General features: G+C 47.6%; 4 protein-coding genes across 6 annotated transcripts in view; 3 read left to right on the top strand and 1 right to left on the bottom strand.

Annotated features, from left to right (window-relative positions):
* LOC310701424 (zinc finger protein RFP-like) overlaps window positions 1–3,243 on the top strand; it is a 15,360-nt gene extending 12,117 nt beyond the window's left edge. For both annotated transcript variants that reach the window (XM_083492239.1, XM_083492238.1), the window contains one exon: window positions 1,165–3,243. In XM_083492239.1, the coding sequence (XP_083348365.1) occupies window positions 1,165–1,721 (557 nt within the window). In that variant the 3' untranslated portion in view covers window positions 1,722–3,243. The remainder of the gene's footprint in view (window positions 1–1,164) is intronic.
* A 6,744-nt stretch (window positions 3,244–9,987) lies between these two features.
* Window positions 9,988–24,265, bottom strand: LOC310701495 (uncharacterized protein). Its single transcript, XM_083492465.1, has 4 exons — window positions 24,180–24,265; window positions 15,991–16,148; window positions 13,626–13,792; window positions 9,988–11,396 (listed from the first exon to the last, which is right to left on the bottom strand). The coding sequence occupies exons 1-4, from the start codon at window positions 24,239–24,241 to the stop codon at window positions 10,086–10,088; spliced, it is 1,698 nt and encodes a 565-aa protein (XP_083348591.1). The 5' UTR covers window positions 24,242–24,265; the 3' UTR covers window positions 9,988–10,085.
* A 1,142-nt stretch (window positions 24,266–25,407) lies between these two features.
* On the top strand, window positions 25,408–37,959 carry LOC310701623 (E3 ubiquitin-protein ligase TRIM7-like). 2 transcript variants are annotated; one of them, XR_014523077.1, is made up of 9 exons: window positions 25,408–26,119; window positions 26,981–27,076; window positions 28,503–28,733; window positions 29,210–29,232; window positions 30,060–30,175; window positions 32,310–32,336; window positions 33,191–33,217; window positions 36,516–37,717; window positions 37,768–37,959. XR_014523077.1 is itself a non-coding variant. In XM_083492800.1 (8 exons), exons 1-8 carry the CDS (start codon window positions 25,727–25,729, stop codon window positions 37,049–37,051), a joined length of 1,449 nt encoding a protein of 482 aa, XP_083348926.1. In that variant the 5' UTR covers window positions 25,408–25,726; the 3' UTR covers window positions 37,052–37,959. The 2 variants fall into 2 exon arrangements, 1 of the variants encoding a protein (XP_083348926.1); XM_083492800.1 differs by having other exon boundaries at window positions 36,516–37,959.
* A 3,096-nt stretch (window positions 37,960–41,055) lies between these two features.
* On the top strand, window positions 41,056–69,120 carry LOC310700931 (uncharacterized protein). The gene is made up of 15 exons (XM_083490884.1): window positions 41,056–41,576; window positions 44,717–44,812; window positions 45,908–46,138; window positions 46,307–46,329; window positions 47,319–47,434; window positions 50,256–50,282; window positions 51,478–52,007; window positions 56,690–57,142; window positions 60,104–60,199; window positions 62,696–62,926; window positions 64,154–64,176; window positions 65,536–65,651; window positions 67,347–67,373; window positions 67,522–67,548; window positions 68,405–69,120. Exons 1-15 carry the CDS (start codon window positions 41,148–41,150, stop codon window positions 68,932–68,934), a joined length of 2,955 nt encoding a protein of 984 aa, XP_083347010.1. The 5' UTR covers window positions 41,056–41,147; the 3' UTR covers window positions 68,935–69,120.
* Window positions 69,121–69,410: the final 290 nt, after the last annotated feature.

Raw genomic sequence — 69,410 nt, 5'->3', positions numbered from 1 at the left:
TACATTTTAAAAGGGCATAGGATGTTGATCACGTCAACCAAAGGCCTAGTTAAAAAGGAACGTTTTTGCCTAGCACCTAAATGTGCATAATGAAGGCACCAGGTGGACTTCCCTGGGGAGAGCATTCCACAGATGGGGAGCCACTGCAGAGAAGGCCCTGTTCCGTGTTGCCACCCTCCGAACCTCTTGAAGAGGAGGCACACAGAGGAGGGCCTCAGAAGATGATCTCAGGGTCCAGGAAAGTTTATATGGAAAGAGGCGGTCCTTGAGGTATTGCAGTCCTGAGCCATTTAAGGCTTTATAGGCGAAAACCAGCACTTTGAAATGGGCCTGGAAACTAACTGGTAGCCAGTGCAGTTGGACCAGGATCAGTGTAATATGCTCAGACCGTCTTGCTCCGGTGAGCAACCTGGCTGCTGAATTCTGCACTAGCTGAATTTCCAAACCGTCTTCAGAGGCATCTCTACGTATAAGTATGTAAATCATAGCTGTCAACTGTCCCTTATTTGGCGGGGAACTCCCTTATCCCAGCGCTGCGTCCCGCTGCTGTCCCTTATTGATGATGTCCCTTAAATTTCCTGGGTTTCATGCTCGCCCGGCTCGGGAGGGAAGCAGCGGCTCGGGGTCCTCCGCCGCGCGCGAGAGAGTGTGCTGGCGCCGTCGTCCTGGGGCGAGGAGTTCTATCGGCCCTTCCCCGCCCTTGAGACTCTCGCCCATGCCGCCCGCAAGCCCAGAGGTGGCAGCGGTGGCGGCGGCTGAGGAGGCGGCCTGAGGGAGGAGGAAGAGGAGGGGATGGGGAGGGACGCAGAAGGGTGGCGCCGCAACCGCCTAATGCCGAATTGGCAGCATCCGTCAATCCTACCAATGTATGTAACTCTTTACAATAGCAAAATCCCTTATTTTGGCTGCTGATCCCTTATTTTCAAGGCTGCTGGTCCCTTATTTTCGAGGCTGCCGGTCCCTTCTTTTCAAATCTGTAAGTTGACAGCTATGATGTAAATATGTCCCTGATTGGAAAGGGGTAGAAACCATAGCTAAAGGCGGTGTTCCCGGGTGTAGCGGACGCGAAGGGATCGTTCCTTCTCACCTGCTTAGGGAGTGTACACTTGCTGGCCGGGAGATTTAAGCCCACATTTATTTTCCCTTTCTCTGTGTGCCCTTCAGTGAGCGTGACTCTGGATCCTCTCACGGCACACCCTCTGCTCGCGCTGTCTGCCGATCTGAAGAGCGTGAAGGTTGGGGACGTGCCTGACGACCAGGCTGAGGACACGGTCGAATTGCTCTCCATACCCTACGTGCTGGGCCGCGAGAAGTTCACGTCCGGGAGACATTGGTGGGAGGCCGAGCTAGATTTAAATGAAGAAGACAAGGAATACATGGATCAGGAGTGCTTGTGGATCATAGGGGCGGCAAGAGAGTCCTTCCAGGGAAATAAAGGTTTCAACCTGAGCCCTAAAGCTGGGGTCTGGGCTGTGGGGGTGAGCCCCTTTTCCAAAAAGCTCACTGCTTTCACTTCCCGCAAGCCAAGCCATTCGCACTTGGCACATCAGGTGAGGAAGATTCGAGTATCCCTGGATTACAAAGCACGCCAGGTGGAGTTTTTTGATGCCGATACAGATGCCTCCATTTTCACTTTTTCTGCAGCTTCGTTCGCTGGGGAGGCCATTCGTCCCTTTTTTTGTCTGGGGGGAGAAGGACTTGAATTGAAGTGTGGAAACTGAGCAGAATATTCACCAGCCCTGGTCTTACCCTGAAAACAGATAGCTAGTGGAAGCTTTCCTTCTAGTGCAAATAGCAGCTGGTGAGGGGTGTATTAAGGCTGTGCTAATGGAAGCTTTCCTTCTGGTGCAAATAGCAATTGTGGGGGGGGGGTGTATTAGGGCTGTGCTAATGGAAGCTTTCCTTCTAGTGCAAATAGCAGCTGTGGGAGTGTGTATTAGGGTTCTGCTGAGACCCCACTGATCTGCCTCGTGGTCCCTGGGTCTGCACATCACCCACGTGTGGACAGGGATGTCCCACCCCCTGCGTTGTTCTGGGCTTTGCATCCCAATCCAGGGCTTTCTGAACCTGACTTGGTTGATGCCCGGATTTCCCCCCCCCTTCCCCAAATCAGCCGGTTCAGTTTGGGACTCAGCCAAATGCACTCTGCAGCCCTAGTAGGTACAGGAGGAGAAATTACCGGTAGGTTTGATTTAATGCAAAAATACCAAATTTACACTCCCCATAACAATGTGTGAACCAAAGCCTAGCTATCCTTCAAAATCCACACTTCTCAGAATACTGCTATGCAGAATTTAGTAGTCTTCTAGCCAGATAATATGTACATTAGGGGGAATTGTGCTTAAAATTGCATATATTAGCGACTATAGAATACAAACATGCATTATGTCTAGCGAAACTACTTGCAAAAATGGGTATATTGGCCAAAATTGCATAAGGAGAAATGCACACTAAAATCTCTATGCTGAGCTTATCCACCTGGATTTTTAAAAATTCCAATCATATTCCTTAATCAAGAAACAAGCTTTTTTCTGATGAAAATATGAACAATTATTGCATATTCTATGCACTATTCTACATATGCATATGCACTCTAGAATTCCTAAAGTAACCAGTATAATCCAGCATGCTTGAGTAATTGGTGTGTGAAGAGGTTAAAACCATAGAGTAAACTGTCCTGCTAGGCTTTGTCTATTTTATTTTCCCCTCACCTTGGGAGGAAATGGGTAACCAAGCCTTTTGGATTTCTGTATGGAAGGATCTCTGAACTGGTCACTCCAGCCAGCAGCATAGCTTTAACCCGCCTCCATTGTTTCAGACCAGAATGGAGTTCTGAAACCAGCATTTTCCTATACCGATAGTTTAGATACTTTTGCATTCATGTAGTTGAGCAACGATTTTGACTGACTGCGTATCTTTTCTGTCTGCTGTATGGAAAAGCACATGAATAGTTTTGTAAGGAAACCATTTTATGTGGTGTATCTCTGTGCTGGGGAATCAATATAGCTTGGAAAGAGCTTTTTTAAAAGGGTTTACAGCCTATATTTCCATGCTTTTCTTTGCTGTATGTTTTGCGATGTTAAATCTCTGCTGGGGTTTTCTCACCCAAGGGTGCTTGCCCCAAACTTGGGCCTAGACTTCTAGTATGCCAACAACCAGCACATAAGCAATTTAACATTGCACATCGCTGTATATTTAACAGTATGTATCAATATACTTATAAAGTTACTCTGCAGAAATGTACCACAGTGTGTTGTTTTACTCTTTTATACTTATTATACATATACCATACTTTTGGGGGGAAAGTGTATCATTATACATGAGTGGAGCGCCATTATCTTCCCACTGAAAAAAACTCAAATTTATCTCTGCACATCTAGGGACAGGTGAAGAGAAGCCATGTAAGAAGAAGGATCAAGTATGATTTTCTGACAAGATTTCCATACCTCTAGTTTAGAAAGTAAGCCATAACACAAGGACATATGTTTTTGAATTCATCTGTTCATCTTTCCACATCCATTGGCCAAAAAAAATCACACAGAGGAACTTACGGTCTTCAAACAAAAACATCTTGGAGGTCCCAGGCCACAGAGAAGCTAGGCTGGCCTCAACCAGAGCCAGGGCTTTTTCGGCTGTGGCCCCGATCTGGTGGAATGCTCTGTCACAAGAGACCAGAGCTCTGCGGGACTTGACATCTTTCCGCAGGGCCTGCAAGACAGAGCTGTTCCACCAGGCCTTTATAAAATTTCATAATTTTATAATGAAATGATTTTAGAATGTTTTATCATTTTACTGTTGTTAGCCGCTCTGAGCCCGGCTTCGGCTGGGGAGGCCGGGATATAAATAAAATTTATTATTATTATTATTATTAAAAAATAAATTTAATTTTTCATGACCCAAAACACTTCCTTCTCTAGATTGAAAGAGCAAGGTATTCAAACTGAGGCTACAAAGGAACCAATGGCTTCTGTAAGCAGATAACACAGTGCTCATTCCCTATGTAGTTCCTGGGAGGAAAGGAGTTTTTGAGGGAGAAAGAAAAGTGCAGTCTCTAAACACTCACATGCTCTGTAGACCTGGTCAACATTATGTCTGAACAGGAAATCCCAACACAAATAGTGTATGCGTACACTGGGCCTGCTTCAATGTCCCCACATATGCTGTTCCTCACACCCCATCCTGCCCTGCTCATATTGAGCACAAGCCAATGTCTTCATCTTCCAAAGCAACTACTCTATTCCAAATTTAAAAATAGAAAGTGCAATGCTGGTGGTCAACAAAAGAGGTTTAAAGACTCCCTCAAGGCAATCTTTAAAAATGTAGTATAAACACTGACAACTGGGAAACACTGGCCTGTGAGCGCTCCAACTGGAGAACAGCCTTTACCAAAGGTGTCATGGGTTTTGAAGACACTCAAACTCAGGATAAAAGGGAGAAATGAGCTAAGAGGAAGGCACGCTTGGCAAATCCACACCGTGATCAACTCCTGCCTGGAAACCTATGTCCCCACTGTGGAAGGACATGTGGATCCAGAATTGGCCTCCACAGTCACTTACAGACTCATTGTTAAGACCGTGTTCATGGAAGACAATCTTACTCGCCTACAAGTGATTGCCAAAGAAGAAACCATCAGCATTCCTCACACAATCAGTGTATAAACCTTATTAAATAAATAAGTAAACAAGTTACGTAATTCTGCCACAGCAGACAGTGAGATGAGTAACTTAGCTCAAAAACTTTTCATGTTCTGAATTCACACGCCTTCTTCCATTCCCTACTTGGAAGTAAGTCCCATTGAACTCAATGGGGTTTGTTTCTGAGTAGACCTGTACAAGGGCTCTGTCACATTTGATTTTCTCCTGCACTTTCTAAGCACAGACCTGAGATTTATTGGTCCATGTCTGAGCGGTTGGGGGGGGGGGTGTCCCAGCACTTTCCCCAGGAAAACCTGCTCCACACCACTGAATCAGAACAAATGGCAATCTGCAGAATACCCTAGTGCTGCTCGTTCCAATTCAGCAGTAAACAGTTTTCCGAAGTGAAGCAGCGGTGCAGGGGGAGGGTGACACTTTCGGACACAGACCAACAAATTTCAGACCAATACAGGAGGTGCGGCACAAACTTAGCAAGAAAAGAAAAAGATGAGTGACAGAATAGCATCACATCAGAGCTGCCATGTGTCAGAAGGCTCCGGGGAGGGATGGAGGTTCCAGTCTCGGTTTAAGAATTCTCCACGCTGCAGCCTTGTTGCTAGGCAACAGCCTGTGGGCAATCTGGTCCTGACTTGAGCTCCAAACAGAGTCCCACTCCTAGTCCCCATCTACCAATCTCTCTGGCTTCTCCTCCGCTTCAGAGGGCTTGCTGGGGAAGATAGCTTCTCCAAACACACCTAGAACTTAAGGGAAGCCCTCAACACCCTCTAAGTCTTCAGTGGCTGCTTATTGGACCACTTGTTTTGAACTTGGTCACCACTACTTGTATGTTTGGAGCTTTGACTCTGGTCCAAGGCAGCCAGGATATTTTTTAAAAAAATATAGGTTTAAGTCCAGCTTGATTCAAGAAAACAACTCATAAAACTGGTTTTCAGGTTTCTGGCCAGATTCTGCTGGTCGTTACACAGCCCCAAAGGAGCTGAGAAGAGAGAGAAAATTATTAGGATGATGTGTGCATAACAATGGGTGAAGACTGGTTTAAATAAGCATTAACAACAAAGCAACAAACCAAGATGTAAAACAATAACCACGTAAACATTGTGGAAAATCTTAAAACATCCTTTTTCAAAACGATCACTAGACAAACAGTTTTAAACTGAGATGCTCATGACAGTACTCAGTTCTTACCTACTTCTTTTTATATATATAATGATCTTTATTAGTTTTTTTAGTTACATACTATACATACACATAATATATTACACTTTACATTTACATTTGCTCTTGAGAGCTGACTTCCCTCCTTCCTTCTTCCAGCTTCTTTAAGTCCCTTAAACTTTTCGCATTGTCTTTATCCGTTTTGTATGTAGTTGTTCTTCCATTCTTGTCTGTAAAATTTCTGTAAACAAATAATCTTCCTATATATACAGTTCTCATTGTCTATCTATATTCATTTACAAATACTGTCCATTATATTAGTCATAATATATTTTTATTTCTTGTTGTTTTTATTATTCAGTAAATTTCTTTGTATTTTCCTGTCATGAGGTTTGTTTCAATTCTACTGGTTCTTACCTACTTCTTAAGGCCTGGCAAACAAGTGCATTTTTGTTGACCAATGAAAAGTCAGCAGTATTGGTGCAAGACACACCTCTGAGGGGCAGTCCTTCCAGAGGTGGGGTGCAACTGCAGAGAAGGCCCTTTCTGACACCCAGCTCCCTTAACGTCAACTAGCAGACACCCAATTTCTTCAATATAACGTTGTTTAATATACATAGCAAAAAGATTAGAGACGTGAAGGCCCAGGGGGGAGGAAAAAAAGAAAATGAGGGGGAACCCAGTTTCCCCCCTATATTTCTCAGGGGCAGAGGGGTTGACTTTAGTTTCCAAAAATGGTGGGAAGACCTGGGTTGGATTTCCCCAATCTTTCTGCTATCTACCCCTGGGCTTTACATCTGGACACGAGCTCTGCTTCCCACACCACTCTCAGCCACAAGCCTCTGAGGGCAGAGAGGACGTTTTCCTACCTCAACCACTCAGAGGGTTTCCTTCCAAAACCTAACAAACACCTTTAGGGCATAGCTGTCAACTTGCAGATTTGAAAATAAGGGATTAGCAGCCAAAATAAGGGATTTTCCAGGCACAGGTATGTTCAACTTCTGAGCCCCTCCGAGCCAAAGGCAGAAAGCCCAGCCAGCAGCCAAACGAAGCCTCAAGCGGTGGTTCCCACAGCGCAGCAACCCGGCAAAGGGGATGCAGCTCGGATTTTCATTGCGTGGTGCAATTATGCATTGAATTGCATCCCTGCAGCTATCAAATTGTGGCTACCAGGAAGCTTTTAGTCATAGAAACCCTGATAGAAAGAGGAACTCTTACACACAAGATTCATCCTTTCCTTTTTTATATATTTTTGTTGAAGAGGCTATTTCAAAGCACTGAACTGAAATAAAAACCTTTAAAACCAAGCCTGTTGGCATGTTACAACCGTTGCGTTTATTTCCACCGTACTTCACATGGGTATAATCATTAGAGCTGCAGTCAGGAAGTGGTAGCTGTGTGCCTTAATCCCTTTTCAAATACAGTGGTACCTCGGGTTACATACGCTTCAGGTTACATACGCTTCAGGTTACAGACTCCGCTAACCCAGAAATAGTGCTTCAGGTTAAGAACAGTTTCAGGTTAAGTACGGACCTCCAGAATGAATTAAGTACTTAACCTGAGGTACCACTGTAAGCAACTATCCTACTTTTAAAAGACATCTGAAGGCAGCCCTGTTTAGGGAAGTTTTTAACATTTAATGATGTACAGTGAGAGGGGAGGAGGCCTGGGCTTGGAGTCAGGGGTGTTGCTGTGGGGCTGCAGTGCAAAACCAGGATTCCTGTAGAGTGGAAAATGGGGTGCTTTTACAGCGGTACCTCGGGTTACAGACGCTTCAGGTTACAGACTCCGCTAACCTAGAAATAGTACCTCAGGTTAAGAACTTTGCTTCAGGATGAGAACAGAAATCGTGCTCCGGCTGTGCGGCAGCAGCAGGAGGCCCCATTAGCTAATGTGGTGCTTCAGGTTAAGAACAGTTTCAGGTTAAGAGCAGACCTTCAGAATGAATTAAGTACTTAACCTGAGGTAGCACTGTAGGTATTTCCTTGGAACGCCCCCTGTGGGGGAGGAAATTAGTTGAAGAAGAAAACACTTTGTCGAAAAGTAGCCAGGAAATGAAAGAATGTGACAAGAAGCTGGAAGCAGTTCAGGCCATCAAAAGGAATGGGGACGAATTCCCCAGGTGTGAAATCAGAACAGCTCCGGTTTCTTTTATCTCTGAAGAACTTGTTAAGGAAAGATGCAGATCCAGCATTTCCCAAAATTGGGTCTCCAGCTGTTTTTGGACTACAACTCCCATCATCCCTGGCTAGCAGGGACAGTGGTCAAGGATGATGGGAATTGTAGTTCAAAAACAGCAGGAGGCCCAAGATTGGGAAACACTGGATTAGACCTTCCACCCTGGAAAGATGTTCTCTCTGCATCTATAGAAGCATATAATGATCATTAAGCTTACTGTTAATGACCGAAAGCCATCCAATATAAAGTCTCTAGTCTGGAAACCTTTTCCCTCCAGTCTCTGTGTACGTGTAAAAATATATATATTCCATCAAGCAGCACAGAAAGTGAGGATCATCTGGCAGTGGGTTTCAGGCAGGGATTCCTTCCACGCCTTACCTGGTGATGGTGGGGACTGAATTAAGGAACTTCTCCATGCAAAGTATGCAAAATTATTCCTCTGAACTGCAGCCTCTCCCTGTATGGCTTCTCCTGGGGTTTATTTATCCACGCAATACATACCTTTTTCTTTACAATTAAATTTCTAGCCCACCTTTCTTCCCAAAGGAGTATGACACACGCACTCACACACCAATTTCTTTTGTTAAAAGTTTCCAGGCTTGCTTACTATTATGGGCTGTATACTTGAGAGCCCGTGTTGGCATTCAGCTGTTAACAGAATTTTATGGAATTCTGGGTGATGCGGAAAAACTGGACAGAGACACCAAATAGATTGTATAAATGCTGTAACTTCAATCGTCTAATGATGCCATATAGGGGGCAATTCAGAAGAGAGAAGTGGGGTTCTCATAGTTGTGGCAACGGGCAGTGGCTTAGATGGGTTTTTCTTCTTAGAAAGTCAATCAGTCAAATCCATGGAGCAATCTATCAATGATCCTAGGCATAATGGCTTTATGCCATCTGCAGAATGAAGAAGAAGAAGAGTTTGGATTTGATATCCCGCTTTATCACTACACTAGGGAGTCTCAAAGCGGCTAACATTCTCCTTTCCCTTCCTCCCCCACAACAAACACTATGTGAGGTGAGTGGGGCTGAGAGACTTCAGAGAAGTGTGACTGGCCCAAGGTCACCCAGCAGCTGCATGTGGAGGAGCAGAGACGCGAACCCGGTTCCCCAGATTACGCGACTACCGCTCTTAACCACTACACCACACTGGCTCTCATGAATGAGAGGTCTGATGCAGAATAACTGGGCATCAGCCACTGTGAAACAGGATACAGTGGTACCTTGGGTTCTCAAATGCCTTGGTTCCCAAACGCCGAAAACCTGGAAGTAAGTATTCCGGCTTTAAAACGTTTTTCAGAAGCCGAATGCCCAATGTGGCTGTCGTCTATTGTTCCTGGGGCGCCTGCACCAATCAGAAGCTGCACCTTGGTTTTCAAACATTTCGGAAGTCAAACAGACTTCTGGAACTGATTAAGCTTGGAGCTCCTTTTTTTGCTCTTTATTTTGAATTTTTGCTTTTGAGGCTTTTTCAGTTAATTTGTTTGTATGACTGCAGTAATGGATAAAACAAAACAATGACGATCATCAATGCAGGTCAGAAAAAATAATAATTCTAATTTTTATTATCTACAATACTGTCTTATTTATTTTATAGTTCAGTACATTATTATTGCTTTCATTTTATGGCTCAATGGTCTCATTAGATAGTAAAATTCATGTTAAATTGCTGTTTTAGGGGTAGTTTTTGAAAGTCTGGAACGGATTAATCCATGACTTTCTGTGGGAAAGTGTGCCTTGGTTTTGGAACGCTTTGGTTTTGGAACGGACTTCTGGAACGGATTAAGTTTGAGAACCAAGGTACCACTGCACTGGATTAGATGGACCTTTAAACTATTTTTTTTTATCTAAATGCAGGGTTCTTTCCATGCCCATGAGTTTCAGGGAGGAGCTGCTACTACAAGCCCAGCGTAAAACGCCCCTCTCTGCTCCCAACTCACACATAAAGACACTTGACCATCCCACTCTGGGTTTCAAGATCGCTGAGAGGCGGAAAAACTATTAGATAAAGCAAACTTTATTAAGAGAGAGCCTGTCTTGGCCCCAACACAAGAGGAGCAGCCGTCTTCGGCAGCAGCAGCAACAGCAGGCTTTTCACTCCCAGGAAATCTCCATGTCCAAACCCTCACTCCTGACTCTCCTGAGGAAGTCGTCATAGTCTGCCCTGAAGATGCGTGAGCAAGCCGGCACATCGAGGAAGCTCAGCTGGTTTTCTGAGGATAACAGCAGGTGGATGGTGCTTCCAGACACCCTGGTTTCCATCAAGGAGAGCTTCTGGAGATGAGTCAGGGCTGAGGCCGGCGGCTCCAGCACCTGCTCAAACACGCTGTCCAGGGAGAAAGGCAAGCAAGCCAGCAGCAAGCTTTTGAGTTGCGGCGAATGTCTGAGCAGGGACACAAGGCATGCTCTGAACACGGCTTTGTGCTGGGAAGGAAGGGGGCCTTCTGAGTCAGGGTACATCAGGAAAATGTGCCAGAGGTGGGGGAATTGATGAGGCGCAGGGCTGAAATTTTCCTCCAAGTCTTCAACCATTTCCTCGTCATCGTCGTCGTCGTCATCGTCAGGAGCACACACTGCTGGAGGAGGGAGGTTAGCCACCAATTTCCGGAGGTTCAGGCAGTGGCCCAGGAAGGTCCAGAAGGAAGAGGCATCTTCGCAGAGAAAGCCGCTCAATGAAAGAGAGTGGAGCTGTGCTCCCAGGGCGGCCGCCATTGGCAGAAGATCAGCAACGTCGCACTGGCTGTCGTTGTCAAGGGTCAGGCGGGAGATGTGGCGCCACGATGCAAAGTCCTGGCCAAAGCCAGGGCTGCCTTCGAGAATTAGAGTCACGTCTGCCAAGTGCGGGCACACGGCTAAAGCGGCAGGCAGGAAGCTCAGTGCCACATCGTCCAATTCTGTGAGGGTCAGCGTGAGCCCGTGGCCACTATGGCCGGACATCCTGCGTCTCGCCAGCTCCTCCAGGGAGGGGAACTCGGGGGCAACCGGGGTGTTGTCAAACTGCCGCCTGTAGATCGCGCACACGGCCTCCAGAACAAAAGGGTGGTCCAAGATCGTCAGGCTGCGCAAGGCCAGGAGCAGAAAGACCAAGTGCTGAACCATGCATTGGAGGAGAGGTCTGCCCATCAGATATCTGGCTCTGAGCACCTTCAAGGCCGGGGAGCGGAGCGAGCCTGTGGCAGGGTCGTAGGCCAGGTGGAGGAGGCACTCTGGAGACAGCCTGCTGCAATCGACGATGTCCAGTTCGAGAAGCTGCCGGCAGTGGGAGCCCACGGCAGCAAGCACCTGGGCGTTGCACTGGGTGTCCGACAGGTTGAGTTGGGTGAGGCTCGGCAAAGCTTTCACCAGGTCGACGAGGGAGTCTGCGGGGATCCGGCAGCAGCCTCTGATATCCAGGGAAGACAGGTTCTGCCGTGTCAGGGAAAGAGAAAGGGAAAGGTTTGTTTTTGCTCACGTACAACAGCGTTTGCAGACCTCCAGATTCACCAGACTACATGGTGGGAATGCAAAAAGGTGAAATGCTTCTGGGAGATGATATATAACGAGTTGAAAAAAATGTTGAAATATACATTTATAAAGAAACCAGAAGCATTTCTCTTGGGTATTGCTGGAAATGATATACCGTATTTTTCGCCCCATAGGGCGCACCAGCCCATAGGGCGCACCTAGTTTTTTGGGGGGGAATAAAGGGGGGGAATTATTTCCCCCCCCAGGCACGGGGCTGGGGCGGGGGAAGCCTGAGCTTCCCCCGACCCCAGTCCCCAGAACAGGCTGCTATCCGCAAGCCGTGGGAGAGCTGCGCGAAGTTGTGCAGCTCTCCCACGGCTTGCGGGTAGCTTCTTGAAGCCTGGAGAGCGAGAGGGGTCGGTGCGCACCGACCCCTCTCGCTCTCCAGGCTTCAGCGAAAGCCTGCATTCGCCCCATAGAACGCACACACATTTCCCCTTCATTTTTGGAGGGGAAAAAGTGTGTCCTATAGGGCGAAAAATACGGTAAATAGAAAGGAATGTAAGCTTTTTCTATATGCAGTAACAGAAGCAAGAATACTATTGGCCCAAAAATGGAAGCAAGAATTACCAACGATGGAAGGATGGAGGATGAAATTAATGGACTATACGGAACTTGACTAACTAACAGGAAGGATCCGAAACCGGTGGGACCAGAAGTTTACCGAAGACTGGAGTAAATTTACGGATTATTTTAAAAGTATTTGTGACGACCAGACGCCGTTTGTAGGTTTGCAAGAAGTTCTGTGAGGAGTAATATTAGAAATATTGTAAAAATGGAGAAGGAGAGATATGTTAAGAGATGTAAAGGCAATTTTAATTTAGGAAAGGCGTAAGATGTGATTAAAATGGAGGATTATCAGAGGTGCTGATGGAAGTCCAATAAGAATGTATTTGTGATAAACTGTGCAATACGTTATATAATTTTGTATGCTAAAAAATAATAAAAATATTTATTTAAAAAAAAAAGATTTGCCGGACTACAAATCCCATCAGCCGCAGCCAGTGCAGAAGGCGTATGGGGCAGCACCAAGTTGGCAGAAGTCGTTGTAAATAAATGGCAGGCTGTGTGTTAATGTGTTGGGTTTGCTCATCACCTCTGTCTGATCAGGTAAAGGAGGTTCCATAGATCCTGTGTATGTGTCCCTTAATGTTTGCCCTACAGGCACACCTACCAAAACATGGCATCCTTTGCCTGTGGTCATATGTCACACAAAATGCACAGAAGGTAGAAATTGCTGGTCCAGCGTTCCACTGTTAATGGTCGCTCTCTGCTCACAAAGCATCGTACTAAGAGCACAGTAGCCCATAGTACCAATGCAGTAATTAAGAAACGCATACAAGAAACCTCACCAAGCACTCACCGATTTATTGTCGAATTAGCTTTTGCGAACTGGAAAACAAGGGGCGTCGAATTGAGCACAACTCTCTATGCATCTGCACTAGCCCACAAAACGTGCCACCATCAGTTCCATCTGGGGGTGAGGGCCTGTGGGCCACATTCCTCCCTGGGCAATCTTTCCAGGGCCGGATGTCAGTGGTGGTTGTGGCAAGAGGCAAAACCGCCAAGCACAATGCATGCGAAAGTTGTGTTTGTGTGGTAGGCTAGATTCTATGCATGCTCTCTGCAGGACTGGAATGTTTTGCTGCTGGAGGCAAAAAATAAAAAACCCACAGCTGCTAGCTGCTATCACTGTACAGTGGTACCTCAGGTTACATACACTTCAGGTTACAGACTCCACTAACCCAGAAATAGTACCTCGGGTTAAGAACTTATTAAAGAGGTCCTCTTCCTGGTTTCTAATTCTGCCTGTAAGCTTTGCCATCTCGACGTTGTTCATCAGTTTTGTCTGCCCCTCTTCTTTGGTGGGAGTTGTAGACCCTTAGGATCATCTAGTCCAACCCCCTGCAAAACACAGTCAGTGGCAGCCAAAGCAGCATGGCTCCATCAGTGCCGGATTTCTGTATAAACTAAGCCCAAATCCCTTATTTTCGAGGCTGCTGGTCCCTTATTTTCAAATCTGTAAGTTGACAGCTATGGCCAGGAGGCAGCAAGAGAGGAGTCCCCATTTTAGAGGAAGGAGCTCCCCGCAGGAACCAAGTCAGAGCACAAAGCATGCACACTCCTTACCTTGCAACGCACTGCGATGATGTCGGCAACGGCCTTGATGACCAGCCTCGGGCACATGTTCAAACTCAGCACCGTCAGCTGTGGCACCAGGAGGAAGCGCAGGACCGGTCGGTTCAAGCGATTGCCTTCCTCCATTAACTTGAACAGCTTCTGGACAAGGGAGTCAGCTGGGTGGGGAGGAAATACCCAGATATAAACACAAAGCTTTGCACAACAACTAGACACATGCTTTCCTCAGGTGGTAAGGAGCTAGAAGCAAACCAGAAGGTGCAGAGGGTGACAGCAGGACATTACAAGGAAAGCTCCCCTGGCTACAGGGAACCAGCCCACCCTGTGGAACACCCTCCCATCAGATGCCAAGGAAATAAACAACTATCTGCTTTTTAGAAGACATCTGAAAGCAGCCCTGTTTAGGGAAGTTTTTAATGACTAATGTTTTAATGTATTTTTAATATTTTGTTGGAAGCCGCCCAGAGTGGCTGGGGAAACCCAGCCAGATAGGCAGGGTATAAATAATAAAAATAATAATTATCATTATTATTATTAGCCAGCTAGTCATTGGCATGCTCCCTGGCAAAGACTTTGCCGGATTTTGCTTAACTTTTAAAACTTGTCATAATAAAAAAAATCCTTCCAGTAGCACCTTAAAGACCAACTAAGTTAGTTCTTGGTATGAGCTTTCGTGTGCATGCACACTTCTTCAGATACCTGAAGAAGTATCTGAAGAAGTGTGCATGCACACGAAAGCTCATACCAAGAACTAACTTAGTTGGTCTTTAAGGTGCTACTGGAAGGAATTTTTTTATTTTGACTATGGCAGACCAACACGGCTACCTATCTGTATTTTAAAACTTGGGTAGCCAAGTGATCTACCGGAACAGGAAACTGCATAGGAAAAGGCGCTGCTAAGAGCAGGACTATGATAATAATATAATAATAATTTATCATTTAAACCCCAACCCATCATCTGGCTGGGTTTCCCCAGCCACTCTGGGCGGCTTCCAGCTAAATGTTAAAATAAAATAGTCTGTCAAACATTAAAAGCTTCCCTTAGCAGGGCTGCCTTCAGATGTCTTCTAAAAGTCTGGTAGTTGTTTTTCTCTTTGACATCTGGTGCGAGGGCGTTCCACAGGGTGGGTGCCACTACCGAGAAGGCCCTCTGCCTGGTTCCCTGTAACTTGGCTTCTCTCAGTGAGGGAACCGCCAGAAGGCCCTCGGCGCTGGAACTCAGTGACCTTGATTACTGGGGGGAGTTCCTTCCTCTAAAATGGGGACTCAGTGAATGATGGGGGGCCAAACGCTCCTTCAGGTATACTGGACCGAGGCCGTTTAGGGCTTTAAAGGTCAGCACCAACACTTTGAATTGTGCTCGGAAACGTACTGGGAGCCAATGAAGGTCTCTCAGGACCAGTGTTATGTGGTCTCGGTGGCCACTCCCAGTCACCAGTCTGGCTGCCATATTCTGGATTAGTTGTAGTTTCCGGGTCACCTTCAAAGGTAGCCCCACATAGAGCGCATTGCAGTAGTCCGAGCAAGAGATAACCAGAGCATGCACCCCTCTGGTGAGACAGTCTGTGGGCAGGTAGGGTCTCAGCCTGCATACCAGATGGAGCTGATAAACATCTGCCCTGGACACAGAATTGACCTGTGGGTCAATGACTCCCAGGCTGCGCACCTGGTCCTTCAGGGGCACAGTTACCCCATTCAGGACCAGGGAGTCCTCCACCCTACCCGGCTCCTGGGGAACTTTGCTCTGGACCACAACTCCCATCATCTCTGACTACAGGTCATGCTGGCTGGGGCTCATGGGAATTGGAGTCCAACAGCAGCTGGACGGCCACCTGCTCCCCAGCTCTGCCTTAAGAGATGGAGCCTTCCTACCTAGGCAGCTTTTCTAGCCAGGTGAGCGTCAGAACCAGTTTTTACAGGACCACCTGCATAGGATGCTACAAGAAGAGAAGAAGAGTTTGGATTTGATGCCCCGCTTTATCACTCCCCTTCAGGAGTCTCAAAGCGGTCAACAATCTCCTTTCCCTCCCTCCCCCACAACAAACACTCTGTGAGGTGAGTGGGGCTGAGAGACTTCAAAGAAGTGTGACTAGCCCAAGGTCACCCAGCAGCTGCATGTGGAGGAGCGGGGAAGCGAACCCGGTTCACCAGATTACGAGACTACCGCTCTTAACCACTACACCACACTGGCTCGCTCGCCAGAGATGCAAACTGCAGGAGGTTACAGGGCCAAGACGTGCCCCCCACCCACCCAATGCTTCGGCAGATTGCCTTTTTGAAATGCAGTCTGTGGCTTGGCCATGGGGTCTTTATGGCCGGTCTCTCCTCTGCCTCCCATCTGTCATGCCCCTCTTACGCAGGCAGATGTAGGGCTCTGCAACAGAGCGAACGTGGTGCCCGTCCTGGTGGTTTTCCGCACAAGCTTTGGCCCAGATGCGCTGGATATTTTTAGCCACATTCTCCAGGCACAGCCATTCCAGCGAGCGGACCGTTCTCCTCTTGGGCATGGAGCTGCTGGAGACAGAAGAATGAGAGAAGGGTGAGGGGGGAAAGCTAGGCCTTTGCAAGGTAGGTTTTCAAGTCAAAACTGTAAACACCACGACTGATCTGTTAAGATCCTGCCAAGGACTCTTTGCTTTCTCGATTACAGTGGTACCTTGGGTTACATACGCTTCAGGTTACATACGCTTCAGGTTGCAGACTCTGCTAACCCAGAAATAGCACCTCGGGTTAAGAACTTTGCTTCAGGGAATTGACGAGATCAAAGATTTACAGAAGATTGGGAGAAGTTTGTTCAATATTTGCAAAAACTGAGTGATAATCAGGTTACGTTTGTAAGTTTCAAAGAAGCTCTGTGATGTGAAAATGGGAAAATAAGTATTAAAAATGAACTGGAGTTAATAGTATTAACAACAACGGGTAGCAATGTGTAAAAAAGCAATAATGTGAAGGAATTGGAGACAAATTGAGGGAAGTCAAAAAGAGAAATAAGATGTGATTAAGATGTTTAGTGTATAATTTTGTTTTTGTATTTGAAAACCAATAAAATATAATATATAAAAAAAGAACTTTGCTTCAGGATGAGAACAGAAATCATACGGCAACGGGGCAGTGGCAGTGGGAAGCCCCATTAGCTAAAGTTCTCAGGTTAAGAACAGTTTCAGGTTAAGAACAGACCTCCAGAATGAATTAAGTTCTTAACCCAAGGTACCACTGTATTGTGCCGGTATGTACAAGCTATTTCCTGGCACCCCACAAATCCCATGTAGGCTCCCCTGGTGCTGATATCCTTTCAGAGGCAGGTTAACTGGTGTATCTAATTTTAACAGAATGATTTTCAATGAAAACAAAACCAGACGTTTTCTTTCAGTTTCTGAAAGTTTCCCTGTTAGGAGAAGGTACCAATTTATAAAATGATTTCTAACTCAACTTTGTATTTCATATTCTTTGGTGCTGAATCCTCAGCCTTGCTAAAATCTGTGTCGGCCAGCCCAAAATTAGCCAAATATTCCAAAGGTGGGCAAAAACGTTAAGTCAGTACTTGCTGGCTAGTCACTGGGAGTAATGAAGTAGATCAGTAGGAGTCAGCAAACTTTTCCAGCAGGGGGCTGGTCCACTGTCTCTCAGACCTTGTGGGGGGCCGGACTATATTTTGGAAAAAAATAATGAATTCCTATGCCCTACAAATAACCCAGAGATGCATTTAAATAAAAGCACACGTTCTACTCATGTAAAAACACGCTGATTCCTGGACCGTCCGTAGGCCAGATTTAGAAGGCGATTGGGCCGGATCCGGGCCCTGGGCCTTAGTTTCCCTACCCATGAGCTAATGCTTCTGACTTCCAAACGTTTAAACACTAGCAACTATATATGGCTGCTGAAACAAAAACTGTGGGTGGGTAAGAACTAATTATTTGTGTGGGTAGGACTAATTATTTGTGTGAAAAGACACTTTCTAATTTTGTTTTCGAGTGCTTTAAGGCTGTTATGCACCAGCTTGGGAGGGCAGTGCCCCCTTTATTAGGTACAGTGGTACCTCTGGTTATGTTCCGGAGGTCCGTTCTTAACCTGAAACTGTTCTTAACCTGAGGTACCGCTTTAGCTAATGGAGCCTCCCGCTGCCGCCGCGCGATTTCTGTTCTCACCCTGAAGCAAAGTTCTTAACCCAAGGTACTATTTCTGGATTAGTGGAGCCTGTAACCTGAAGCATCTGTAACCCGAGGTACCGCTGTACTTCACAACAGTAAAGAGTCCTAGACTGAAGTTATGTTCACCTGTCTTTAATTTCAATCTTGCAAAGCTTTATAACCCACTCTTTACCAGGCAGTGCCAGAGACGGGTACATCAATTTAATCAATTTAACAAGTTATAAGCAATAGGGCACCATTCCAAGCATATTCCCGAGTCACAGAGACACTATAGGGAATGTAACACCCGGGGGTTGGTGCTTATCGGAAATTAACGGGGGGGGGGGGGGATTGGATTTTGCAAGGCTTCCTTGTGCATGCTGGCTACATACCCGTCGAGGGCACACTCCGGAATAGAGACGCGGAGGGAAAGTCGGAGGGAAACAGGCCGCGGCTGTTGGGACTGGCCATCTCGCGTTTGCCTTTTGGAAATCAAACAGAATTCCTGGCCCAAACTAAGACGCGCCCCGGGGTTAGGAAACCCACGAGCCGGTCCCGGGGGGCTCACGAGCTGGGGCCAAGGCCGGGGGAGCAGGGGAAGCTACCGAGCCCATGCTGCCTCCCAGGAAGGCACGGCAGGCGCCTCCGCCCCAGAATAACGCCGGGGAAAGCGGAGCAAAAAAGCGCACTTTGGGGAGGCGCCCGAGAGACGCGCCCCGTCCCGGGCCACCTGCGTACTCTACTGAAGCCGGAGGGGACGGGTGCGGAGGGCACCCCTTCACCCCCCAAAAATGCACCCTGGCCGCCCCCCTTTGACAACCGTCTGGGGGCAGGAGTGGATCTGCCCACCAGAAAGCTCCGATGGTTCCCACATTTCCTCTCCCGTCTCCAGGCTTCGCTTGCGGGCAGCAGCCGCCCTCCTGCGCAGATACCGCCCGCTTCTCCCGCGCTTATTGCAGCGCCCAGGAAGCCCACCGCCCTCTCCTTCCCACTGCTTTGGGGGTGGGAAGGCAAAGAAGCCCCCGTCCCGCTCCTTTCTTCCCTTCCGCCGCGGAGCTCTTGCCTTGCCTCTGCGGGCACGCCGTCGAAAAAACAGGAGCGAAGACGCACGTGGCGAGCAGGAACCAAACTAACACTCGCGGCGGGGGCGGGGCCTCTTCAAGGTTCGGCCTGGGTAAGCCACGCCCCCTCACCGAAGGCGACGCTTTCCTAGGCAGGGTTGGGTCCCAGCTGTGTGTTGCACCTGCGCAGTGCCGTCGGAGCCCGGCAGGTGTAAGCGCGCCCTTGATGGGCGAAGGCGGCCTTCGGAGCGTCTGGCAGCTTAGAGACCGGGCTCGTGGCTGGCGGGGCGCGCTGCGATTGGTTGGCTCCGGGAGCGAGGCTTGAGCGTGGGGGAAATCCTGCGGGCAAAGTTGCCTTGAGGGAGACCTTGAAAAGGCTGCAGCCCAAGAGTTGTTACAGGGTTGTTTTTCATGCCAGGGACGCTTCTGGGATTTTTATTTCTAAATACATCAGTGTTTCCCAGACTTAGCTCTCCAGCTGATTTTGGTGGGTGCAGGGACACCCAAAAGGTGCTCTGCTCCCTGCCAGGCTGAGGCATAGCTGTCAACTTTCATATTTGAAAATAAGGGATCAGCAGCCTTGAAAATAAGGGATCAGCAGCCTTGAAAATAAGGGATCAGCAGCCTTGAAAATAAGGGATCAGCAGCTTCACCTGTCCCGGGGTGTCTACGGGATATCTAACAATCTGGGATAGCAGTGGGAAGCAGCAGTGGCGTAGCGTGGGGGGGTGCAGGGGGGGCCGGCCGCACCGGGCGCAACATCTGGGGGGGCACACTCGCAGCTCTCTGCCCCTACCTGGCTCACTCACTCTCTCTCACTGCAGTGCTGGCTGTGCGAATCCGATCCAAGCCGCTGGGTCGCCGCCCACTGTGGAGGGGGTGGGTGCCAGGCGTGCGGTGCGGAGAGAGAGCGAGGGACTATCTGGGGGAGGGACAGTGCAGCGGCCGCCCAGCGCAGCGCTGAGCGCGGGAGAGAACCACACCAGACCAGACCAGGCAGCAGCAAGAAGAAGCTGGCAGCAGCGGCAGGTTAAGGGTTAGGGGGCGCAAATTACTTGCCTTGCCCCGGGTGCTGACAACCCACGCTACGCCGCTGGGAAGCAGCGGGAAACGGTGCTGGAATAAGGGAATCTCCCGCAAAAAAAGGGAAGGTTGACAGCTATGGGCTGAGGAGCTGTGGGGTCTCCTTCTCACAGTGGAGTGGCCCCCTCCTGTTCCTTTTCTCAATGCCACAAGCAGGCAGAAACTCCACCCGGCTCCACCTGCAGACGCAGCTACAGGCGTCACCCACTAGTCCCTGAATGCTCTGCATGCCCCACCCTCAGGTCCCCTGCAATACAGTGGTACCTCGGGTTAAGTACTTAATTCGTTCCGGAGGTCTGTTCTTAACCTGAAACTGTTCTTAACCTGAAGCACCACTTTAGCCAATGGGGTCTCCTGCTGCCGCTGTGCCGCCGGAGCACAATTCCTGTTCTCATCCTGAAGCAAAGTTCTTAACCTGAAGCACTATTTCTGGGTTAGCGGAGCCTGTAACCTGAAGCGTATGTAACCTGAAGCGTATGTAACCCGAGATACCACTGTATTAGGATCAGAAGCCGCAACCAGCTTCTTTCTTTCTTTTTAATATTTTTTATTCAAAATTAAAACAAAACATATTATCCAAAAATATATCACCCTTATTCCACCACCCCCCATTTTTCCTCCCTCCCCCCACCCTCCCACACAACCCCCACCTTCCCTCAGTTCCAGTCTTTGGTTTCTCTGAGAATGCTGTTTTCTGCATGTTACAAAGTTGTATAGATCCTCAAACTATTTAGCTGATTATTATCAATAAAAAGTTTGTGAATGTTTATTCAGAGTAGCAACCAGCTTCTTTCGACGCCGGACCCTGATCTGCAGACGCTCTGGTGGGCCCCTGCCATCGAGGGCGCCGCCTGTAAATCACCAGGTGGGGAGAGATGCTATTTCTTATTTAATAATACTTCTTGTATTTTTTATTATTTTGCACCCTCTCAGCAACTCAACACCCTATTCCGCTCTAAATCCAGAGCTGGCCCAGGTAAGGTTGGGAGACGGTGGCATAACATAGGTTGCCAGTGCCCAGGGCAGGCAAGCCACCAACACCACTGAAACACCCCACCCCACTGGAGCAAAGAGGGATTCCCGCTGCCCCTGCCCCCTTTTACCCATTAATATGGGCTTCCTCAAGCCTCATTCATTTAGGTTCAAAACTCCATTCATAAAGTACCTCTCTGCTCAGATCCCTGACAGGCACGCAACAGCGGCCCTCAGGGTCAAGAGGAAAATGACACCAACATATCTGCAAAGGCATTGCATCTGCCTGGGGAGGCCAGCTCAGTTTGCAGAAGGAGCCTGCGACTCCGGGACAACACAGGAAATCATTGAATATGGCAAACATAGCGATTCACTGAATCTACATATTGGCTCAATGTTATTCTATGAGAAAACTTTAGAAGCGCATAAGATATCACTCGGCGTATCAGTCTTCTCTGTTCCAATGGCATTTAGGACCCAGGGAAGTGAGGTTTCAGGAGAGGGGTTAGCAAGCCCACTCCAGTTTGCCATAATCCCCGAGATGTAGAGTTTTGGATTTGATATCCCGCTTTATCACTACCCGAAGGAGTCTCAAAGCAGCTAACATTCTCCTTTCCCTTCCTCCCCCACAACAAACACTCTGTGAGGTGAGTGGGGCTGAGAGACTTCAGAGAAGTGTGACTGGCCCAAGGTCACCCAGCAGCTGCATGTGGAGGAGCGGGGAAGCGAACCCGGCTCCCCAGATTACGAGTCCACCGCTCTTAACCACTACACCACAATCAGATCTGCAGAAGCTTTCCAAGGAGTCATAACCGGTGATATCCTGCCAGACGGGTAACCATCTCATTCACAATGCTTACTCACCCCATAGTGGAATTAAACCCTAACAAGACAACGGGGTGTATCTGACATGACTCAGGAAGTAAGGAATTGTACTTTCTATTGTACTGTAATGGAGTAAGCAAAAAAACCAAAACACCTATACTTGATTGACAGGGGTGTGCCTGGATCTCAGATTTCTGCCTGACACCATACCTTTTCTGTGACATATCTATGATGTTTTGAGGATGCATCTAGAAATGTATTACGCCAGTGTTTCTCAAACATGGGCCTCCAGCTGTTTTTGGACTACAACTCCCATCATCCCTAGCTAGCAGGACCAGTGGTCAGGGATGGTGGGAGTTGTAGACCAAAAACAGCTGGAGGCCATGGGCATAGCCAGGGTTTTTGTTGGGGGGCAGGACTGACGTGATTGGTCAGTTAGTTCAGTATTTCTGTTGTTTTACTTGATCTGGGGAGGGGCAGCTGCCCCTTGGCTAAGCCCATGCTGGAGGTCCAAGGCTGAGAAACACTATACAGTATTATGGGAAACGCTGAAAACTTTCAAAACCTGAAGCAACCATTTTTCCTGGTTTCTGGCTGCTTCATCTTTGGAGTTGGAAGTCTTGTTGCAACAATAAATATCTGACCTCCTAGCTGCTGTTTTGCTTCTGAAGCCTTTCGCTTGTTCGCTTCTGAACCCATGAGATTTGGGACTACAGTGGTACCTTGGGTTACAGACGCTTCAGGTTACAGTCTTTGCTAACCCAGAAAAAGTACCTCTGGTTAAGAACTTTGCTTCAGGATGACAACAGAAATTGCACAGCGGCAGCAGTGGGAGGCGCCATTAGCTAAAGTGGTACCTCAGGTTAGGAACAGTTTCAGGTTTCAGAACGGACGTCCGGAACGAATTAAGTTCTTAACCCGAGGTACCACTGTGATGACAATCATGTTCATTTGCTCTCTGCGGCCAGTCCTCAGTGCCCTCCATGGCCAATGTTCATTTGCCCTCCATAACCAGTACATGCAGTTTTTTTCCCTTTAATTTTTTTTGGGGGCCCCCAAGAGAGTGGGGCCTTAAGCCATAGCTTTTTTAGCTTATACAGTGGTACCTCGGGTTACAGATGCTTCAGGTTACAGACTCCGCTAACCCAGAAATAGTACCTCAGGTTAAGAACTTTACCTCAGGATGAGAACAGAAATTGTGTGGCAGCAGCAGGAGGCCCCATTAGCTAAAGTGGTACCTCAGGTTAAGAACTGTTTCAGGTTAAGAGCAGACCTCCAAAACGAATTAAGTTCTTAACCCGAGGTACCACTGTAGTTGGCTCCGAAGGGCGCCCCTCCCCCACTGGTTCCCTGCAACGGAAAGGAGCCCAAGGATAATCTCTAGCCCAACCCCCTGCAATGCAGAAATCTCAACCAAAGCATCCATGACCGATGGCCGTCCAACAACGTCTGCTTAAAAACCTCCAAGGAAGGAGAGGCCAAGAACTCCCCCCTACACTACTACCCCCTCCTATTTGCCCTAGCTACACCCCCCTGTTATCCCCCCACACACACACCGCCCCACAGCCTTAGAGGCAGATCAGCCTCCCTTGCCTACAGATCACAACTTGTAGCCTCCACCGAAACCACGTGGCGGCCGAGAACCAAAACAATGCGGAGGAGGAGGAGGAGGAGGCGAGGTGGGCGGGGCCCTTCCCTGGCTCTGCACCTCCAAGCCACGCCCCCTCGTTGACCACGCCCCTTTCGCTCGCTCACAAAAACAAGGCTGGCTGAAGATGCACATCTTGTGAGCTCCAACATCAACAGAAGTCAGGCAAGGTGTGCACGCTGTGCCTTAAGGGGTGTGTTTGTGTGTGCGATGTTCTGGTTTTCTTATCTATATCCTGTCAAGTTCTGCCCCCCACCATGAGAACTTTTGTTATTATTATTTAAGCAGCTAATCAGGGCCATCTTAAGCATATCCGGCGCTGTGGTGCAAAGATCCCACCGGCGGCGCCCCCCGCCATTTCCCAGAGTTGTTGACCTTCTTAAGGGGGGGACCCCAAAGTTGTTGACCTTTTGTAGGAAAGGCTCCCCAGAGTTGTTGACCTGAAATTGGGAATTCCACAGATTTCACTACAGGGGAGGCAAGATCTGGGGGTGAGGGGAACCTACAACCCTTCCTTTACTGGATGAAAAGAGAGAGAGAAAGTGGGACAGAGGAAAGCAGAAAGGAGAGGGCATTTATTATATATATATATATATATATATGTGTGTGTGTGTGTGTGTGTGTGTTTTAACATACCATTTTCAACAGTAATTAAACATACTTTTACATCTTATTCAATTTTTTTGACTTTCATGAGTCCTGTCTGAAAATTTTCCAATCTAATCTCTTAGTATGCATTTCTTATCTTCCCTATTACATTTCAAACTCTTAACCAATATCTCTATCTTTTTCTGCTTTGTAACGCTTTGTATACGGTATTTCTCCTTACAAAACGTCTTGTAGTCCCACTAGCGTAATTTGTTGATTACAGTTGCTCTTCAAATAATTCATATACTTCTTCCAATCTTTTGTAAATCTCTGGCCCCGCAGGTTTCGAATCCTTCCTGTCATTTGAAAAGAGAGGGCATTTAACCCACCGACGGAGAGCCACGGTAGAAATAGCGTCACTCCTCCCGCCCCTGCAGGTTTCGTGGCCAAGAAAGAAGGACAGCAGGAGGGTTTTTTTTAACACAAACACACAGGCCAACCCCGGTTGCTCCCTGATCCCCTCAAAGTGAGTGGGTGTGGTGGGACAGCAGCAGATTGTCCTCGCCCACAACCACACATGCAGCGTACGGAGTGCGCATGTGCAGCCCACTGCATTTCGCAACGCTACATAAGGGAGAAATGAAAATGCACTTGGGCACGGCTCACTGGGAAGCCGCCGCACTGAAAAGGAAGAGACGGGGTCCTCGCTTGCTGGTGGGGAGCTCTGACAGGGAGCTGCTGAGAGAGACTCCAGCATCCCCTTCGAAACCATTCCCCCCGCCTCTTTGGGGCTCCCTTCCCGTGCTCCTGCCATGCACAGGAGGCTTGGGAAGCAAGCTGGACACCGGGGCGTGCAGGGAAAGGGGAGGCCACCGGCAAAGCTGCGCAGCTCCCCCACTCGCTGGGGCGCCCCCGAGATGTCTGTGCCGTGGCACAAGGCGCCACTAAGCCCTATGGGAAAGACGGCTCTGCAACTAATGTGGAAATGTAGAGAACTGAGTTTAAGGCTGGAAAAATGACAACGTGAACTTGAAAAGGACAAATTGGCTCACCCTTAAGAACCAAGCAACACCCGCATTTAGAGCACAGTGGCCCTTGATTCTCTCACCGCTGCTGTTTTGTTGTTCTTGTCCTTCTGTTTAGCTAATACAGTGGTACCTCGGGTTAAGAACTTAATTCGTTCTTAACCTGAAACTGTTCTTAACCTGAGATACCACTTTAGCTAATGGGGCCTCCCCCGCCGCTGTGCGATTTCTGTTCTCATCCTGAGGTAAAGTTCTTAACCAAAGGTACTATTTCTGGGTTATTGGAGTCTGTAACCTGAAACGTCTGTAACCCGAGGTACCAGTATAAAACTAAATTTAAAGGGGTTTTTTTTAAAAAAAAAATCATACAGAGAAAGGGAGCGCCACTTCCCTCTTTCTTGAGACAGGGGTCTGACGCTTTTGTTAAGGAAGTAAGAAAGGGATTGTGAGAAACCTTAGTTCACTCTCTCAACTCCTCAGAGGGGGCGGGGAAGGACAGAGTTGTTTGTCCGTTAAAAGGAGGGAGGAGAAGGAACATAACAGAAACCAAAAGGAGCTATTGCCTCTCCCCAATTCATTATTAAAAATAGATGTGGCGAGCACAATAAAGGCAAGGCTTAATCCATTGTTATCCTCAGTGGGGCTCTTGTATGCCCCAGAGCTTGCCCTCCCTTGAAGTAGAAGCAGGAGAGTAAACACCTTGGCAGTAACAGGAATCAGAAAACGAAACTAAGGCTGTCGTTTCGCCCAGGGAGAGGCAGCCATGGCAGCAGGAACCCCTGAGAAGCAGCTTCGCGAAGAAGTGACTTGCTCCATCTGCCTGGACTACTTCGAAGACCCAGTGACTACAAACTGCGGGCACAATTTCTGCCGAGCCTGCCTGAGAGACGGGCTAGAGAAGAACCCCTTTTGCCCTCAGTGCAGAGCAGCCTTGAAGCCACGGCAATTCAAGCCCAACAGGAAACTGGCAAACATGGTCGAAATAATCAGGAAAATTGAGGAGGGGAAAAACACTAAGCTGTGTAAGGGGGACCAGGAACCCTGCAAACTCTTCTGCAAGGATGACCAGGTCCTCATATGCGTGATCTGCAACCTATCGAAGGAGCACCGAGATCATCACGTCGTCCCTGTGCAGGAGGCTGCCCAGGAGTATAAGGTAGGGAATTGCCACTGTTTGGGGGTCCAGATGGATAGAGCAGGAGGAGACACAATAGATGAGTCTGAAATGGTACATGGTGTGGAGAGCACTGCTGTTCTTTTATTTAAGCCAGTGCTAGGCAGAAGGTGGGACGCGGGTGGCGCTGTGGGTTAAACCACAGAGCCTAGGACTTGCCGATCAGAAGGTCGGCAGTTCGAATCCCCGCAACGGGGTGAGCTCCCGTTGCTCGGTCCCTGCTCCTGCCAACCTAGCAGTTTGAAAGCACGTCAAAATGCAAGTAGATAAATAGGTACCGCTCCGGCCGGAAGGTAAATGGTGTTTCCGTGCGCTGCCCTGGTTCGCCAGAAGCGGCTTAGTCATGCTGGCCACATGACCCGGTAGCTGTATGCCGGCTCCCTTGGCCAATAAAGCGAGATGAGCGCCACAACCCCAGAGTCAGCCACAACTGGACCTAATGGTCAGGGGTCCCTTTACCTTTACAGGCAGAAGGTAGTTTGGGATCTGCTGGTGGAACTGTAGGTGATTTGCAATAGGTTGGAAAGGCCTCTTGATTCCCAAATGTTTAATAATAATAGCACAATTGTAGTTAAGCGGCATTTTAAGTGTTTAAATAAACGAAAGACCTACAATCTAAGTATGCAAAATAGAGGTGGGGTCATGTAGTGAATCACAAGAGGATTGTGTCGGTGGTGGTGTTGTCGTTGTTGTCGCCCCGGCAGCCAACACCAGGAAGCTTTGAAATTAAGAGCTGGGCCTCATCTACAGTCCATCGGATCAGACTTGGCTTTATAAGGAACTCAGTTGGGGGAAACTGGACTGGCTGACTAAGCAAAAGTCTTTTTTTTCCTGTTTGTGCAGGGGAAAATCGAGGCGCAGCTCCAAGCCCTGGAGAAAAAGAGAGAAAACATTTTGCACCGGGAACAGGCTGAAGATGAGAAGAAGCAGAAATATTTAGTAGGTGTTTGTTCCTCCTGCTCCAGTACTGGGGATGAACATTTTGGAAGTCGAACCGACTTCTGGAACAGATTCCGTTCAACTTCCAAGGGACGACTGTACTACAAATTTCACACAAGCTCATTCTTGTCATTGTAGACACATGCAAAGCAGATGCTCCCCCAGACATTTCCAAATGACTGAATTATTCAAAATGCAATTTAAAACAAGCAATTTAAACTATCCTCAATGCACATTTTGAACCGACATAGCCAGCGGCGGAGAACGGGCGGGGCGGTGCAGGTGGTCTGCCCCAGATGTCATCCCTGGGGGGGGGGTGACAAAATCCCCCCTGGGTGGATCACCGCCACGCCAATAGGGATGCCCATAGGGATGGGACAGGACATGCGGTGCCAGTAGAGACAGGGTGCACCATGGGGCCTCAGCTGACCTACAGCTGGGGGAAGACAGTGGGCAGACAGTGGCTGTGCTGTGCAGTCCCATCCTGTCCCCCGTGCACACCACGTCCCTATGGGCGGTTCGCCTTGCCCCTGTGGGCAGTTTGCACCACCCCTATGGGCAGTTTGCCCCGCCCCTTGGCATGCCGCCTCAGGTGCCCAAGAGGCTTCCTCCGCCACTGGACATAGCAGGCTGTTGAGGTATAAGGTGCCCAGAAAACCTTTTAAGAGAATACATGGGTGCGGGTCTTGTGGAGACCGTCAGTACTTGCCAGAGGAAGGGAAGCATCATGATGTCAAAACGATCAACAATTACCTGACATTCAGAAGACATCTTAAGGTAGCCCTGTTCAGGGAAGTTTTTAATGTGTGATTTTAGTGTATTTTTGGTTTCTATGGAAACCACCCAGAGTGGCTGGGGAAACCCAGCCAGAGGGGCGGGGTACAAATAATAAATTATTATTATTATTATTATTATTATTATTAATACTAAGTGCCAAATTACAGTGGTACCTCGGGTTACATACGCTTCAGGTTACAGACACTTCAGGTTACAGACTCTGCTAACGCAGAAATATTGCTTCACGTTAAGAACTTTGCTTCAGGATGAGAACAGAAATTGTGCCCCGGTGGCGCGGCAGCAGTGGGAGGCCCCATTAGCTAAAGGTTAAGAATGGACCTCCAGAACGAATTAAGTACTTAACCTGAGGTACCACTGTAATTTGTTGCTACAGGCACACACTGTTGCTTAATTTGGAGGGGTTGTATGTCCTCCCCTCTCATCCACCTAAAAATCTGCTCTGGAAGTTCCCCTATCCCCCTGGAGCAGATTTGAGGTTGCCTGGGGGTTGTAGAAAAGGAAAGGGGAATTCTGTTGTGTGAACAGAAGTGTGTTGTGCAAGTGGGACAGCAGCGTCGGATACAACCTAGTCTCCTACTCCCCTGTTTGCCACCTTTCCTTATGTCTCTTTTCCCCCCTGCCGCTCTAGTCACAGGTGGGAGTGGAGAAACTCAATATCAGGTGTGTTTTCAAGCAAATGCAGAAGTTCCTTAAGGAAAACGAGCGCCGTTGGCTGGCCCAGCTAGGAGATCTGGAGAGAGAGGTTGAGAAGACATGGAAAGAAAATGTTGCCAGCCTCTCCGATGAGTCTTTCCGCCTCAACACGCTTATGAGCGACATGGAGAGGAAGAGGCAGCAGCCAGACAGCAAATTCTTGCAGGTGAGACTTGAGACAGAGATGGATCCCACTCTCTTGTTATGAAAAAACGTGCCTAGACTTTCCATTGTTGTGCCCATAACCTAGGTTTAAGGTGTCATTTAGCTCCTAGCTTTCATATCTCAGTTTCTAACACTGTATAATAATTATTAAATAAATCTGAAACAAGGCAACTGACACAGCCATCCTTCAAAATTCACACTTCTCTGAATTTTGCCACGCACGTCTCCAGCAAAACACTGTGTATGCATTATACTAAGGAAAATTGATGTACAAAAATGTGTGTATTTGAGGGGGGAATGCATAGAAAAATGCACATTATTAGGAGACTGATTAATTTCCGTGAAGGACTTCCATCGCAAATAGTTTTGGAAACGTCGAGAACTGCATTTAGGGCTGCAAAAACCAGAAGCTGCAGGAAAGTGGAATTAACAGATGCACCTGTCCCAACCTGAGACCCATTTCTCTCTTTCTTTCAGGACATAAAAAATACCTTGAGCAGGTATGTGACTCTTTCTGTGTCTGCTTGCTGTTCTTTCTGGTTTTGATGGTCTCTTGCAGCAAAAGCAACAAATGATATTGCGGCACCTTTAAAGACAAATGGATTTATTACGGCATGTAAGCTTTCGTGGATGACTGTTCCCTTGATCAGATACCTGATGTTGTTACCATGGGTTTCAGGAACACAGCTACAGTACATAGTTGGAGAGGGAGCGGCAGTATCGTAAACAGTGAGGTCAAAAGGAAGTGAAGGTTTTGAACAGCGGACTCCTCTCTCTCTCTCTTTCACTTTCACTTTGTCTCGCTCTCTAACACTCACTCACCAATTACAGTGGTACCTCGGTTTTCGAATGTAATCCATTCTGGAAGACCATTTGAGTTCTGAAACGTTCAAAAACCGAAAACAGTCGACAATTAGGCTTCAGGATCTTGCACACAGCAGAAGCTGCGTGACATATTCAACTTCCAAGGCGTGTTCGGAAACCAAAGCATTTGCTTCCGGGTTTACGGCGTTCATAAACCGAAATGTTCGACAATGGAGACATTCGAAAACCGAGGTATTGCTGAAGGAACCTTGTCATGAGTAAATAAAATATCCAGTCTGCCGCTTCATGCTACAATGGGATAAGGGAATCTGCGGTTCTTCTGGTGCTGCTGAACTACAGCTCCCATCATGCCTGACCATTGCCCATGCTGGCTGGGGCTGATGGGAGCTGTAGTCTAACAATATCTGTAGGGTCATGGATTCCCCAGCCTTGTGATTCAGGCCTGCAGGAGGAGACAGTGCTTTCAAACCATTCTTTTAACTGGCTCTCAACTTCTTTCCAGGTGTCAGGAGGGGCAACTGAGGCAGGTGGTGGAGCTTTCTCCAGGGCCTGAGGAAGGACTCAGAAGTTACTCTCATAAAAGACTGGTTCTCAAAAAGGTCATGGAAGAAATTGAAGGTATTGGGGGACAGCTCCAGGAGGCGGGCGGGTTTTCCAGATTGGGTGCATGCAAAGCGAGGGGCTGGCTTTCTCTGCAATGTCCCAGGTGTCTGACAAGTGAGGCTGTGTCACACCTCTTCCCGTTTACTAAAATGGGGCTCAGGGTGTCTTCCATAAAAGGTTCCTCCTCCTCAAAGGCCACCTCTGCACCATACATTTGAAGCACTGTTATTAGATCACTTTAGGTCATGGCTTCCCACCCCCCAGGAATCCTGGGAAAGGTACCTTGTCAAGAGTGCAGAGACACCCTGAGCCCCTGATAAGCCAGTATAATGTGGTCTAGTCTGTGGGTCTCCAAACTCTGGGAGACCCTCATTCCTCTTACAGAGACCACATTATACTGGCTTATCAGGGATGCCAATTTGAATAAAATATTGTGGGGCCCAGGTAAGCCCCGCCCCACTGATCACATGACACAGTGCACACACACCATTTGAATGGGAATGCCCATCAACTTTGTGGGGGCCCGGCCCCCTCAAATATATAATAAGCCACGTAGGAGTTAGCTCCTACGCGGCTTATTATTGACTCCATCTAATATATGGTTTCTAAACTTGCATCTGTGCATATTAAACTGCACGGGAGTAGCCAGCTTGGTGCTTTCTAGATGTCACCAGTCTCAACTAACATAGTCAATGATCGTAGTCCAAATAGCCCCAGAAGGACCAGATGTTCCCCATCTGTCCTTGGGAAGAGACTGCCCCCAACCAGTCTCAACTCTTTGTGGATGATTATGGGTTGGACTTCAGCAGGGGTAGCTAATGCAGTTCCCTCCAGGTCCTGTGGAGAGACTCCTGCTCATGTCAGCCCTAGCCAAGCTGGAGTCCAGCATGTTAGAATTCCTGCTCCATGGTTGCAGTCATGGGATTTTTGTCTATCACATGACGGTATATGTTTTGTCTCCACAGAGTGGGAAGTGACAGGAACAGAATGTTTGGGTTACTGTATTCCATGAAGTGGGACTATTGTCCTTTGTTCTTTTTCTCCTTGCTGTCTGATGCTAGAGAGAGAGGGAGCCATGTTGCAGTGCTCCGTGTGTATTTATATGTAAATAAAGTGGATTAGCCAAAATGCTGAGTTGCTGAGGTCTGTTACGCATGATGTGCAAACTCAGCGGATCCCTAAGTGTGCTGGTGTCGGTTGGGATCAGTCGCTGTGATGTTTGGGCTGAAGAAAGCTTTTGAAGCTCCCAAATGAAAGACCAGGGGGGAGAGAACATGCCAGTTGGGCATGTGTCTCTGCCAGGGTCCTACTTGAGTGTAGGCTGAACTCCTGACACAGCAACATCTGGAGAACCTCAGCTATCTCTGGATTAGAGCATTTCTCCTGGTAGACATGGAAATGGAGGGGGCAGAATCTGTTGTCTGGCAACTTAAGTATCCATTAATGCATTCACCCACTTCTTTGGAGCAGTATTTGAAAAGCAAAAGCCCAGTTGTACAAGAACATAACGTAAACATCAGAACAAGCTGCTGGATCAGGGCATAGGCCAACCTAGTCAGCATCCTTTTCTCCCAGGGGCCTACCAGATGTTTCTGGCAAGTCCATAAGCAGGAACAGAGTGCAACAGCGCTCTCCTGATGTGCAATTCACTGGTGACTGGTATTCACAGCCATGCTGCCTCTGACAGTAGAGGGAGAACGTAGCCATGGAGCCAGTGTGGTGTAGTGGTTAAGAGCGGTGGACTCGTAATCTGGTGAACCGGGTTCACTTCCCCGCTCCTCCACATGCAGCTGCTGGGTGACCTTGGGCTAGTCACACTTCTGTGAAGTCTCTCAGCTCCACTCACCTCACAGAGTGTTTGTTGTGGGGGAGGAAGGGAAAAGAGAACGTTAGCCGCTTTGAGACTCCATTGGGTAGTGAAAAAGTGGGATATCAAATCCAAACTCCTCTTCTTCTCCTTTGATTCTTCCTCTCAATCAAGTTGCTTCCCTTTACTCCTAAAGCAGTTTTCAAATCTAAAAAAGAAGCAGCATAGATTTGTTCACTAGTGTTGTTTAAATGCTGGTTGTACAAAGTTATTCTGTGATTGACTCATGTTGCTGTGTGCCTCACCTGAAGTAAATTTGTCCTCCTTTCCTTCCCATAACAGAGTCTTTGGAAGAAGCACTGAGCAAAGGTAATTTTGTGGTAGTTTTATGGGAAGCAAAACTCTGGTGAGGGAAGACGATGGGAAGAGCCCCTCTTTTAAATGAGAGATGGGGAAAGGAAGGCGTTTGCATTGCTCCAGGTGAAAGGTGGGGAGGAAATGATGCAGTTTTGGGTTTTGGCGAGGTTTCCTGGAGGACTCCTAAGGAGATGGGAGAGGAGAGGAGGCTGAGGGAAACCTCCACAAGGGAGGGTGTTCAGAAAAGGGTAAGAGGCTGCCAGCTCTGCAGGCAAGAGGCGAAAAACTGGGCTCTTGAGCCCCACAGGGAAGCCGCAGAAAGAATGTACAGTGGTACCTCGGGTTAAGAACTTAATTCGTTCCGGAGGTCCGTTCTTAACCTGAAACTGTTCTTAACCTGAGGTACCACTTTAGCTAATGGGGCCTCCTGCTGCCGCTGCGCTGCCAGCACACAATTTCTGTTCTCATCCTGAGGTAAAGTTCTTAACCCGAGGTACTATTTCTGGGCTAGCTGAGTCTGTAACCTGAAGCGTCTGTAACTTGAAGCATCTGTAACCCAAGGTACCACTGTAGTTGCTCAAGGCAGCCGTGGACTCCAAAAGGTCGAAAACCTCTGGTGTAGACAATACTAAATCAGACTGCAGGGGGTTGGACTACATGCCCTTTGGGGTCCCTTCCAATTCTGCGATTCTGTGATTCTAACAGTCAGCCTTGTTATATGGCTTCCTAGGTTTCTAATTAAAATGCTCATCTCAGTATTCTGTGAGTGTTTCTTCTGTCGTTCTTTTTTTTCATGAACTGACATACTTGCTATATATATTATTATCTCGCTTTACGTTTGTCCACATTTTATTTCCCAAAAACAGAGCCGGCAAACGAAACGATGAGCAAAGGTAAATATTAGCAGGAAAATGAACGAGATGGGGGAACTCTTGATGGGTGATGAAGGCTTAAATATCTATAATGAGGTTGCATCTGGCAGGTGGTTCCACACACCTTTCTTTCAGAAATGTCAAAGAACCTGACTGATAGAGGCAGACCAGAGTAGCAGCTCACAGAGATTGCAGATGTGGATTGATTATTATTATTATTATTATTATTAAATGCCTATATTGACGTTCCTTCCAATGGAACCCAGGAAGGCAAACATCAAAGTAAAATTAAACACTAACCACCACCACCAAATTAAAAATAAAATAAAAACTTTTTTAAAAAAAATAATAACATGGGGGGGGGGGCATTTTTGATGTCAAGATCAGTTAAAACATTTTAAAAAATTGCCAGCACCCAGTCATTGCTCTTCTACTTTAAATTGCCAATATAATCGCAGTTCTTCCAGACTTAATAGATTCCAAACAACTGTCTGCAACCCTGTGAGCAGAATCTTCTCTTTCCATCTCCGGATGTTGTGAAGAGGGAAGTTTTCAATGGGACCATAATGTGAGGGGCAGTATCAAATTCTCCCTCCCCCTTTACTGCACTCTCAGCTATGATTCATCCTCCTCAGACGCAATTGATGGGGTGGGGAGAAACTGGCTCAGCTGTGATGCTATTGAAAGGGGAAGGGTTAAAGTGATAGAGTTGATTTATAGGGAGGGGAAACAGACCATAGATTCCCCATAAAAAGTGAGTTAACTAAGGGCTTATCCATATTTACCTTTTGCCCCATGCTTCCTAGGCACAGGTTCTGCACTTAAAAGCTCTGCGTCCAAGTATTTGTTTGTTTTGCCCTAGCGCTTTCCTTGTGAAAACCTGCTCTTTAGCTCTCAATCAGAGCAAACGTCAATTCAAGTTTTCCCGTAGATTGCCATTTGCTCCGATTGCGCTTTAAAGAGCAGGTATTTGTGGAGAAATCTCTGGGGATGAAGAAAGGGTGCCTGGAAAAAGTGGGGTGGGGAGGCAAGTGTGGACAAGCCCTCAGTGTGACTGTTCTGCTTTAAATTCCCAGTGTGGAAGCTGAGTGAGGGTGTGAGCTGACCCCGTGATGTCCTCTGTTTTTGTTGGTTGTTATGGCCATGCATTTTTGTGCTTTTATATTGTGAACCACCCTGTTATCTTCAGATGAAGGGTATAAGAATCAGCGAGAATGCTGATTGCTAAAAATTGGAAGGGAGAAAAAACACCTACGAAGGAAGAATAGCAAATTAAATTATGTGAATACTTAGAAGTAGCAAAAATGACAAAGGTAATCAGGAACCAATCAAACCAAAAGAATTTACAGAGTAAAGTGCAAGTAGATAAATAGGTACCGCTCCGGCGGGAAGGTAAACGGCATTTCCGTGCGCTGCTCTGGTTCGCCAGAAGCGGCTTAGTCATGCTGGCCACATGACCCGGAAGCTGTACGCCGGCTCCCTCGGCCAATAAAGCGAGATGAGCTCCACAACCCCAGAGTCGTCCGCGACTGAACCTAGTGGTCAGGGGTCCCTTTACCTTTACCTTTACTTTTCTCAAAGTAGATAACAATAGATAATTATGTAAGATCAATGAATTAAAAGAAGAAAAAGGACACAGTTAAAAAGTAAAGAAGAAGTAAGGAGCCGCAATGAGGTGGAAGGAAGTCACTCTTAAAGATTTTAAGACTTAATGTAGCAGTATTATTTGATGTTGAATTATTTTGGTTCTTTGTGTGTAGCTTATTACGTCTTGAATAACGGATGGAGTAACTGTACTAATAATCAAACTCAGTAAAGAATATATCCAGAATATCCAGAATCTTTGGGCGAAGGGTTTTCCATGGGGAGGGAGTGGGCCAAGCGGAAAACTGCTTGGACCCACGCTTTCTAGGTACGGGAACAGCAGAAGTGTGGGCGAGCCCCAAAAGGAGGGGGGGAACAAGTTCAGCAGCAGGCAGGGGAAGAGGAAGAAATGAGAAACAGTTTCTACCCAAATGCAATTTTAGTTTTAAACGCAGTGTAAGGAGTCTCTATGGGAGTATATTGTATTTAAAAATGGGGTATCAGAGTTTTTAGGGGCCTAACGAGGTTGGGATAGCTGGGATAGCAGCCTTGGTGGGTTTTGAATGTTTTATGTACATTTTTCAATTTTGTCGTTTTGTATGGGACAATGACAATAAAGATTATTGTATCATATTGTATAATAATAATAATAATAATAATAATAATAATAATAATAATAATTATTATTATTATTATTATTATTATTATTTATACCCTGCCCATCTGGCTGGGTCCCCCCAGCCACTCTGAGTGGCTTCCAACAAAACACTAAAATACAATAACCTATTAAACATTAAAAGCGTCCCTAAACAGGGCTGCCTTTAGATGTCTTCTAAAAGTTTGATAGTTATTTTTCTCTTTGACATCTGGTGGGAGGGCGTTCCACAGGGCGGGTGCCACTACCAAGAATGCCCTCTGCCTGGTTCCCTGTAACTTGGCTTCTCGCAGCAAGGGAACCACCAGAAGGCCCTCGGCACTGGACCTCAGTGTCCGGGCAGAATGATGGAGGTGGAGACGCTCCTTCAGTGTGGTGTAGTGGTTAAGAGCGGTAGTCTCGTAATCTGGTGAACTGGGTTCGCGTCTCCGCTCCTCCACATGCAGCTGCTGGGTGACCTTGGGCCAGTCACACTTCTTTGAAGTCTCTCAGCCCCACTCACCTCACAGAGTGTTTGTTGTGGGGGAGGAAGGGAAAGGAGGATGTTAGCCGCTTTGAGACTCCTTAAAGGGAGTGAAAGGCGGGATATCAAATCCAAACTCTTCTTCTTCTACTACTACTACTACTGGGCCGAGGCCGTTTAGGGCTTTAAAGGTCAGCACCAACACTTTGAATTGTGCTCGGAAACATACTGGGAGCCAGTGTAGGTCTTTCAAGACCGGTGTTATATGGTCTTTCGGCCGCTCCCAGTCACTAGTCTAGCTGCCGCATTCTGGATTAATTGTAGTTTCCGGGTCACCTTCAAAGGTAGCCCCACATAGAGTGCATTGCAGTAGTCCAAGCGGGAGATAACCAGAGCATGCACCACTCTGGTGAGACAGTCTGCGGGCAGGTAGGGTCTCAGCCTGCGTACCAGGTGGATCTAGTAAACAGCTGCCCTGGACACAGGGTATTGTATGGTATCGTAGATGGCTCTGGGGAGGCCCTGGTCACTTGGCAGCCACTGAGCTCAACATTTTCTTTTCTCTCTTTTTTTAACGCCGCTCACCTTCTTTCCTTTCTCTCTCTTTCCCCCTTCAGTGAACGTGATTCTGGATCCCGACACGGCACACCCTTTCCTGGTTCTCTCGGAGGACCTGACCAGCGTGAGATGGGAAGACGGATATCGGGACCTGCCTGAGAACCCCGGGAGATTTGACAGGGAATTCTGCGTGCTGGGCTGCGAGAGATTCACGTCGGGAAGACACTGGTGGGAGGTGGAGGTGGAAGAGGAGGAAGGGGCGATGTGGGCCTTAGGGGTGGCGCGAGTTTCCCTCAGGAGGAAGGGGTGTTTCAGCTTCAGTCCGAAGGAAGGCGTCTGGGCTGTGGGGAAGAGACCGCACGGCCCGCCTTGGCCTTGCCAGCTGTTTGCTTTAACTTCCCCTGAGTGGACTCCTTTGGCCTTGAGCCACGAGCCCAGGAAGATCCGGGTGTCCCTGGACTATGAAGGGGGCCAGGTCGACTTTTTTGATGCCGATTCAGATGGCTTGATCTTTGCTTTCCCTTCAGCCTCCTTCTCCGGGGAGAGGATCCTGCCCTTTTTCCAGGTGGTCTCAGGGGTCACAATGAATTGCTGAATCTTGAGGAGAATCCTCATTTACACCACACACAACACCATTAATGGAGGCCCTGTCGACTCCGATCATTGGGGTGGGGAATCTGAGGCCCCTCCAGATGCTCCCATCAACCCTCATGCTGGCTAGGGGCTGGTGGGAATGATGACCAACATCTGCAGGGCCACAGGTTCCCCACCTCAGATCTATGCTGAAATATACTCGGAGTCGAGAGTGGATTTCATGATCTTTATTCAGCTCATAGTGGTGAGGAGGAATGGAAGTTCCCCTAGAATGTCTGCTTTATATACATTATTTACACAATGGGCCCCTCGTGATTGGCTAATTCCGGGATTCACCTGTAGGCCAATTAGGTTGCGGATTCACTTCCACCTGGAGCTGGGTTGGGTGGCTCCTGTGGACCAATCAGACTGCTGCATTCTGGACCCTATTGTTCTAGGACCAATCAGACTGCTGCATTCTGGATCCTATTCAACTCAGTACATAACATATGCTTTTCTCAGAGCCAAGCAAGAGGCTAGAGTCTGGGCCCCTCAGGGCAACACATTTATCAAGCATTCACCCTCATTTGCTTACATAGAAGTTTGGCTTTATCTAGTCTTTCCCGAATATTCCTGCTTTGCTGGTGTGGCAGTTCCACAGCGACAGACAGACGTTTATTCTGCATTCATCTGAAGGGGCCAATCATATAGAGAACAATATTCTAATGGCCCCTTCACATCCACATCCTGGTTGGATGGGGAACAAAACTCCTTCGTTGATTATTTGGATAAACACTTAATCTTAACCGATTTGATATTTGCTGTATTTTTGTCTTTAAACCTTTCACAAGTCGCTTTGTGGCTCTTTCATTTCAAAAGCCGATGGATAAATAAATAAATAAATAAATCTCCTTATTTGCTTTCAGTGTGTATGCGTGCCTCCCTGTTATTAAGTCAGCCCACACTTTTTAATACATTTCTTAGACGCTTTCCAAACTGCAGGAAGTCAGGTTCTTTTTTCCGTTAAGTGGGTTTTTTGAGTTGGGATGAGTGACCTTGGGGTGAGTGACTTTAAATGCTCAAACTTTTAAATAAGGGGTAGGTAAACTAAGGTCCGGGGGCTGGATCCAGCCCAATCGCCTTCTCAATCCGGCCCGCGGACGGTCCGGGAATCAGCCTGTTTTTACATGAGTAGAATGTGTCCTTTTATTTAAAATGCATCTCTGGGTTATTTGTGGGGCATAGGAATTCGTTCATTATTTTTTTCCCTTCAAAATATAGTCTGGTCCACCACACGAGGAACGGTGGACCGGCCCATGGCAGAAAAAGGTTGCTGACCCCTGCTTTAAATGTTAAAACCTAAATTTCTGGTGCAAACTTACCACAAAATACGTAGTGACTGGAGGCGCTTTTATCCACTTCTGGGTATTTATTCATTTTATTTATTTCATAAAAATTATACACCATGTGATTCTTTAAGAAGAGATCTTAGAATGGCTTACAAAAAGAATGAAACATAAAATATTGGTAAACACAGTTAAAAGCAACAACTTAAAGAAACAAGATAAGGAAACAAGATAAATTAAGAATTGTGCAAACTAATCATGGACAAAGCCATCAAAGTAAGTAACAATTTCCTTCTAACTTCCTCCAGCCCATCTAGTTGTAAAACAATTTGAAAACAAGTTTCCTAACATGGTCTAACTTCTATGTAACTTAGCATCCTAATATTTTGAAATACAATGCACACTGTATAAATGTAAATAAATTAAAAATATTTTCCAGCTATCAACAGGTTAAATAGAAGATAGGAACAAAACAAGAGGGCAAGAAGAGCATACTTTTAAAGAACATTGGAAAATGTTTGTTGAATATATGGAAAATAACTGTACAGCTGAAAACACTGGCAGCATTAAGATAAACTCAACAGAGTAAATAATTCCTGATGGATGTAAAAGTGGAAAATTGATTTGAATGGTTATTGTAAAATATGCAGGGATTTGGATATGTAAAATGAACCATGGAAAGAAAAGAAGGGAAGTCACTGGATATTTTGAAGCTTGTAAAATGTTTATTAAATTATAAAGCAGAAAATTTAATAAAAGTTATTATGTAAAAGAAGAAGAAGATAGGGACAAAACTAGAATTAATGGGCTGTATGCCTTTCACTGCCTCTGGCTCCATCATGTTACTTGGAACCTTGCGCTATTAATCTATAGTGTTTGATTTTTGTATGGAAATTTGTTCTAATGTGTTTAGTTCTGGCTATTCCATTTTACTTTTGTTTTAAGAACATAAGAAGAGACTGCTGGATCAGGCAAATTGCCCATCTAGTCCAGCATCCTGTTCTCACAGTAGTAGTAATTAATAATAATAATAATAATAATAATAATAATAATAATAATTTATACCCCGCCCATCTCTGGGTGGCTCCCAACAGAATATTAAAAACACTATAAAACATCAAACATTAAAAACTTCCCTAAACAGGGCTGCCTTCAGATGTCTTCTAAAAGTCCGATACTTGTTTATTTCCTTGACATCTGGTGGGAGGGCGTTCCACAGGGAGGGTGCCACCACCGAGAAGGCCCTCTGCCTGGTTCCCTGTAACTTTGCTTCTCGCAGTGAGGGAACTGCTAGAAGGCCCTCAGAGCTGGACCTCCGTGTCCGGGTAGAACGATGGGGGTGGAGACACTCCTTCAGGTATACTGGACCAAGGCCGTTTAGGGCTTTAAAGGTCAACACCAACACTTTGAATTATGCTTGGAAACTTTATACAGTGGTACCTCAGGTTACATACACTTCAGGTTACATACGCTTCAGGTTACTGCTAACCCAAAAATAGTGCTTCAGGTTAAGAACTTTGTTTCAGGGTGAGAACAGAACCCGTGCTCTGGCAGCGCGGCGGCAGCAGGAGGCCCCATGAGCTAAAGTGGTGCTTCAGGTTAAGAACAGTTTCAGGTTAAGAACGGACCTCCGGAACGAATTAATTTCTTAACCCGAGATACCACTGTAAAGTTCTCTCATGCTGCCTCTTGAGTGCCTTTCAACTAAAAAGTCCCAAACATTGCAGCCTTTCTTATTTTATTTATTTATTACACCACCTTAGCCTTTCCAGGATCAAAAGGTGGTGTACATGGTTCTCTTCCTCCCCATTTCATCTTCACAACAACCCTGTGAGGTAGACTAGGCTAAGAGATGGCGACTGACCAGTGATCCCCTTGATCATTTTGATGGTCCTTTTCTGAACTGTTTTCCCCTTTCCTTTGATCTCGGTTATTATACGACGTTTATTATAAATAAATATATGAAAAAACCCTACTCTATTTTAATATATATATACACACACACTTATATTATATTATATTATATTATATTATATTATATTAATTGTTAAATATTTATATATATATTATATATATATATAATTTATTTTTCTATTTTACATTTTAGAATATTCATGTAAACAACCTTAAAATATCAATGTAATGAATTGGGGAAAAAATGTTTAAAAGCACTTTTCAAAAACAAGCAAACTTAAGTCCTTTTTGTTGGGGATAGTTCAGATGGAAATTCCCAGGTGTCGTTAGCCCAAAAATAGAAAACGAGCGAGGTCCCAACTAAAGAAGAATGACAACTTAAACTGATGGATTATGCACAACTTGCAGACCTAACATATAGAATAAGAGAACAAGAACATACGTTTAAAGAAGATTGGAAAATGTTTACTGAATATATGGAGGAAAATTGTGTTTATTTGAAAACGTGGGCAGCTTTAAGATAAATTCAACAGTGTACATAAGTTTTGATGGATGAAATAATGGAACGCTGAATGGTTCAGTTTAGTTAAGTAAAATATGCAGGGATTTAGGTTATGCAAAATGAAACATGTATAGAGGAGAAGGGAAGTCATTGATATTTTAAGGCTCTATTTATTTTTAAGCTGCTTCTGCTCTGAAAGCGGCTCCTCCAGCTTCTACCGCGCGGCTTATTCTCGCAGGATCCTCCTCTGCTTTCCCCAGGGATCAACCCGCAAGGAAACGCCCAGGCAGTCTCGGAAAGGAGAAACGAAACTTAAAAAGAGGGTGTCTCTTAGGGCTCTCCAGGGAGACGCAGCGATGGCGGCCGTGCAAGAGCTCTGCGATGAAGCGACGTGCTCCGCCTGCCAGGACTACTTCCGAGACCCGGTGACTCTGGACTGCGGGCACAACTTTTGCCGCGCCTGCCTGGCGGGTCTCTGGGAAGGATCCGGCCTCGACTCTCCCTCCTGCTGCCCGGAGTGCAAAGAAGCCGTGCAGCCCAGGAACTTCAAGCCCAACCGGCAACTGGCCAACGTCGCGGAGCTGCTCAGGAAACTCCAGGAGGGAGAAGGGGGAGGAAGGCGCGCATCAGGCGCGGGGCAGTGGCGGATGTGCCAAGCGCACCAGGAGCCGCTGAAGCTCTTCTGCAAGGACGACGAAGCGCCCATCTGCGTGGTGTGCGACAGGTCCAAGGAGCACCGCGAACACCGCGTGTGTCCCATGGAAGAGGCGTCCCAAGAGTACAAGGTAGGGAAGTCACCGCGGTTGGGTGGGTATCTGCCGGGATGGCGCCACGCGCTTTTACGCGCTGCGCAACGAGACTCACTACTTGCGCGCACTGTTGTCATTTAGTCGTGTCCGACTCTTCGTGACCCCATGGACCAGAGCACGCCAGGCACTCCTGTCTTCCACCGCCTCCCGCAGTTTGGTCAAACTCATGCTGGTAGCTTTGAGAACACTGTCCAACCCTCTGGTCCTCTGCCGTCCCCTTCTCCTTGTGCCCTCCATCTTTCCCAACATCAGGGTCTTTTCCAGGGAGTCTTCTCTTCTCACGAGGTGGCCAAAGTATTGGAGCCTCAGCTTCAGGATCTGTCCTTCCAGTGAGCACTCAGGGCTGATTTCCTTAAGAATGGATAGGTTTGATCTTCTTGCCGTCCATGGGACTCTCAAGAGCAGTGGCGTAGCGTGGGTTGTCAGCACCCAGGGCAAGGCAAGTAATTTGCGCCCCCTAACCCCGTGGATTTGCGCCCCCTAACCCTAACCCCCAGATGTTGCGCCCGGTGCGGCCGGCCCCCCCTGCACCCCCCACGCTACGCCACTACTCAAGAGTCTCCTCCAGCACCATAATTCAAAAGCATAAATTCTTCAGCAATCAGCCTTCTTTATGGTCCAGCTCTCACTTCCATACATCATTACTGGGAAAACCATAGCTTTAACTATATGGGCCTTTGTTGGCAAGGTGATGTCTCTGCTTTTTAAGATGATGTCTAGGTTTGTCATTGCTTTTCTCCCAAAAAGCAGGCGTCTTTTAATTTCGTGGCTGCTGTCACCATCTGCAGTGATCATGGAGCCCAATAAAGTAAAATCTCTCACTGTCTCCATTTCTTCCCCTTCTATTTGCCAGGAGATGGGCCCAGTGGCCATTATCTTAGTTTTTTTTTGCTGTTGCGCTTCAGACCATATTTTGCGCTCTCCCTTTTCACCATCATTAAAAGGTTCTTTAATTCCTCCTCACTTTCTGCCATCAAGGTTGTGTCATCTGCATATCTGAGGTTGTTGATATTCCTTAAAAATATAAAGGGCAAACTGGCCTTGTCAAACACCGACATCGTGGGACAAAGGAAACTATTCCCGTGAAAAATCAAACATGGAAAATAAAAAGAAAGCATTGCCAGAAACATACAAGATGCACCACAAACAAATCGTTGTCAAGCGGCAACCCTCAGATGGGGTGGGGGTGGGGGACAGTGTGGAAGCTCGGATGGAGGGCACCTTCTCTTGTTTTCTTTTTTGCATAGGGTTGCGCCCCAGGAAGGTCAAGTCCATGCTGCAAACAAAACAACGCGGGAGGTAGCGGACAGCTGTGAGTCACTGGTCTCTGTAGCTGCAGCAGGCATTGTGACTGTGATTCTCCAGGCACACTCCATTGTCTCTCCAGGCAGACAAATGTATGGGTTTCCTAAGCTGTCTGTTGGCACTCGCCCACAGGGCCCTGTGCCTCCTGATTTTAAAAAATGTCTTTTTAAATTGGCAGGGTGCCCTGTAGCACTGACTTCCAGCTGCCAAGGCTTTTAATTCCCCTTCTCTGAAAAAACCTGGGCACAGGGGGCCTTCCAAGGAAGAGGGCAGGGCCGTTGGAGATTTGCTTTCTGGCTTCCTACTAAAAGACTCTTTTTCTAAGGGGGGGGTGAGAAAGGGGATTCCAGTGATGCTTGGAGGGGTGGGGGGGGGGACAGGGGAAGGGCAACCAGAGAGACTAGTGGTTGTGGCGTGTTTGTGGTGTGCGGCTATGGGTGGGCCAAATGATGTGAATCATTCAAAGGTTCTTCCTTTGAAGACTGGGGTGTGACTACTTTTTGCGTTGGAAATTGGTTTCGATTTTTTTTTTTTTTTTTAGCTATGCAGAATACCAGAATAATAACCCAGCTCCAGTTTAGGATTATGTTGCTGTTGTTGTTGTTTAGTCGTGTCCGACTCTTCGTGACCCCCTGGACCAGAGCACGCCAGGCACTCCTGTCTTCCACTGCCTCCCGCAGTTTGGTCAAACTCATGCTGGTAGCTTTGAGAACACTGTCCAACCATCTCGTCCTCTCTCGTCCCCTTCTCCTTGTGCCCTCCATCTTTCCCAGCATCAGGGTCTTTTCCAGGGAGTCTTCTCTTCTCATGAGGTGGCCAAAGTATTGGAGCCTCAGCTTCACGATCTGTCCTTCCAGTGAGCACTCAGGGCTGATTTCCTTCAGAATGGATAGGTTTGATCTTCTTGCAGTCCATGGGACAATCAGGGAGCAAAGACAAAAAAAATCCTCTGCACCCCATTCTATGGTCCTGATTTGAGCCAAGATCCCTGGGCTGCCCATTTGTGGGTCAAACTAGCACTCATGAAGATGGTGAGGGGATTCCCCAAAAACCTTAAGAGCTGCTTTTGGGGAGGGATGGGGAGGGCATAAATGGGAAGGGGAGGATGGGTGAAAGTGGGGAGCTAAGGTTTGCAGAATCCGGAGGGCAAAAAGTTAGCTACCTTGAAGATAGCTCAGTTGGCATAAGACACAATCTCAGGGTTGTGGGTTCGAGCCCCATGTGGAGCAAAAGATTCCTGCTTGGCAGGGGGTTGGACTAGATGATCCTTATGGTCCCTTCCAACTCTACAATTCTATGATGCTATGATTCTCCCCTAGCCCATCGTTCTCTGATCAGACGTGTGTTTTTTTTCCCCGGGCATCAGGTGGACTGACCTCTGAATAATTGAAATTGAAATACTTTATTGTCACTTGTACAACTTGTATACAGTGAGATTACACGAGCAGCCCCCACTCAGCTCTCTTAGTCTGAATACCCCTCGTTTACTGACTCACACCCACCAAACCCCAAAGTCCGTTGCCCTGTTGTGATCTTTTCATTCAGCAGCCTAACAGCCCACGGATAGAAGCTGTTCTTTACCCTGTTGGTGCGACTAATCCTGCTTCTGTATCATCTGCCTGAGGGCAGGAGATCAAGAAAGTGCCAGCCAGGGTGTGAATCATCCCTGAGAATTTCCCTCACTCTCCTGAGGCAACGCTCTTCCGCTATTTCATCCAGCGGATTCACGGGACAGCCCGTAATATCTTGTGCTGTACTCACCACCCTCTGTAGGAGGGTGAATGTCACAAAACTCTTTTATATTTTTTAAGGAACAAATCAAGGCCCGCCTAGAATCTCTGAAGGATGAGAGAGAGAAACTTGTGGAGCAGAAATCAGCTGAAGAGTTGAGGAGGCAGGAGTGTGTGGTAGGTATTTGTTCTTGCCGATCCTGCGTTAGGGCTCCCCAGGCCACCCCGTCACTAAAGAGAAATAGCCTCCTGTGTGTTGGCCTTTATAGGTGTTGTTCTGCGGAGGCTATGGACTCCTTAGACTAGGATGTACAGGGTGAAGCCATTTGATTGCTTCCCAGAATGCCCAGCTGAGCTGCTTCTTGTCGCTTTTCAAGAACATGGACAGGAAACAGATTTGTCACATACGCATCCTTGTTTACACACACATTCAAATCACCTGTGTGTTTGCTCCCCAAAGTGGCAGCTTGTTGGTCCCCCAGAACACAGTTGCCGTTGGAGGACTGATGAATGGAATGAACCGGAGGATGAGTAATAAACTTCCACAGGGGATGGTACCTGTTTATACCTGTTAGAATGTGTTTAGAAATCTGGGTGGGACGCGGGTGGTGCTGTGGTCTAAACCACTGAGCCTCTTGGGCCTGCCAATCAGAAGGTCGGCAGTTCGAATCCCTGCGGCAGGATGAGCTCCCGTTGCTCTGCCCCAGCTTCTGCCAACCTAGCAGTTCTAAAGCACACCAGTGCAAGTAGATAAATGGGTACTGCTGCGGCGGGAAGGTAAATGGTGTTTCCGTGCGCTCTGGTTTCCGTCACGGTGTTCCGTTGTGCCAGAAGTGGTTTAGTCATGCTGGCCACATGCTGTCTGTGGACAAACACTGGCTCCCTCAGCCTGCAAGCAAGATGAGTGCCGCAACCCCATAGTCGCCTTTGACTAGACTTAACCGTCCAGGGCTCCTTTACCTTTTTACCTTAGATTAGTTGGGCAAAACGCCCCATTACCTTAATTTATAGCAGTGCTTCCCAGACTGGGATCTCCAGCTGTTTTCAGACTACACTTCCCATCACCCTGACCCCTGGTCTTGCTAGTGAGGGATGATGGGAGTCGTAGTCTGAAAACAGCTGGAGACCCAAGTTTGGAAAACACTGATCTACAGCTTACAAAAGAGCTTTATTATGAACAGTCAGCATCCTTTGACTGAAGCTCCTCGTCTCCCCTTGCCCCTTTCCAAATTTCTTTGTATTTCCCCCACTCCGCCCACTTCCCTCCCGTAGGCGGGGTTAGAAATGGAGAAGCAGAAGATCAGAATTGCCTTTGAGAAGATGCAGGAGTTCCTTGAGGAGAAGCTGAACCTGTGGCTCGGCCAGCTGGAAGATGTGGAGAAAGAGATGGGGAGGTGGCAGGAAGAGAAGCTCTCCAGACTCTCTGAGGAGATTTCGCAAGTCAGTGAGCTGATTGTGGAGATGGAGGACAGGAGCCGGCAGCCTGCGAGTGAATTCCTGCAGGTGAGACTCAGCACAAAGGTGCCAGGTGGGCAGAAAGAAGGCACAAGCCTCTTGTTTTACGCAGTCAAGGAATAGAAAGGGCAAAGGAATTTCCTTGGCACGAAAAGGAACCCAGTGCTTGTTTTGTCTTGTGTGACTGACACATCTTCCCCCCTTTCTCTATTTCAGGACATCAGAAGTGCTTTGAGCAGGTATGGCTGTGGCGATCACACAGGGTCCCCGGGCGTTTAACGGTCTATTGATCCCTGTGTCACCACTGTGTTCACTTCCCTGCTGCCACCAACCAGTTACTCTCTGGTAAAACACTGAGTCCAGTCAGTTGTTAAAAGTGAACCAAAAAACCAAGTTCATTTTGCAAACATTAACAAGTTTATGGTTTCTCAGATAATATTCCTGTCAGTATCTTAACTTTTGTTTCTTGACCAGCCTATACCTTCCTAATACCTTCTGACTGTTCATTAAATAGATCTATATCCCGTGCTTTTTTTCTGGGAGTACCAGGGGGATGCATGCCACTAAACATTTTGTGAATCTAAGTTTGGCCACATTGACAGGCAGAATTTCAATATGAGTAGGAAAATGAGAGCACAGTGGAACCTCGGGTTGCAAACGTGATCCATACGGGAGGCACGTTCGCAACCCGCAGCGTTCGCAATCCGCAGCGCCACGTCTGCACACATGCGGGTCACGATTCTGTGCTTCTACACATGTGCAAAGTACAATTTAGTGCTTTTGCGCAAGCGCTGAAACCCGGAAGTAGCCCATTCCGGTACTTCCGGGTTCAGCGCGGTGTGCAACCCGAAAATGCATAATCTGAAGCGTCTGTAACCCAAGGTACCACTGTACCCCTAAACTTTTTTTAGGGGGGGAAAGCACTGTATATATCTATACAGTGGTACCTCGGGTTACATACGCTTCAGGTTACAGACTCCACTAACCCAGAAATATTACCTTGGGTTAAGAACTTCGCTTCAGGATGAGAACAGAAATCGTGCGGCGGCGCGGCGGCAGCAGGAGGCCCCATTAGCTAAAGTGGTGCTTCAGGTTAAGAACAGTTTCAGGTTAAGAACAGACCTCCAGAACGAATTAAGTTCTTAACCTGAGGTACCACTGTATATCTCTTCCTCATTCCCTACATCTATATATCTCTTCCTTATTCCCTGACCATATTCCCTTCCAGGAATGAGAAGAATTCAGCAGGGCACATGACAGACCTTTCTCTGAAGACGGAAGAGGCGCTCAGGTTTGCGTCGCAGAAAAACTCTGCTTTAGAAAAGGCTTTGGAGAGCTCTCAAGGTAATTCGGGTACCTTAAGGAGGGAAATGGAGGCAACAGGTCTCAGGGTATGCACCAGTTCCAGGCTGGGTTCAAGGAAAGTAGAAGAGTTTGGACTTGATATCCCGCTAAGGAGTCTCAAAGCGGCTAACAATCTCCTTTCCCTTCCTCCCCCACAACAAACACTCTGTGAGGTGAGTGGGGCTGAGAGACTTCAGAGAAGTGTGAGTGGCCCAAGGTCACCCAGCAGCTGCATGTGGAGGAGCGGGGAAGCGAACCCAGTTCACCAGATTACGAGTCCACTGCTCTTAACCACTACACCACACTGGCTTATCCTGTCCCTTCCCTGTTGGTTGTTCTTGGTGGTTCTTTTAAGACACAGGAATGCTGCATAAAAAAGAAAAAGAAAAAAGCCTGCTGCTGTGCTTTGCTTCACCATGGCTTAAATCTTTCTATCAATATGGATTTTTTTACTCCCCTTCAGTCTGAACAAGGGTAGTGTTGAAGGGGGTGGTGCTTGACTGAAGCAGCTCAGCAAGCACTGAACGAAAGCGGCCATGATTCATCCTCACAACAGCCCTGTGATGTAGGCTAGGCTATGAGACAACGACTGGCCCAAGGTTGCCCAGTGAGCCTCATGGCTGGGTGGGGATTCAAACCCTCATCCAGTGGCGTAGCGTGGGTTGTCAGCACCCGGGGCAAGGCAAGTAATTTGCGCACCCTAACCAGTGGATTTGCGCCCCTAACCCTAACCCCCAGATGTTGCGGCCAGTGCGACCGGGCCCCCCTGCACCCCCCACGCTACGCCACTCTGCAGCAGTAGCTTCAAAACCCACCTTGCCAGTTCCCAAAGGGCACCATGCACAGCAAAATCCAACGCCTTTCGTTTTTCTCATTTATTTTTATTATTACTATGTATCTTTAAAAGATAAACATTCAGCGTAACAAAGAACTTAAACCGGAAGCCTTTCTTTAGCACACACACACACCCTTAGGGGGATGATCCACCACTCATTTACTCGTGAGCAAGCCCGCCAAACTTGCTGACGAAACCGAAAGCCTCTTAACCCGCTGGCGAGAGGCTTAGCCGGGCCTCGCCCGCCCACCGGCTTCCTCTCGGAGGTTTTTGGGGAGCGCAGGGCGCGGCGAGGCCCGGTGGCGCGGCGGGGTGCGGAGGCTGCCCGTGCCGGCCAGGCGTCGGTGGCGGCGTCGGCGCTGCTGCAGCGGCTGCTCCTCCTGCGAGCAGTGAGTGGAGCGCAGCCGCAGCGGTGGCGGGGGGCGCGCGCGCTAGGGCGCAAGGCTGGCGGTGGCTGCGGGGAGCCCGGCGGAGGAAGGAACTTGTCCCTTCCCTCTGGACTCGCGCCCCCCCAGATGGTGCGGCCGGCACCCTTGGCACCCCCCACGCTACGCCACTGCCCTCATCTCCCAGATCCCAGACCTACAATCTAACCATTATACCACACTAGGTGCCTCTAGACCAGGCACCCCCAAACTTGGCCCTCCAGATGTTTTTGGCCTACAACTCCCATGCTCCCTAGCTAACAGGACCAGTGGTCAGGGATGATGGGAATTGTAGTCCCAAAACAACTGAAGGGCTGAGTTTGGGGGTGCCTGCTCTAGACCAGGGGTCAACAGACTTTCTCAGCAGGGGGCCGGTCCACTGTCCCTCAGACCTTGTGGGGGGGCAGGACTATTTGGGGGGGGGGGAGAACAAATTCCTCTGCCCCATGAATAACCCAGAGATGCATTTTAAATAAAAGCACACATTCTACTCATGTAAAAACACCAGGCAGGCCCCACAAATCACCCAGAGATGCAATTTAAATAAAAGGACACGTTCTACTCCTGTAAAAACACGCTGATTCCCGGACCGTCCATGGGCCAGATTGAAAAGGCGACTGGACTGGATCTGGCCCCCGGGCCTTTGTTTGCCTACCCATGCAGAAAGCAGAATTTTTGTTTTTTTGCATCGAGTCCTCCAGATGACCTATGAGTCAAAAATTCCTCCTAATTTTCATGAACAAAGCTTCCACAGGGGTTAGATTGCATCTGATCTTTATTGAGCCTTCGTTCAGATTTTTTTTTAATGAGGGTGGTTAAATGACTGCAAGCTGTCATGCTGATTTGTTGGTGTAGTACAATCCGCTGTAAATGGCCTAACCTAAAGTTCTGGTATGCAGTGGAATGGCTTTGCAATATACTGATGCCTTTGCAGAGGATTCAAGTGTTCTGCTGTTCTGGTGTAAGAAACCCACTTAAAAATAACTGCCGGTTCCCCAGATTACGTGACTACTGCCATAGGCGCCGACTCCATGGGGCCTGAGGGGGCCCGAGCCCCTTCAAAAATTCGTTTGGGGGGCTCCGCCCCCCCAATAATCTCGGGCGCCCCTCCAGCAGAGCGCCGCCGCCGCCCCTCCCCCAGCCCAAAATGCACAGGGTCGGGCTGCATGCCTCCTGCCCTCCCTCCCGAGCAAAAGCTCCACCCAATTTCCTTCGGAGCTGATTAATAGGCGCAGCACGCTCTCCCCTATTCGCTCACGAGGAGGCGGCGCCACTTTATTTGCATACTCATGAGCTTATTTATTATTCATGAGCTTTCATTTATTATTCATGGGCTCCCCCAATATTTTTTATAAGTCGGCGCCCCTGACTACCGCTCTTAACCACTACACCACACTGGCTGTGCATAAGCTTTCTGCAAGCAAAACAGGACAATTGCTGAATAAATAGTTACTCTGAGGGGAAACCCTCCAGCAATCCCCACAAAGTTCCACTTGGTTTGAGAGGGTTGTGGTTTTTTCCCAGTGGTGATATTTAAATTTGTTACTCTTCTTCTTAACAGATTCTCTGATGCAAGCCCTGAACAAAGGTAAATTATCCTTAAAGCATGTGTCCCACATTGATATGGGAAACTTCTGAGGGGATTGGGTTGTTACGATTATTATCAACAACAACAACAACATCCTTTATTGAATTTATAGACCACCCTATACCTGGAGGTCTCAGGGCGGTACACAGAATAAAAAATCAAAATAAAGTGGTACCTCGGGTTACATACGCTTCAGGTTACATACACTTCAGGTTACAGACTCTGCTAACCCAGAAATAGTGCTTCAGGTTAAGAACTTTGCTTCAGGATGAGAACAGAAATTGCGCGGCGGCAGTGGGAGGCCCCATTAGCTAAAGTGGGGCTCCAGGTTAAGAACAGTTTCAGGTTAAGAACGGACCTCCAGAGCGAATAAAGTACTTAACCCGAGGTACCACTGTATAAAACCACAAAATACATCATCAAAATAAGAAGGACAATATAGGATGTGGACATAAGCCCCTTGTTCAACGATGTGATGATCAGATGACATTTTGCAACTGACTGGGCCAACCTTTTGGGAAATTCAGTCAGAAGTATCTAGGCTGGGGGCTGGTTAGGGTTGATCTGGGGGAGTGTAGAAGGGTTGGCATGTTCATGAAGACAGGAGTGGGGTAGAGCCTAAGATTGTGAGGTGTGAACTCAGCTCAGCCGCCATTTCAAATCAGCAGACGGGCTCTTAACCTTATGAAATATACTTGGAGTCGAGAGTGGATTTCATGCTCTTTATTCAGCTGATAGTGGTGAGGAGGAATGGACGTTCCCCCAGAATGTCTACTTTATATACATTATTTACACAATGGGCCCCACGTGATTGGCTAATTCCAGGATTCTCCTGTAGGCCAATCAGGTTGCGGATTCACTTCCACCTGGAGCTGGATTGGGTGGCTCCTGTGGACCAATCAGACTGCTGCGTTCTGGACCCTATTGTTCTAGGACCAATCAGACTGCTGCATTCTGAATCCTGTTGTTCTAGGACCAATCAGACTGCTGCATTCTAAATCCTATTCAACTCAGTACATAACACCATACCTGTTTATTCACCTGTGAAACATCTTGAGGTGACTGAAAATAACCTCAACAATCAAAACGATTCCACATGTAAAATAAATCGGATTCAATGCAGATCAGGCTGGCATGGGGTCTACCATCACCCGTCTTCTCTCTCTGTCTCTCTTTCTGTCTGTCTGTCACGCAGTGAGTGTGACCCTGGATCCGGAAACTGCCTCCCCAAAGCTCCTCGTCTCTGAGGACCTGAAGAGTGTGAGAAGGGCAGGAAAGAAGCAGGATCTGCCCGACAACCCGGAGAGATTTGACTGGATGCCCTTTGTGCTGGGCCGCGAGGGATTCACCTCAGGAAGGCCTTGCTGGGAGGTGGAGATTGAGGCGGTAGACCAAGCCATGTGGGCTCTGGGTGTTGCCAAAGACTCAGTCAGGAGGAAGGGTCCGTTTAGGCTTAATCCGAATGAGGGGGTTTGGGCTCTGAAGAAGCAGTTTGGCGAGTCCTCGCCTTTTCAGCTCGTGGCTTTGAGCTGCCCCGAGCCGGTCTCCGTGACCGTAAGGCAACTGCCCAGGAAGATCCGGGTTTCCCTGGATTACGAAGGGGGTCTGGTGGAATTTTTTGATGCGGATGCCAACGAAAGTCTCTTCACTTTCTTTGCAGGGTCATTCTTGGGGGAGAAGCTCCGCCCCTTCTTCCTCTTGGGTTTGGGAGTCACTCTAAAGTGTTGAATATTTTTGTGGGGGTGTGTGTGTGATGAGCAGGGAAAACCCACCACCCTAAATAGGCAGCATTCTGGAACCTTCTCAGTGGTTGCTGTTATAAGACTTTTAAGGCCTCAAAAATAGAATAAATACTCGTAAATGCACACATATCTAAATATATGAACCATGTGTTTGAAATAGTACAGGAGAGCAATCCTGAAGCCATTTTGACTCTCCCAATGGCGTCAAATATTCCTCTGCAGTGAGGGGGAAGATGGGGGAAGCCTTCCCTTTGTGTTTTTGCTTACAAATCCTGTCTTAAAGGGCATATTTGTGCATGAATAGGGTGAGCCTGTGAGCTGGACTTGGGAACTAAATTATTAACCATCACAAAAGAATGGCCAGGCTGCCCAGGTAATGCAATCAGTGACCATTATCAGGTATCCCGGCAGGCAGGATTTCTGCTGTAGACTGCCTCCTTCTGTGATGTGTGTATGATGTTTTGGGGGTGGTCTTGGCCTACAGGGTGGGCAATTTCAAAAGGCTATATAGGGGTTTGCGCATCTTTGTTCGGGGTTCTCCTCCCTCCTGCGTGTGGTGAGTGGGGACCCTTTTGCAATAGTTTAATAAAGATCAGGCTTACTAGCTGCTTTGCTTCTCAATATACTCTGGTTGGCCTCTGTTATTTTCTCCTACCGATAGGGAACATTAGAAGGACTCTATATGGGCTCCTGGATACCTCATAAAGGAAAGAGGAGCAGTTTTTCTTTTAACATTGTGTACCTAAGATCATGGCCACTGGACCCATCACCTCCTGGCAAATAGAAGGCGAAGAAATGGAGGCAGTGAGAGATTTTACTTTCTTGGGCTCCATGACCACTGCAGATGGTGACAGCAGTCACAAAATTAAAAGATGCCTGCTTCTTGGAAGAAAAGCAATGACAAACCTAGACAGCATCATAAAAAGCAGAGACATCACCTTGCCAAGAAAGGTCTGTATAGTTAAAGCTATGGTTTTCCCAGTAGTGATGTATGGAAGTGAGAGCTGGACCATCAAGAAGGCTGATCACTGAAGAATTGATGCTTTTGAATTATGGTACTGGAGGAGACTCTTGAGAGTCCCATGGACTGCAAGAAGATCAAACCTATCCATTCTGAAGGAAATCAGCCCTGAGTGCTCACTGGAAGGACAGATCCTGAAGCTGAGGCTCCAATACTTTGGCCACCTCATGAGAAGAGAAGACTCCCTGGAAAAGACCCTGATGTTGGGAAAGATGGAGGGCACAAGGAGAAGGGGACGACAGAGGACGAGATGGTTGGACAGTGTTCTCGAAGCTACCAGCATGACTTTGACCAAACTGTGGGAGGCGGTGGAAGACAGGAGTGCCTGGCGTGCTCTGGTCCATGGGGTCACGAAGAGTCGGACATGACTAAACGACTGTTTTATGTCTCTCTCTCCCACCCCCACCCCCCACAGCTCTGAGGGCAGAAGTGAAGCCTGCTGCGGAAAGCAGCCTTAAAACAACAGAACACATGGGTGGATGTGTTAATCTGGCTGGCTGAAAATCACTTCCTTTATAGGCAGATTAGCAAGCATGTGTTTAAAAAATGCATCCCGTCTGCTTTGGCTCAAAGTTGTTCTCTCAAGGGAAAGACAACGCAGATTGAGGGAGCCATGTGAGGCCATGGGCGCAACCCAAGGGCACAACGGGGTGAGCTCCCGTTGCTCGGTCCCCGCTCCTGCCAACCTAGCAGTTCGAAAGCATGCCAAAAAGCGCAAGTAGATAAATAGGTACCACTCTGACAGGAAGGTGAACGGCGTTTCTGTGTGCTGCTCTGGTTCGCCAGAAGCGGCTTAGTCATGCTGGCCACACGATCTGGAAGCTGTACGCCGGCTCCCTTGGCCAATAAAGTGAGATGAGCGCCGCAACCCCAGAGTCGGTCACGACTGGACCTAATGTCCCCTTACCTTTAAACACTAGGCGGTGCTACTGCACATATTTCATGCAGGCGTAGTTTTCCTCTGAAGGCCTGAGCTGCTGCTTTAGCGGCCCGTTCTCTGTTTTATTATAAACCAGTATTTCAAAACCCCAGTTCTTGACTTCCATTCCTATTGTAATAAATCTCCCTCTGCACACTTTGCCCTAGTAGAGGCATTTTCTGTACACATAACTTGGTTGGAGAACGGGCATCGCAAAATCTGGAGAAATGCCTGTTTCCAAGCATGGTTGCTTACGTTTTTTATTAGAAAGTGTGAATTATGTAGCCCTGCCTTTAAAAGCAAATGGAATTCAATTTCTATCTCCCCCCCCCCCCCCCGCAGCATGAACCTCCTAGTACAACTCCCTGATTTGTGAGTGATCTTGAGAAACCAGCACTGGATTCTTTTAAGAGGCAGAATGAGGTGGCAGGGAGAGGGGAGGAAAAAAACCACCCTTATGTAAATAAATAAACTTTCTCCCCCATCAGAGCCCAATCCTGAAAAGATATTCATAGAGGTGGCCTTGGCAGGTGATGCTCTTGTAGAAGACAACAAATCAGAAGACAAACTTTATTTTCCCCATGGCTGTCATGGGAAGCAAGCAAATAACGTTCAGGATTTCACACATCAGCAAAAGTAGCAAGCATCTTCACAAAGGGGAAGGTCTCCGTGTGTTTCTGAATTGAAGATTTCTTTAAAGATGAACATGGAAATAGCTTTCAAATGTCTCCACGTATATTGCATCATTGTATCTGTGCTAATCTTGGGAAGTGTGAACTAGGAACAGGACCGGATTTAGGTTTGAGGAGGCCCTAAGCTACTGAAGGTATTGGGGCCCTTTATATGTCCAGCTCTCCTTTGTCAACAACAAATTGTCACTGTTGGATATATGCTATATGGTAATTTATGGACCTAACAGGTATCTAAAGCCATCTGCACATAACAAAATCTGTACATCATAGGAGCCTACACAACACAAAACACTGTTGCTGTATGTACCGTAGGTTCCATTTTATTTGTTTTTTTACCTTATATTTTGGAAATGTACATCCAGGTTTTTTTTCCTTTAAATTTTTTGGGGGCCCCCAAGAGAGTGGGGCCCTAATCTATAGCTTGTTTAGCTTATACGTAAATCCAAGACTGACTAGGAAGTGTGAATGCAAACCAGATCAAACTCACAAAACACCAGACCTAGAAAGCTACAGGCCCCAAAACAGACACTTGCAAGGAGACAGTAGCTCACGGATACAGACCTAAGCTTCATTTTCACGCTGCCTGCGTGAAAGGTCTCCCATGAGTAGAAAGGGCAAGTGGGGATTGCGTCACAAGATCCCTGGACATCTGCAAAGGGATGTCGGCTTGAGAGCATCTATTCACCCATAGGCACTCTGTGCAAATAGGACCAACCCCAATTGCACAGTGGTCCCTATTTCTTGGAATGCCTTTCCACCTGTGAGCAGCCTGCAGCTGTACTTTTGCAGCTATTAAGAGAAGGCAGTGGTTCAGTGCTGGGTCTAGGTCTAATGTGTGAAGGGAGCAACAGATTCCTTCCTACATATCATAACCAGTGCAAGGAAACTCAAACTGTGCTAGATGCTTCCTTTTGCTTCAACATAGGGTGGCTTTCCTCTGTTTAGGGTCAAAAGATTGAGATGAAGTAGTGACAATGTCTAGAACCCTTGATTTTCTCTCCTTTCACCTTTGGCACTGCATCAACGTATTATAGCTTCTTTTTAATATTTTGGGGAACTGCCAGTCACCTTTCCTGTAACTTGAATCCACTGGTTTGGGTACTACCCTCTGTAGCAGGAGAAAACAAGCTTGCTCCAACTTCCTTGTGACAGCCCTTAAGATATTTAAGATATTATATTTATTTCAAAGCACAGCCACCAAAGGAATCCTTGAACTCTGCAATTTGTTTGTTTGTTTGCTTGCTTTTGCCAACGAAGGGTCCTAAAACCTTGGGAACTGGAAGTCCTGCCTGAAAGCTGTTTAGCCCCTGTTGTTGTTGTGTAGAGTTGGAAGGGACCCCGAGTGTCATCTAGTCCAACCCGCTGCAATGCACTTAGGCTACAGGAAATCTGCTGGAATGTGCGTGCGTGGGAGAAGGTCACTTTCAAAGATGAAGAGAGTGGGGGGAGGGGGAGCGGGCAACTAGACGCGCCATTTCGTAAAATCGGATTATTAAATCGGCGGCAATGATATTATCCTTGCAGAAATGTATTATACTTGTGTATGATAAACAAATGGAATAAATATTTCAGAGAATTATGTAGAAAAAGCTACATAACAAACTGTGCGATAGAATTAAGACAACAGAAAAAGTACAATGAGGATGATTGGAAGTTTCTTACAGAAAATTTTATTGAATAAGATATGATGTTCAAATTCATAATCTTTACTTACTGTTAATTTTTGTTTTGTTTCTTTTTATTTTTATTTTATCTTTTATCTTTTTCATTTCCATGTTTAGCTCTGTTGTAATCATTTGTAATATATTTGTAAGGTGGTATTTTAAATCAATAAAGATGATTTTAAAAATAATAATTGGCGACACGTTTCTGAGTCACTTCTTCGCTTGCAAAATACTTGGGGACTGGACTAATAACTTTCACATGCATCCAGTTCTCTCCCCACATGCCAGCTCTTGCAGCTGAGCTCAGCTGGATCCGCCCCTGCCCGGAGGCATTTCCAGGAAAGGACTTCCCCAAAGTCCTAAAATTGTTCAAAGGCTGGAAGGGAGGAGGAGGCGGCAGCAGCAGCAGCAGCAGCAGCAGCAGCCATGGCGTCCGGAGATCCCTTGCAAGGGCTCCGCGAGGAAGCGACTTGCTCCATCTGCCTGGATTACTTCGCGAGCCCGGCGACCATTGAGTGCGGCCACAGTTTCTGCCGAGCCTGCCTCGTCCAGTACTGGGCAGAATCCGGCGCGGGCCCTTCCTGCCCTCAGTGCAGGGAAGCCACCCAGCAGAGGATCCTCCGGCCCAACTTGCAGCTGGCCAATTTAGTGCAGCTGGTCAGGCAGCTCAAAGCGGACGCGGGAGAGGACTCGGGAGAAGCCAGCCCGGCCTCCTGCAAGGACGACCCAGCCCTGCTCTTGGGGGCGGAGGGCGACCCATCCAAGGGGGATCCTGCCCCCCACGACTCCTCTCCCGCAGAAGAGGCTTCCTTGCAGTATAAGGTTGGAAACTTCAAGGGAAAGAGATTTGCTTGTTTGTTTGTTTGTTGCATTCCTGCAATGCAACTACTGCATGGCGTTCCTGCATCGCAGGGGGTGAGACTCGATGACCTTTGGGGTCCCCTTCAACTCTGCAATTCTGTGATTTCCTATTCTAGGGTCATCTAGTCCATAGGTAGGCAAACTAAGGCCCCGGGGGCCGGATCTGGCCAAATCGCCTTCTCAATCCGGCCCGCAGATGGTCCGGGAACCAGCGTGTTTTTACATAAGTAGAATGTGTGCTTTTATTTAAAATGCATCTCTGGGATATTTGTGGGGCATAGGAATGCGTTCATTCCCCCCCCCCCCAAAAAAAAAATATAGTCCGGCCCACCACAAGGTCTGAGGGACAGTGGACCGGCCCCCTGCTGGAAACGGTTGCTGACCCCTGATCTAGTCCAACCCCCTGCTCGGCTAATGCATCCAAACTCGACTTAAAAACTTCGAAGGAAGGAGAATACACAACCTCCTGAGGGAGACGATCTCGCTGTTGAACAGCTCTTACTGTTTCATATACAGTGGTACCTCAGGTTAAGAACTTAATTCGTTCTGGAGGTCCATACTTAACCTGAAACTGTTCTTCACCTGAAGCACCACTTTAGCTAATGGGGCCTCCTGCTGCTGCCACGCCACTGGAGCACTGTACCTCGGGTTGCATACGCTTCAGGTTACAGACTCCGCTAACCCAGAAATAGTGCCTCAGATTAAGAACTTTGCTTCAAGATGAGAACAGAAATTGTGCGGCGGCAGCGGGAAGCCTCATTAGCTAAAGTGGTACCTCAGGTTAAGAACAGTTTCAGGTTAAGAACAGACCTCCAGAACGAATTAAGTTCTTAACCCGAGGTACCACTGTACGCTGTACGCACCACTTACTGATTTCTATACCAACTTTCTTTTCTAGGCAGTATTATTCTTCATCTATTTTGCCACTTTATATTTCGGGGGGCGGGGCGGGGATCTCAAAGCAGTTTACAATAGAGTTTTACAGAGCAAAACACATTTAGGCTTCAAAGGAAATATTTTTAGACCCTTCTCTAAGTGACCCTTCGCTTTCTGCATATATTGTTTGCCTACTTGATCTATGCAGAAGAAGGCTAGGAAGCCAGTTTGGTGTCGTGGTTAGAGTGTGTCAGACTGGGACCTAGGAGATCAGGGTTCAAGTCCCCATTCAGTCAGGAAGCTCACGGGGTGAGTCACTTGCCTCTTAACCTACCTCACAGCCTTGTTGTCGGGATAAAATGAACCATGTACTCCTTGGTGAAATGCAATAGGTAAGCTCTTCTGCTTAAGAAAGCTGGAGAGGCCACCCAGAGGGAGATGTCAGATGACAACCAGGCATCCCAAGATTTTCATGTGGTCAAAATTGGAGTTGCAAAACACAACTGGCACCTTGGGAATTTCTAAAGCTGCTTCCAAGGAGCTCAAGTTGGTGTTCCTGGCAGTGGCGTAGCGTGGGTTGTCAGCACCCGGGGCAAGGCAAGTAATTTGTGCCCCCTAACCCGTGGATTTGCGCCCCCTAACCCTAACCCCCAGATGTTGCGCCCGGTGCGGCTGGCCCCCCCTGCACCCCCCACGCTACGCCACTGGTTCCTGGTTCTCCTCTCCCCCCCCCCTCCAATTTCATTCTCACAACAACCCTGTGAGGTAGGTTAGTCTAAGACAGGCATAGACAAACTTGGCCCTCCAGATGTTTTGGGACAACAACAACAACAACAACAACAACAATTTATTATTTATACCCTGCCCATTTGGCTGGGATTCCCCAGCCACTCTGGGCGGCTTCCAAAAAAATATTAAAATACTGTAATACATCAAACATTAAAAGCTTCCCTAAACAGGGCTGCCTTCAGATGTCTTCTAAAAGTCTGGTAGTTGTTGTTCACTTTGACATCTGGTGCAGTGGCGTAGCGTGGGGGGTGCAGGGGGGCTGGCCGCACCGGGCGCAACATCTGGGGGTTAGGGTTAGGGGGCACAAATCCACGGGTTAGGGGGCGCAAATTACTTGCCCTGCCCCAGGTGCTGACAACCCACGCTACACCACTGATCTGGTGGGAGGGTGTTCCACAGGGAGGGCGCCACTACAGTACTTAATTCGTTCCGGAGGTCCATTCTTAACCTGAAACTGTTCTTAACCTGAAGCACCACTTTAGCTAATGGGGCCTCCCGCTGCTGCTGCTGCACCGCCGGAGCATGATTTCTATTCTCATCCTGAAGCAAAGTTCTTAACCTGAAGCAATATTTCTGGGTTAGCGGAGTCTGTAACCCGAAGCGTATGTAACCCAAGGTACCACTGTACCGAGAAGGCCCTCTGCCTGGTTCCCTGTAACTTAGCTTCTCCCATCATCCCCGAGCTAACAGGACCAGTGGTCCAGGATGATGGGAGTTGTAGTCCCAAAACATCTGGAGGGCCGAGTTTGCCTATGCCTGGTGTAAGAGATGGAGACTGGCCCAAGGTCACCAAGCAAACTTCATGGCTCAGCATGGATTCGAACCCTGCTCTCCCCGTTTCCTGGCTTTCTCCCCATCCCTCCTTCCACAGAAGCAGTGGCTTCTCACTGCAGTTATATAAATACCATTTTTGGTCAAGAGCATAACTGAGAGGTGACTTTCAATCTGCCGTTCCGTACATACTGACTTTGGAGTAAGTCCCACTGAACCCACTGGGGCCTACTTCCAAGTAGAGACACGCAAGTCTTGCTCAAACACATATTTGTTGCTTTGGTGTCTCTGTTTTTAATTATCTTCTGTGTCAATCGCCTCGAGGCAGTGGTTTAGAAAAGGATAAATACTTTGGTGATGATGATGGTATAGTGGAAGGAAACTAAAAATAGATGCATTAGAAAGAAACCACCAGTGAGTCAGTGTGTGCGATCCGACATGAATTGAACTCCTGACAGAGAAAAAAATGCTTTCCTGATTCTGCAGAGGAAAATCAAGTCCCACCTGACATATCTGAAAAAGGAGAGAGAAAAGCTGGTGAACCTGAAACTTGCTGAAGAGATGGGGAGGCAGGAGGGTCTGGTAGGTTTGTGTTTCTTATGGGTGATGTTATGGGGCTGTGTGTTGTCAGGTGGAATCCCCATGGCCTTCTGGAAATTTAATATTTCTGGGAATTTTGAAGCCATGGGTGGGGAACGTTCCCCCCTCGCCTGGGGAATGGAGGCACAATTTAATATTGTGGTTAAAAAATAAACAATATTTATGTTTTTAAAAGGAGCTTTTACAGGTCACAAGCCACTTTGTTACTTTAGAAGCATAAAACATACACTAGTGGCCAAAATTGTGGAAACCTTTTGGGGAAAGTGTATTTCCGAGGTTTGATGCCTCATATGCGGGGCCCCCTGGGGGATATCATCAACTTGTCCCTTGGCACCGGGATATTCCCAGGGGAACTGAAGGAGGCGGTGGTGCGTCCGCTCTTAAAGAAAACATCATTAGATCCCTCAGATCTATCCAATTACCGCCCGGTCTCGAATCTTCCATTCCTGGGTAAGGTGATTGAGAGAGCAGTTGCTGAACAGCTTGGTAGGTTTCTGGATGAAACATCTGCTCTAGACCCATTCCAGTCCGGCTTCCGCGCTGGTCATGGGACCGAGACGGCTCTGGTCGCCCTAACAGATGATCTCCGCAGGCAGCTGGATCGAGGCGGGTCAGGGCTGCTGATTCTTCTAGATCTGTCAGCAGCCTTTGACATGGTCGATCACGAACTCCTGGACCACCGCCTTGCCGACGTGGGGATCCAGGGCACAGTCCTTCAATGGCTGCGCTCGTTTCTCTCTGGTCGGGGACAGAGGGTGGCGCTTGGGGGGGAATTGTCATCACGCCACTCCTTGGTGTGTGGAGTGCCTCAGGGTGCAATTCTCTCCCCGATGCTTTTTAACATCTTTATGCGCCCCCTCGCCCAGCTTGTCCGGAGTTTTGGGCTGGGTTGCCATCAGTATGCTGATGACACCCAACTCTATCTGTTGATGGATGGCCATCCTGACTCGGCCCCAGACACGCTGACCAGATGTCTGGAAGCGGTGGCTGGATGGTTACGTGGGAGCCGGTTGAAGTTAAATCCTTCGAAGACAGAGGTCCTCTGGCTGGGGCGGGACGATATGGGATCGAGGGGGCAACTCCCATCTCTTGCGGGGGTGCAATTAGTGCCAGCACCGTCCGTTAAGAGTTTGGGTGTAATCTTCGATACCTCCCTCTCTATGGAGTCGCAGATTACAGCTATAACAAAGGCGGCATTTTTTCATCTCCGCCAAGCTAAGCAGTTGGCCCCTTATCTCTCTCGTCCTGACCTAGCCACTGTGATCCATGCGACGGTCACCTCCAGACTGGATTATTGTAACTCGCTCTACGTGGGGCTGCCCTTGAGACTGACCCAGAAACTCCAGCGGGTGCAGAATGCCGCGGCGAGACTCCTTATGGGGTCTTCGCTGCGAGAGCACATTCATCCGGTACTATACCAGCTGCACTGGCTCCCGGTGGAGTACAGGATCAGGTTTAAGGTGCTGGTTTTAACCTTTAAAGCCCTATACGGCCTAGGACCCTCGTACCTACGGGACCGCCTCTCCTGGTATGCCCCACAGAGAAACCTACGGTCTGCAAATAATAACATCCTCAAGGTCCCAGGCCTCAGAGAGGTTAGGCTGGCCTCAACTAGAGCCAGGGCCTTCTCGGCTGCGGCTCCAAACTGGTGGAATGCTCTGTCACAAGAGACTAGGGCCCTGCGGGACCTGACATCTTTCCGCAGGGCCTGCAAGACAGAGTTGTTCCGCCAGGCTTTTGGTTAGGGCGCAGCCTGACTCCCTCCTCTGGCAACCTGCACAGAATTTTGTTTAATCGGTTGCCATTAATTTGATTTTAACTAATTTTCATAATGAAATATTTTTAGAATGTGTTATTATTTGATTGTTTATTTGATTGTTGTTAGCCGCCCTGAGCCCGGCTTTGGCTGGGGAGGGCGGGATATAAATAAAAATTTATTATTATTATTATTATTATATCATTTTTGGGGGGAGTAATACCATAAAACTATGTAAAACCATAAAACTCACCCCTTGCCTTTTCCTGTAAGACCTATTGCAGTCGTTAAGAGTCGTCAACAGGCTCATCTCAGCTATCTGCCAATCTCCCATTCCCACCACCCTTCTGAGTAATACCCCTCCCCACCTTCTCACTATATAGAAGGATCTGGCAACTTCTGTTTCAGTGTATCTGAAGAAGTGTGCATGCACACGAAAGCTCATACCAAGAACTAACTTAGTTGGTCTTTAAGGTGCTACAGGAAGGAATTTTTTTATTTTGACTATGGCAGACCAACACGGCTACCTATCTGTAACTGGAACCATAAAACTATGTACCAATAGAAATATAATTTAATGAAGAATGTGATGCAGCAAAGGGGCGAAAGTGGCCCCTTTTCTGTACCCGCAAGTTTTGTGAACAACCATGCCAAAGAACCTCATCATTGCACCTCTGCCCCCTCGCCCAATTTCTTTGTGTTCTCTCCCCCCCCCCGCCCAGATGTTGTTTGAAACGGAGAAGAAGAAAGCCCGGTCTTCCTTTGAGCGAATGCACCAATTCCTTGTGGAGAAACAGCACCTCTGGCTGGGCCAGCTGGAAGATCTGGAGAAAGCGATGGAGAGGAAGCAGGAGGAAAACCTCGCCAAACTCTCCGAGGAGATTTCCCGACTCAACGAGCTGATCGTAGAGATGAAATGGAAGTACCTGCAGCCCACGAGCGAATTGTTGCAGGTGAGTATACACTACCCTGTGGGGAGGGAAGAGGCCTGAGGGGTGAAAGAAGCCACCAACTCAAGTCTGGTCTCCTTGATTTTGGGCATGTTGTTTCCACCCACGTCCTGCATGACTTTCACCAATAAGCAAAGTCCTTGCCTCATGGGGGCTGCCATGTTCCTGTGTTGCTGGCCTTGACTGGCTGAGGTCCATAACTCCAATGCCTCCCTGTGAAGGGAGGGAACTAGGTACAGTGCGGGGGGGGGGGGGAGTATTTGATCCCCTGCTAAATTTGCCCGTTTGCCCTCTGACAAAGAAATGGCCAGTCCATAATTTTAATGGTAGGTTTATTGTAGCTGTGAGAGTCAGAATAGTAACAGGAAAACCCCCAGAAACCCAGAAGAGATTGATGTGCATTATAATGAGTGAAATAAGTACAGTGGTACCTCGGGATGCGAACGGGATCCGTTCTGGAGCGGCTAACAACAATAAAAGTAACACAACATTCTAAAATCAACTCGTTTTAAACTCAATTCAAAATCAAATTGATGGCAACCATTGCGCTAGAGGTCTGTGAGGATTACCAAAGGAAGGGGTCAGGCTGTGCCCTGGCCAATGGCCTGGTGGAACAGCTCTGTCTTGCAGGCCCTGCGGAAAGATGTCAAGTCCCGCAGGGCCCTAGTCTCTTGTGACAGAGCGTTCCACCGGATTGGGGCCACAGCCGAAAAAGCCCTGGCTCTGGTCGAGGCCAGCCTAACCTCCCTGTGGACCTCCAAGATATTTTTGTTTGAAGACCGTAAGTTCCTCCGTGGGACATACCAGGAGAAGCGGTCCCATAGGTACGAGGGTCCTAGGCCATGAAGGGCTTTAAAGGTCAAAACCAGCACCTTAAACCTGATCCTGTACTCCACCGGGAGCCAGTGCAGCTGGTATAGCACTGGGTGAATGTGATCCCACAGCAAGGACCCCGTAAAAAGTCTTGCCGCGGCATTCTGCACCCACTGGGGTTTCTGGGTCAGTCTCAAGGGCAGCCCCACGTAGAGCGAGTCACAATAATCAAGCCTGGAGGCGACCGTTGCGTGGATCACAGTGGCTAGGTCAGGGCGAGAGAGGTAATGGCAATTTGTTTTCCACAGACAAGGAAGGGGGCAGAGGAATCCCCACTGAACAAGTAGTAGCCCTGTGTGTGATCTGCCTGTGCTGCTGGCACCCATTTCTGTCTCTCTCTCTCTCTTTATCTTTCAGGACACCAGAAGTTCCTTAAGCAGGTACGTGGCTCTTTCTCCCCATCCCATTTCATAGAAACATAGAATTGTAGAGTTGGAAGAGACTGCAAGGGTTATCAAGTCCAACCCCCTCTTTGCATCAGGAAGTTTAGCTCCCATGGAGTTATTTGGAAGAGAAAATATATTATTTTCCTCCATCTCGCTTCTTTTTTTTACTCCCCTCCTTTCCCCCCTGCTCCTTCTCCTTCCTTTTCCGATTTCATTTGCCATCAAACAGCTTAAATCCCATTTAAAAACAAACGAACAAAACCCAGATTTCTGCACATGGCTTCCTCCGAAAATCCGGCTTACCCCTCACTGAGTTACAGTTTCCAGCGATTTTAATAAACCACAGCTTCTAGGAATCTTTGGGGAGTTTCCATGTGCTTTCAATGTATTTTGTGTGTGCAAATTTAGACACACACACACCCCAGAAAGATCACAAGAGGATTTAGGGACATAAGTTGGGGTCCGCTAAGTGCTGTGGACTCCAGCTGAAAGCTGCTTATATCAAGGTCTTCCCCAGCCTCTGCTACATGAGACTATATTTAACGTGAAGCATCACTGAGTGATGAGTCCTTGCTTTGTATCTGCACCGGAGCTCCTCATCTCTCTTGTTTGGCCTTCCTGATCCCCCCCAAAAAACAGCAGCAAGGAAATTGCATTGACACAGGTTTGTATAATTAAATTGGCTTAAAGCATTCTGGTGCATCAAACTCCCTTAAAAAAAAACCCACAGCCTTTTTGCAGGAAGGAAAGTGATGGAGAAATGTGCTGGGAAATGTGGAATAATAACCTCCACGCAAACAAATCAGAATGAATGCTTCCTAGACAGTGGACTGTGCATCACCTCCATGCAAGGTTTGTGCAAACAGCTCAGGATGAGTGCTAAGTAAATAGGTCATCTAGAAGCACCTCGATGCTTATGGGAAAAAATATGTTTTCTTACTTTTAAAAAAAGTTATTTATGATTTTCAATTTTTTACATTTCAATAATTTTACAATCATTTCAAAACTCGACTCCCCCCTTTTCTGCAGTTCCTTAAATTTATTTATTTGATTTTCTGCACATTCCAAATTAACTTAATCATTTATTCATCTACTATAAATTGTATACTCTTATAAGCCTGAAGGTTATTACCATAATCCCGCCAATGTTCTTATCTTTTTACACTTGGTTTGTAAATATTGAATAAACCATTTCCATTCTTTTATCAAAAAGTTTATCTTGATTTCTTATTTTTCCAGTAAATACATGAATAAATTTGTATAGAGTTTGGTTAGTTCTGCCCCTATAATTCCTAAAAGGGGAGCTAATATGTTTTACTACCGCTCCATAAACACGACTGTATTCCCTTCTAGGTACGAGAAGAATTTGGGGGGGCATGCAGTGGTCCTTTCTCCCAGGCTGGAAGAGAAGCTCAGAGTTTTCTCGCAGAAAAATGCTGCCTTGGAGAAAGCTATGGAGAACTATAAAGGTACTGAGGGGTTGCAGAAGGAGGAGGGGAAAGGACAGTAGCTGACACAGGGTTAGACAGGCAAAGTAGTGTTCAGCTGTCTTCCCACTGCCAAGAGCCGTAGTAATAATAATAATTTATTCTTTTATTTATAACCTGCCCATCTCTCTGGGTTTCCCCAGCCGCTCTGGGCAGCTCCCAACAGAATATTAATAATAATAATAAATTACTACCAATAATAATTAAGCGATAAAACATCAAACAATAAAAACTTCCCTAAACAGGGCTGCCTTCAGATGTCTTCTAAAAGTCAGATAGTTGTTTATTTCCTTGGCATCAGATGGGAAGGCGTTCCACAGAGCGGGTTCCAGTACCAAGAAGGGCCTCTGCCTGGTTCCCTGTAACTTGGCTTCTCGCAGTGAGGGAACCGCCAGAAGGCCCTCAGCACTGGACCTCAGTGTCCGGGCTGAACGATGGGGGTGGAGATGCTCCTTCAAGTATACTGGGCCAAGGCCATTTAGGGCTTTAAAGGTCAACACCAACACTTTGAATTGTGCTTGGAAACGTACTGGGAGCCAATGTAGGTCTTTCAGGACCGGTGTTATGTGGTCTTGGTGGCCACTCCCAGTCACCAGTCTAGCTGCTGCATTCTGGATTAATTGCAGTTTCCAGGTCACCTTCAAAGGTAGCCCCACGTAGAGTGCACTACAGAAGTCCAAGTGGGAGAGAACTAGAGCATGCACCACTCTGGTGAGACAGTCTGCGGGCAGGTAGGGTATCAGCCTGCGTACCAAATGGAGCTGTTTCCTGAGAGGGCATGGGAGTTTAGCACGGTGCAGTTGGGGCAACAGCAGCAGCAGCACCAGTCTGATGACCCTGCTGCCTCACCTTCACCGCGCTGGCCTCCACACGCTTTTCCCTTTCAGTAACCACCAGTGACGCTCGGCACTGGGAAAGCGAGTGAGCCGCGCCATGCAGTCTGCGGCAAACGCTTCTAGCCATGGATGCAGCTATCTGTCAGCTCCCATTCCAGGCAGGTCACAAGGAAAGACAAATCCTTTTAGATGGGGACCTGTCTTCCCTGGAGCTTCCTGGAAGTGGCTGAAAGGGCATCCAAAGAATTGGATAAGATGACAGGAAGGATTCGAAACCTGCAGGATCAGAGATCCTCAGAGGACTGGAGTAAATATTTGAAAAGCAATTGTAATAAACAGATTACGCTAGTAGGACTGCAATATGTTTCGTAAGGAGGACTGTGCAAAATATTGCAGAGAAGATTATGAAGAGAATTATTAGCTAAGGATTATTAAAAGTAATAAGGAAATTAATGAAATGTAGATTAAGTGATAAAGACTGAAAAATCTTCAAAACATTGTATAAGATAAAAAAATATGTTATATGATCTTTGGGAATATGTAAAAATCAATAAAAATATAATAATAATAATAATAATAATAATAATAATAATAATAATAATAATAATAATAATAACAATAATAATAATAATAATAATAATAATATAAAGAAAGGGCATCCGAAGAACCATTGCCACTGCTCCATCACCTAGTGGTGGCTTGTGCTGATCAAAATGCGGAGTTTCCTGCCCACAAGGGTCCTGAGATTGAATGCTTATTATGATTATTATTCACAAAACAAACCGCTGCTCAACGTATGATGGTCTGAATAACTTTGTCCACCTTTTCTTCTCCGTCACAGAATCTCTGGAGCAAGTTCTGCAACCAGGTAATTTTCTAGGAATAAAAGGAAATGTTGGTGCCCAGTTGTGCACGTCATGAATGCACAATGAACAGGACATTTTGGGAAGGGTGTTTGTCTCTGTGTTTACCGAAAATCAGCTTTTAAACTTGTCACCCTTTCCTTCCCGTAACAGATTATTTGAAGCAGACCTTGCAGAAAGGTAAATAACTCAATGGAATGGGAAGCGTTGGGTGGGAAGTTGGAGATTTAGCAGCTGCCCCTTGCTCAGTTGCTTAATCGGGTGGCAATAATAATACAGTGGTACCTCGGGTTAAGGGACACGGGTTAAACCACAGAGCCTAGGGCTTGCTGATCAGAAGGTCGCGGTTCGAATTCCCGCGACGGGGTGAGCTCCCGTTGTTCGGTCCCAGCTCCTGCCAACCTAGCAGTTCGAAAGCACGCCAGTGCAAGTAGATAAATAGGTACCGCTCCCGCAGGAAGGTAAACGGCATTTCTGTGCGCTGCTTTGGTTCGCCAGAAGCGGCTTAGTCATGCTGGCCCCATGACCCGGAAGCTGTACGCCAGCTCCCTCGGCCAATAAAGCGAGATGAGCGCCACAACCCCAGAGTCGGCCACGACGGGACCTAATGGTCAGGGGTCCCTTTACCTTTACCTCGGGTTAAGTACTTAATTCGTTCCGGAGGTCCGTTCTTAACCTGAAACTGTTCTTAACCTGAAGCACCACTTTAGCTAATGGGGCCTCCTGCTGCTGCCACGCCGCCAGAGCACGATTTCTGTTCTCATCCTGAAGGAAAGTTCTTAACCTGAGGTACTATTTCTGCATTAGCAGAGTCTGTAACCTGAAGCATATGTAACCGAAGGTACCACTGTAATAATAAAGTAATTTTTTATTTATATCCTGCCCTCCCCAGCCAAAGCCAGGCTCGGAGTGGCTAACAACAAGAGCAGAAGGTCCCTGCCTTCGCCCCTGCCCCTCGCTTCAGCACCTTAGCCCGATCCTTTCGCCGACACCATCCCTCCTCCAATTTCATTCTCCGCCCCTCTCTATCCCACAGCCAACGTGACTCTGGATCCGGACACGGCCCACCCCTTCCTCATTCTGTCCCAGGACCTGAAGGGCGTGCGGAGAGTTCAGAGGGAGCAGGACTTGCCTTTCAACCCCGAGAGATTTGACACCATGCCCTACGTGCTGGGCTGCGACAGATTCACTTCCGGAAGGCACTGGTGGGAGGTGGAGGTGTGGGGCAAGGCGACGTGGGCCGTGGGGGTGGCCACGGAGTCGGTCAGGAGGAAGGGGGGCGTCGACATCAGCCCCCACCAGGGGATCTGGGCCATGGGGAAGCCACCCTGCTACTCCCCCTCCCCTTGCCAGTTCCTGGCTTTTACTTCCCCTCAGCCGACTGACCTGACCTTGAGGAGAGAGCCCAGGAAGATCCGCGTGGCCCTGGATTGCGAGGCGGGCTGCGTGGAGTTTTCCGACGCCGACACGGAGGAATTCATCTTCGCCTTCCCTCCGAGATCGTTCTTCGGGGAGAAAATCCGGCCCTTTCTGCAGGTGTGCTGCGACGTCAGCCTGAAATTCTGAAGGCCGCCGTAAAACGCAAACTCTATGGGGCCACCGCCCTGAGAGGAGTAAATCCTCTCCGAAACCTCTCCGTTCTAGATGGTAAGATTCTTCCATCTGCAGACAAGAAAAGGCAGCAAATAAAAACAGTCTGGGTTCGATGGTCCCTTTCGTTACCACTCTTTGAAATGATCGTTCTAAACAAAATAGGAAAAAGCTCCAAATACAGTGGTATCTCTGGTTGCGAACGGGATCCGTTCCGGAGGCCTGTTCGCAACATGTAAGGAACGCAACCTGCAGCTGCGCATCTGTGCATACATGGGTTGCAATTTAACGCTTCTGCGCATGACGTCATTTTGCGCGTCTGCGCATGCGCGAGTGGCGAAACCCGGAAGTAATAATAATAAATTTTATTTATATCCCGCCCTCCCCAGCCGAAGCTGGGCTCACAGCGGCTAACAACAGTAAAATGATAAAACATTCTAAAATCATTTCAT

The sequence above is a fragment of the Podarcis liolepis genome, assembly GCF_965112155.1.
Source record: "Podarcis liolepis genome assembly, chromosome: 2".
Taxonomy (NCBI): domain Eukaryota; kingdom Metazoa; phylum Chordata; class Lepidosauria; order Squamata; family Lacertidae; genus Podarcis; species Podarcis liolepis.
This window is presented reverse-complemented; position numbering and strand designations above follow the sequence as displayed.

What these genes read in the sequence shown, in the direction of transcription:
- LOC310701495 (XM_083492465.1), bottom strand. Translation starts at nt 24,241, where the DNA reads ATGAATTATTTGAAGAGCAACTGTAATCAACAAATTACGCTAGTGGGA. An exon ending in AGAGCCCTACATCTGCCTGC is followed by an intron (nt 13,793 to 15,990) that starts GTAAGAGGGGCA and finishes CTCCCCACCCAG; the next exon opens with CTGACTCCCTTGTCCAGAAG. An exon ending in TCATCGCAGTGCGTTGCAAG is followed by an intron (nt 11,397 to 13,625) that starts GTAAGGAGTGTG and finishes CTGACACGGCAG; the next exon opens with AACCTGTCTTCCCTGGATAT.
- LOC310700931 (XM_083490884.1), top strand. Translation starts at nt 41,148, where the DNA reads ATGGCGGCCGTGCAAGAGCTCTGCGATGAAGCGACGTGCTCCGCCTGC. An exon ending in AGGCGTCCCAAGAGTACAAG is followed by an intron (nt 41,577 to 44,716) that starts GTAGGGAAGTCA and finishes ATATTTTTTAAG; the next exon opens with GAACAAATCAAGGCCCGCCT. An exon ending in TGGGAGTCACTCTAAAGTGT is followed by an intron (nt 52,008 to 56,689) that starts TGAATATTTTTG and finishes TCCTAAAATTGT; the next exon opens with TCAAAGGCTGGAAGGGAGGA.
- LOC310701623 (XM_083492800.1), top strand. Translation starts at nt 25,727, where the DNA reads ATGGCAGCAGGAACCCCTGAGAAGCAGCTTCGCGAAGAAGTGACTTGC. An exon ending in AGAAGAAGCAGAAATATTTA is followed by an intron (nt 27,077 to 28,502) that starts GTAGGTGTTTGT and finishes CTGCCGCTCTAG; the next exon opens with TCACAGGTGGGAGTGGAGAA. An exon ending in AAACGAAACGATGAGCAAAG is followed by an intron (nt 33,218 to 36,515) that starts GTAAATATTAGC and finishes TTCCCCCTTCAG; the next exon opens with TGAACGTGATTCTGGATCCC.